Here is a 65,533-nt window from a genome sequence, read left to right on the forward strand (position 1 = left end):
TACAACATTTTGAACAGCCTTTAGAGGAAGTTGTTGGAGATTTTCGAGAGTGTTTTAATGCTTCCGGTGACAGATGAACGAATTCTGCATCAGTGAAAAAAAAAAAAAAAGCGCCTGAGAACTAGTTTAATCATATTTGTGTCTTCTAAAAATCGTCCTGACGAGAGAACAGTTTCAGACTTGTATGAATCGAGAGGGAAGCCATTAGTCAGTCAGGCAGGCAGGGCTTGAACACCACTCCATCCCTCCTGGTATACGCCCTGTGGACCGTATTCTAAGACGCTTTTGCCTGCATCTACACTACTTTCAAAAGGCTGTACGTAGTTGAAATTGCACAGGTTCTTAATGGTCCTTTTACGGTTTTAGTGACTGATTAGCAAGATTTCTACATGATTAACAGGAGAAACGCTCTTCAGAACCCTGCTAATTAACTCTGTGGCCTTTGAAAATAGCCGTGGCGAGAGAGCAAAGCGTTTCGGAGTAGCAGAGTACCAGGAACTAGTGTTGTAATCTTTCAGGGACCATTTTTTTAAGCTAACAGACTCTCCTAAGGGACAAACAACACACGCGGCATCATCGGAGGACCTAGTTTCATGTGACAGCAGAAATAAGGTACGGTTGATAAGAACCTGATGGTAACATGCTTGGTAAACTCCTTGCTCTCTCACCGCAGTTTTTAAAAAGGCCACAGAGATCATTAGCCGGGTTCTCAAGAGTGTTTCTCCTCTTAATGGTGAACAAATCTCGTCAATCTGTCACTAGAATTGTAAAAAAACCCCCTTGAAACATCGTGTACCTTCAGTTTTAGAGCCTTTTGAAATTAGAAGTGTTTCAGAGTATGGTCCAACATCTCGTCTACATTACGTTTCCTTTATATCAGTTTTGCGTGTAATTATCACCTATACGCTGACAGTTCTGTGTTGCTCAGATCCTTGTGGAGTGCGCTGGGCAAGAAATGGGGAAGAAGAAATAGGGTAATGGGTGAGAAATGGAGTAGTGACTTGGGTGACACTAAATATAACTTTCTGTTGTGTGCTTTGGAGGGTTTCATCGTCTCAGTTTCAGTTAATTAAATGAGTGAAGAGGAGGAAGTGCAATGCAGCGAAGAGAAAAGCAATTACAGCTTGAAGAGAGAGAGAGAGAGAGAGAGAGAGAGAGAGAGAGAGAGAGAGAGAGAGAGAGAGTTAAATTAGCTTGTGGTGGCCGTGAAGCTTACCTAAAACATCTTTAAAGGATAACTGACTTAACCTGACTTGACCTAACCTGCCTAATCTAACCTAAGCTAACAACCTAACCTAACTTAAGCTAATCATCCTCAACACACCTTTAAATTGTTATTAACGTACCCAGACTTAACTTAATCGTCCCCAAGAGATCATTAAAAATTAATTTCCTTTCAGGGGTGTCATTAGTCTTATTTATTTATTTATTTACCTACTTATTATGTTCTCTTATTTATTTATTTGTTTATTTTTGCAAGAGGGAAAATAATAAAAATTGAAGAAACCAGACATGCATAATGCAGTTTCACACACACACACACACACACACACACACACACACACACACACGTGAAGTAGCCAGAAACACACACTTCCACAAATTACATGTATGTGACTTACATGCAAAGCAGTGACATCATTTGTGAATAAACTCAAATCACACCAACAATCAGTCTCAGTTCCGTTTCTCTCTCTCTCTCTCTCTCTCTCTCTCTCTCTCTCTCTCTCTCTCTCTCTCTCTCTCTCTCTCTCTCTCTCTCTCTCTCTCTCTCTCTCTCTCTCTCTCTCTCTCTCTCATTTAGTGCAGAATTCCAATAAAGGATAAGTATTCTCCCTTCTCCATTTTCTATACGCCCAAATTTCCTTTCTGGTCACACATGAAAGAGCGGTTTCATAAAAAGAAGGTTGTAATTTATATTCTGTAGACCACCTTCTAAATGTATTGGTAAGTCAGTTTTCTTTCATAGCTTGGAAAGATTTTTTAGGGTTAAAGGTAGACTCATATATTTTGACCTGAATTATAAAATTCTTCTTTCGTCGTTTTCTTAGAGTGAGAGGTTGGCGTCATGTACGAGTCTCCTCCAGTTATTTCTGTCCCATGCATCTTCTATGACTCCCATCCTAGGAACGTACAAGAAAACATTGCACTTATACGTTCCTTGATGTAGAATCCTTGCTCCCATCCTTGGCAGTTCTAACGCAACTCCATCTCACTCGCTGTCTTCCCCTCATCTTTTTCTCTCAACAGGCTCTTTTAATCGGTTTACACGAACTGCGTATTAGCTATTGCTCGCAAATACAGGAGCTTATCTATCTTAACTTTAGTGGTGAGTCGCTGCGTGAATTTGATGTACTTGTTAGTGGGTGCATCGCACTGATGGACTAAGGCATTCTGGTGCACTAGACCTTTACAACAATTTGTGGTTTTTGGAGCACATTCTTCTGCGTCCTCGAAGTGGTTCCAAAGTTTGACAGGGAAATGGGAATCTCTTCGACGTCCACCATCCTCTTTTAGAGATTTTGGTGAAACTTTTGCTGTTGCCTTGGACATATCAAAAGCTTTTGATAGAGTCTGGCACAAAGCTTTGATTTCCAAACTACCCTCCTACGGTTTCTATCCTTCTCTCTGTAACTTTATCTCAAGTTTCCTTTCTGACTGTTCTATTGCTGCTGTGGTAGACGGTCACTGTTCTTCTAAATCTATTAACAGTGGTGTTCCTCAGGGTTCTGTCCTGTCACCCACTCTCTTCTTATTATTCATTAATGATCTTCTAAACCAAACTTATTGTCCTATCCACTCCTACGCTGATGATACCACCCAGCACTTTTCCACGTCTTTTCATAGACGTCCAACCCTTCAGGAGGTAAACATATCACGCAGGGAAGCCACAGAATGCTTGACTTCTGATCTTTCTAAAATCTCTGATTGGGGCAGAGCAAACTTGGTATTGTTCAATGCCTCAAAAACTCAATTCCTCCATTTATCAACTCGACACAACCTTCCAGACAACTATCCCCTCTTCTTCAATGACACTCAACTGTCCCCCTCTTCTACACTGAACATCCTCGGTCTGTCCTTTACTTATAATCTGAACTGGAAACTTCACATCTCATCTCTACCTAAAACAGCTTCTATGAAGTTAGGTGTTCTGAGACGTCTCCGCCAGTTTTTCTCACCCCCCCAGCTGTTAACTCTGTACAAGGGCCTTATCCGTCCATGTATGGAGTATGCTTCACATGTCTGGGGGGGTTCCACTCATACTGCTCTTCTAGACAGGGAGGAATCAAAAGCTTTCCGTCTCATCAACTCCTCTCCTCTAACTGACTGTCTTCAGCCTCTCTCTCACCGCCGCAATGCTGCATATCTAGCTGTCTTCTACCACTATTTTCATGCTAACTGCTCTTCTGATCTTGCTAAATGCATGCCTCCCGTCCTCCCGCGGCCTCGCTGCACAAGATTTTCTTCTTTCTCTCATCCCTATTATGTCCACCTCTCTAACGCAAGAGTTAACCAGTATTCTCAATCATTCATCCTTTTTTCTGGTAAACTCTGGAACTCCCTGCCTGCTTCTGTATTTCCACTTTCCTATGACTTGAATTCCTTCAAGAGGGAGGTTTCAAGACACTTATTCATCAATTTTTGACCACTGCTTTGACCCTTTTATGGGACTGGCATTTCAGTGGGCATTTTTTTTTTCTTAGATTTTTGTTGCCCTTGGCCAGTGTCCTTCCTACATAAAAAAAAAAAAAAAAGGAAAACAGACAGAACGTTTAGCCGGCATGTACGAGTATGTATGTGTGTGTGTATGTGCGCGCGGGTTGGAACGACACTGAACGTTAGGGAGTACTGGGTCAAACAAAATATATACTTACGATTTCTAAACGTCTTCTAAATAATAATGAATGAATATAAAGAATGTACGTAAACATATAGTGAAATATTATATATTTTTCGTTTTGTACTGAGAATAACGACGCCTTGCCTAAAAATTAAACAGTAAGGTATAAATTATTTCCACATTGAAAGAATAAGTAAAAATTTGTACATATTAATTATTATGCATTTTCTTATACATTATTTCTCGAAGAACTTTCATATTTATTGCAATACTAATCTTAGTACATGTGATTTTATCCACCACAACTTAACAAAAAGACAACATCTATAGAGACAGTTTTACATATAATAAATAACAAAAAATTTTTCATATATTATTCCGTACAAGATATTAGTTTCCCGTTGACAAGACCACATATTATAGATTATTTTAGCCCCGCGGCTTCGCTCGGGACAGATCTATGTAATCAAAATGGCGGCGGAGGTGACGGTTCCCCCAACAACGCTGTATAGTAATGGCCATAACTTGATGGTAAGTCCCCACACACCCACACCAGCATGTTACATTTGTGGTCAGTGAGTCAGGGCACTAGTAGAGCTACAGGAGGCACAAGTGGGACTTTTAAATATGACGATACGGCGGGAACAGAGGCCACACCTAAACATTGGTGCCTGGTGTGTGTGTGTGTGTGTGTGTGTGTAGCTCGTGTTGCTGTGAATTTAGTACACACAGGACCGTATCTTATCCTTCATGTCGTATTTGAAATATTTAAAAATTAATCGAGAAATCATTAAAGGAAGTCGATTTTAGCTAGTAATCTCTTGACCACACGCACATACACACACATACGCACATACACACACACACCTTGCAAACACCACACATCCAGTCTCATCCTTCATTTGTTTATTACAAGCCAGATGCATAAAAACTCAACCAGTAACAAATTAAACACGCCCATTTTATTCAGTAATCTGGTAATCACAGCCATGACAGTCTCCTCTGCCTTAATTACTAGTTAGTTAATCTATTATAAACTAACCCTTGGACTGCTAGTGACATGTTTCATACTAGTTAGTTAATCGGATCACCTGAAGATCCGCCACCCCAGCCGCACTCGGGGTGGCAGATCTTCAGGTGAGACAGTCTGGGGTGGCGGATCTTCAGGTGATCCCATACTTTTAATGAAGTAAACTTTTTTCTGCATTTTTTATATCCACTCAGTTTTTTAATGCGTTCATGTTGTTAGGTTAGGCTAACCTAACCTAACCTAACCAAGTGAGAGAGTCTGGGTGGCGGATCTTCAGGTGAGACAATCTGGGGTGGCGGATCTTCAGGTGATCCCTGTGGGGTGGCGGATCTTCAGGTGATCCAGTTAATCTATTATAAACTAACCCTTGGACTGCTAGTGACATGTTTCATTTTACTAATCGTTGACAATTTCACTGATGACAAATAAACCACAAGTACTTTTAAGTTTCTCATGATATATTCAAAGGGACATTTTTTCGCTTTGAGTGTAGTGTAGGCTTTCTTATTCTTGATGTTAAGTTATGCAAGGCTGTTACGTCAAGCTAAGGGGAAATTAATGTGAAGTAATCCCAACCTGACCTAACCTGACCTCCCCTTTAGAAAGAAATGCTGATGTTATTTCAGTTTTATCTGTATAACTAATCCCAGCCTGACCTAATCAAGCCTTATGTTATTTTCAGTACTACCTGCAAATTACCTTACCCTGCTAACTCCAAGACACGGACTGTTTACTTCTAGGAAAAGATATGTTGCTTTTGAAAGGCACGCAAGGAATCATCAGTAAAATTAATGAACATATATAAATCTAACCAAATCCTCAAATAGAAATGCTAATGTTATTTCAATGTTGTCTTAGCTCAGCCTACACGGACTGTTTGCTTCTGGCCAAAAATATGATGCTTTTGAAAGGCACGCAAGGAATCATCAGTAATATCAGTGAACAGCCCTAAACCTAACCAAGCCGGGGGGAGACGCCAGTTTTATTTCAGTATTACCAATTCATTTCTGGGCAAAAAATATGATGCCTTTTCCACTCGCAATCTACACAGTGAACTCAGCAATGAAACAAATGAACTGAGTTAAGCTAAACCTAACCAAGTCTTGAGATGGAAATGCTAATCTTACTTTAGAAGTTTAGTATATTCACTACACCAAAAGATTAAACTGGAAAATATAACAAGTGTTGGTATATGAATGGTGGTGGTGGTGGTGGTGGTGGTGGTATGGCTAACACTTGTGGGAATGTGTCACCTGCACTGTCATCATTACCATTAAGGACTTCACAGCAGGTTTCAAGACACTTATTCATCAATTTTTGACCACTGCTTTGACACTTTTATGGGACTGGCATTTCAGTGGGCATTTTTTGTTTATTGGATTTTTGTTGCTCTTGGCCAGTGTCCCTCCCACATAAAAAAAAAAAAAAAGATGTAGATAATGTTTAAGGCCGGTGAGGTGTGGGTGTGTCTTGAGGCCACTTGTCTTAGTGATGATATTCTAGGTTGTCTTTTTAAGTGTTTCATTCACTGCTGCTGTATTTATTAGGTTCTGATTAATATCTCTGAGCAGAATATGTTAGCCTAGGTTAGACTAAGTTGGGCATGTTTGGGTAAGTTTAGGTCAAGTTAGTTTATATTGAAGAATGTAACTTGTATTGACTGGATGAAGAACTACACTTTTCATTACAAAACATTCAGAAATTGAGGAGAAATAAGGGAGGTGGGTGTGACAAGCTTGAACCCAGGCAAGACAGGCAAGCCTTTGCTGCCTGGATCCAAAGGTACCTCGGGCCAGTACCCTGTTGCCTTGGGGGATAATATTAGAGCAACATTACTGTTTTCACCTGAGGGCTAGAATAGAGTAGGTTTAGATTCATTCTGCTCATCAATTTCTCTGCTGATTGCTTAATTGTGTAGATCATTATTTAAAAAAAACTTTATATTTTGCTGAGAAATAAGCAGTCAGTGTCCGGAAATGTGTAGGCTAATGTATTTCCATAGTCCCGATTCACGTTTGCGTGCCCTGCAGTGTGGCATAACTCTCTCACTCCTAGATTGATTTCTGGTGTTTTGCTAATTCAGTGAGGGACAAGTGCTGGTTTGCAGGTGGGGAACATATCACAGTAGAGGATAATAGCAAAATAACAAGTGTTTTCATCTGACTGTTGGATTAGGTTAAGTATAGATTAATGCAGTTCTTTAATTTCACAGCTGATCCCTTCATTGTGCAGATAACAAATTTAAAAGGCATCATGTTTTACTCTGAAATAGTCGTAAAAGTAACAAGCTGGTGGGTTTTTTTGTTCCTTTAAAGAGACCACACATAAAGGCTGCCAGTAAATATTATTATACAAGTGATGGCTGCAGAAATCAGTAGTTTATTTATTTGTTTCAGAATGGGGAGAGTGAGACGGAGGAGCCAGTGGAGAAGAAGATGCGACTAAACGATGGTAAGGCTGCAGGGGCGTGTGGTGTGGCACTGTGCCGCTGAGGCCTATCATTAGTGCCGGGGTGTGGATGTATGTGTGTCACTCCTCATGCGCTCTCCTTCACACTTCTTGGGGTTAGCGGCAAGGGAAGGCCCCCACTGTCTGCCTGTGTGTGTCTGTGTGAGAGAGAGAGAGAGAGCGAGCATGTGTGTCTAGGGAAGGTGTTGTCAGGCAGGTTGATATGTTTTGCTGCATATAAGATGCTGTATCATAAAGACTTGGTTTTGAAGGAGTGTTGTGTGTGTTTTTAATGTTTTTGACCCAGCCAGTCATTTGATATCCACTACTCCTAAGTAAAAGTCACATCATCTCCATTCAGTCTTTTCCATTGTTGACGGGATAAGAACTACTAAGACCATTTAACTGACAATGTAACTTTTAACCTCCTACATAAAAAGTTGATCATATTCACCCTTGTGTTCTGTTTACTCTTGCTGCGTGTGTGTCAGTCCACCACTGGTCAGTCCACCTCTAACAAGCCAATAGTAGTAAAGTGATGCATCCAGATCCTGGTGTAGCGTGTTGAATTTTGAAGTGGAATATCTTGTCTGATTCATCTTATTTTTCATAGTTTATTAGTAGTAGTTTAGTAATTTAACCCCATGAGTACTAATATTATTTGAATAACTCCAGATGGTTTTACTGAGGGAAAATATACCTAAAATCAATAAAAGTATTCTGTTGTCTTGGTGCCAGTAATATGATTTGTGTTCTAAATTTGCACCAGACCCTTATTAAATTTGAGAAGCCATGGCAGTCATAGGATTAAAATGCTGTCACTCAGCAAGTAAAGAGATTAATTTCTGAATTAGAACCCTTGAAATGAGTCCATTCAAATTTCTGCCTTGATTCATCTGGTGGGTCTTTCAAGCATTGTGCAAGTCAAGAAGTGCATCTTATAAGCTGCAAAACACTGTACTTTACCTGTATATACAAAGGCCAAGTAAGGCAAGATATAATTTATTTTTTATTTCATTGCCTCAAGTGTTTGTTTTTTTTATTTATTTATTTTTTATTATTATTATTATTATTACTGTTCTAACATGCATCTTATTCTGTTTTAATAATGAAAGTCTGCATTGTGTGTCATTTTGTTGATGTGTTGATAGATGAAGTGTCTATAGATGCACATTATTCACTCCCTGTGTTAAAGGAGACAATGGAAATCACTGAACTCTCAAAGCTATTTGGAGATGTTAACCAAAAAATACTGTACATTGTAATCAAGGGTGGATACCTCAGTAGTTAGTGGTCTGTTCATCAGAAGCTTGCATCTCGACTCTTGTGGAGTTTTCTACTAGTTTCTAGAGCTTGTATCTTGAGCCCCGTGGAGTTTTGTGTTACTTTTTCATGTATTAGACCTTCAAGGGCAAAAAAAAAAATCTCTAAGAAAGCCCACACATAATGTCATTCCCAAAAAAGAAGCAGAGATATAAGAATCGAGACTATTACAAGATTTCATTCGGTACAACAAAAATTAATTACATAAATTCCAATAATCCAGAAAATTATCCAGCGTTTAATTAGCTTTATCATTTTAAACTTACGTCCTGCTTTCCTGCATTGTGACAGTAAGTTTCTGAGTTGCAGTGATTGTGTTGTGGTGCAGACTGTTGGTGAACATGTATCCACCCTTGAATGTGTGTGGCTGGGTGAGACTTGCTGTGTTCCTTCCACTACAGTTGCTTTGATATAGGCCTGTCATTATCTTTGAGCTTAGCCACCCATGGGTTAAGTGCCATGTATCCAAATATCTGAAAGTTTAAACTGTTTTGAGTGCCACAATTATGCCACAAATAGAAAATTCTTTTTCCTGGGGTTGGGTAAGGCCTGGTGGTGCCAGCACTGGCCGTCACCACCATGCTCGGCTGCATGACTTTCTGGGTTTGCTTATGTTATGCTTCCTTGTTGTTTTCATTGTGACAGGCACAGGTTTCCCTTGGGAAACATCTGTGTGAAGATCTTTAAGTGGCATCTTTGCCACTCTGTCATTTGTCTGAAATTAGAAACCTTTTTTAAGTTTTAAGTTTATAAAAGCTCTAACATTTTGGATATTGAAGGCTCAGCTATAAATAACCTTAGGGATTACATGAATATCACCCATATTTCTGAAGAAAAATGTGTATTGGACACACATGATTTTCATTTGCAGAAAATTCACATCTGTAAAGCTCTTCATTAGTTTATTTTGTTAGATCTAATCTAACCTAACATAACACAGCACAGTCTGACCTGATTTTACCATTCATAAAAGTACACTAGTTGATGGCTGATTTCATGTGATCAAAGCTTGTCATGCTACAATTTACTTGGTACCAGTTTTTTCCTGGTGTGCATGTTGATTTTGGAATGAGTGAGTGTAGGGATAGGTTGGGTGTGTGAGAACAGAATTGGACAGGAGCTTCACCACGTTGACAAAGGTCATGTGCATGTGAACGTCAGGTCCCGTTGTAATGTATTATTTGATGAGGTGCGAGAGTACTGTGTTCTGCCAAGGCTCAAGATAACCACCGCCTCACCCAGGACCACTGCTGCTAAGGACCAAGACAACAGTGGGATGGAAAATTATTACACTGGAAAAGATAGTAAGCCAGAGACATTGAAATCATTCTTAGAAAAAGTGTCATTGAAACCTTAAACTCAAACTTGCTTATTGATTGTAACAACACAGAAAGAATGCATGGAATGTGCAGTGCATGCACACAGATGTGAGTTTGCAGTTAATAACATTGTACCAAGTGTTTTATTGTCATGATCCAATTGTGCAAAGACCTGGTGTGGACAGAACCAAGCAAGCTTAAAGGCTGATGTCATTCTGTAAACAGGCAGTGGATGATTAGCTAGTCACGACACAATATGTTGTAAGGCTATTTAGCTGGCACTGCTGCTGACGGATTGATTGTGATATCATCATATCAGCTGTGGGAGGTCATGCCGTTTTGTGGCCACTCGTAAAAAAGAGTTCATTGTATCTCTGATCTCTTACAGTAGGTTCATTAATCTAATCTGAATTAACCTGCTGTTGTGACCCACTGATTCCCTTGAGGTCTGCCAGTGTTAGTGCAAAGTTTCAAACTAGCAAACCCCTTTGTTGTTTTCTTGTGTTGAAAGATCACAGTTGGCACAGTCAGCAGGTGGGCCGGATTTTGCAAGCACAGTCAACCATTCAGCAGGAGTGCTGCTGTCTTGCCATGACTGGCTGAATAATCATCTTGTAAATAATGCATTGTGCTCAGTAGTGTTACTGACTGATGCCAGTGTGGCTTGCAATAAGTGAAGAAACACACATGTATGCATCACAAGACTATGCTAGATTTGAGTCTAACAAAAACCCAGGTGTTTATTGTAGTACCTTGTATAAGTAACCCTTACCCATTGTACTAAAGTTTCCCAAACAGAGGAGTGTTAGCAGTCATTAGCTCTTACTCTGTACCATAGCCAAGCCAAGCATCCCTTCTGAACTGTCCTAGTGACAGCTGGACATGACACAGCTACACCGTGTTCACCCCTCTCCCTTTAGTGCTAAAGCTTCCCTTGATGTTGATCCAGGACATTTTCTTTGCCCAGTAACCTTCCCCTTAGTGTCTGGGAGTGTCACCTCACAGGCCTGGAGCTCCCCAGTGGCTTGTGTGGTGGCCTCATTGCCTGCAGGGTGTTGTGTCACTTGGGTCCTCACACCTCAAGGCCTGGTGGAGGCTTGTGTCTCAGGGAGTGTACAGTTAAGCAGATGCAAATGTTCCTCTGTGATATCTGTTTCTGTATCACTTTGCATTTTCTGTTGAGAGTTGAGGCATTACTTGTTTGTACTTACCTGCTCAGGCTGTGTGCACACCTGTGGGCTGGCTTGTGCTGCACACCACCACCACTCAGGGCATGTGCTGCAGAACTATTTTTGGATGTCATGTCTCATTCTTTTGTTTTTTCTCTTAATTCTTACATGCTTTGCAATTGCAATGTTTTGATTATGAAGAGATCCAAATTGCATGTACTTATCATATTGAATCTTGTACAAGTAGCAAGGGTGTCAGTTCATTGTTCAGTAGACTTACACAGGCTGAGAGGGGCCAGTTTGGTAACTGGTCTCTTGGCTATTTATTGTTTGCAGAATAATTACACAGCACAGGAGGTCTGTGTTGTGGATGTGGCCAGAGGCAAGATGAAAGTGTGGCACAGGTGCACACACAGCCTGGGCAGTGTGGCGTGTGGTGGGCAGTGGTGTGGTGTGGTGAGGCAGACAGTGTGAGAGGTGCCAGGGCAGGCCGGGTGACCGCTGGGAGGGGGGGGCGGGGCTGGCGGGTATTGTCAGTAGCGCCGTCACCAGCAGGGTGCCCACACTAATGATGTGTCTTCTTCTCTCTTCTTGTCATTTTTACAGGTTGGACCGACTCAAAGATCGTTCGATTCTTTTGGCCGAACGATGGCGATGATCCATTGCTGCGCCCCGATCCTACAGACTCCTTAGGGCAGACATTCTGTTTACATGTCATTGTGTGAACCATTGTCATGCTGAGAGAGCAGTGTAGTCCTTCATTATAATGTGCACAGTAGTGACCACTGTAACCTTGTTCAAGAGTCAACTTAGCTAAGGAGTGTTGAGCCATAGACATAAGAGGAGTGATGATGATGATGAGGATGAGGATGATGCTGTTGCTTCCCTCACAAAGCAAAGTGAAGCCTTTTTGCACTGATCATCTTTTGCTTTGTGATGGTAATCTTGTGTTTTGTTTGTTTTGTTATCTTTGCAGGTATGCGTGAGTATGGGTTCGTCTTTCTCTGGTGTCGCTGTGCTGCCAGTCTCATAAACAATAGGATCAGTACACTTTCACACGGAAATCTTGAGAGCAATTGCAAGTGGCCGAAACAAAAGAAAAATTAGAAAAATTAGAAAAATTAACATTTAGAGATATGAGCATGGAATTGCCTTTACAACAACATGCAAAAAAAAAAAAAGAAAATAATAATACTGAGGAATGCATAGAGTTGCCTTCCCTTTTCTCTCCGGGTTAAGCATTTTTCCTGTCGTTCTTACTCACTCACCACCTACTCACCCACCGGAGGGACAGACCATGTGCCCGCGTGGGGTTTGAGGGTTTTTATATTCTACTCTTTGCAGGGTTGAGCAGCCCCTGGCCACCCACCCCACTGTGTGTGCCTTGTGAAGATAGACAGAGGCAGCTAGAGTCCGGAGCTCCAGCCACCAGCACCTTCTCTAGGGCTGTGTGGCTGGCTCATAACCCCCTTCATCTGTCATGCACACACACACACACACACACACACACACACACACACACACACACACACACACACACACACACACACACACACACACACACACACACACCGTTGGCCAGACCAGACATGCGGCTGTGTTCCAGAGAGTCGTATCTTTGAGCCGTGCCTTCTGTTTGGTGCCACATGAAGCCAGACAGTAATTTGGCCTTTTTGTGGCCTAGCAGAATTATTATAAATTGCCTTGTGCCTTGTTTTTTTATGAAAGTAAGAACTGAATGTTGTGGCAACTGTTACATTTTTATTGTTTGTTTTATATGTGGTATATGTAAAATGCCTTTAAAATTTAGTGTTGCCTTAAAGTAAATTATAACATAGTAACTTTTATCATTGATAATGTAAATCAGTATTTTTGTTTCAATTAAATTTCTCTCTCAAAAAACTGTAGTCTGCTTTGGAAGTGGTCATGTATACAAACACACACACACACACACACACACACACACACACACACACACACACACACACACACATATCTTAAAGATGTTCAACAGAAATCTTTTTAACTTGATCTTAGAATACATGCAGTAATAACACACACACACACACACACACACACACACACACACACACACACACACACACACACACACACACACACACACACACACACACACACACACACACACACACACACACACACACACACACACACACACACACACACACACAATCTTTCTGCCTTCCAATGTGTTCTCTGTCCTTGACTCATGCACCCACTCACCACCACCACCATCGCCACTATTCCCTATTTTCCAAACCAACCGCCCTGCAGGAGTGACATGTTATTTTTGTGAATATGTGATATGCCTGTTCTTTTTTTCTCTGTCGTTCCATGGTGTAAGGTGGGCAGAAAGGCCTCAGCAGCAGGGGAGGTTCAGCGGATGGCGAGCGTCAGTTATCTGGGGCTGCTATTTGCGCATTGTAGCTTCCCCAGAGCAGTGGTAATGGTTCTCACTATGGTGCACCTGTAGGCCAGCTAACATGATCTGTCTTTTGGCAAGGGACATGGCAAGTTATGCCTCTTTTTATTATCATTATTGTTCATGAACAGTTTTTGTGTGTGTGTGTCAGTCACTTGTCAGCACACGTCAGATCTTTTTCTTTTTTTTTCACCAGCAGCCACTTTTGTGTGTTAACTGCCAGCATATGCCTAATTGGTAGTGGAGGCTTTGATTGCTCTATGTTGCCTATCATTGCTTTAAGGGGTGAGGGTCATGTCAGGCTGGGGTCACACAGAGGCAGTAGGAGGAACCCACAGTAATGATGGAACCCTAAAAACAATGCCGAAAGACATCTCAGTTTGCTGGAATATTGGATTAGGTGTGGCGTTTGCTTCATCCTCCAGTAGTACATTTATAATCATGTTCCTCTTATTTTCTTTTTATATTATATATTTTTTTATACCATTCTGTGTCTTGTATCAATTTCCAGTCTCTCTCTCTGTCTCCACTCTGTCCATCTAATCCACCTAACACTTCCCGTGCGAGGACACAACTCCAGCGTGGCTCCCCTGCACACTGGGCTGGAGCAGGCATGGGTGCCACACCTTGGGGCGGCACTGGCGGCAGGCTGTGACAGGGCTAGGAACTGTAGGACACAGGGTCATGTAGGGACAGCTAGCCACATTTTTCTTATTGTATTTTATCATGAATTTTTTGTGGAGTTTGAGATGTGAGGGTTGCTCTTGAATGTGTCAGTAGGTGAAGATGTTTATCTTGTACACACTAGATAAACATCCTCACCTACATCTGCACTTCTCTTGAGGGTTAGGGTGTGTGTGTGTGTGTGTGTGTGTGTGTGTGTGTGTGTGTGTGTGTGTGTGTGTGTGTGTGTGTGTGTGTGTGTGTGTGTGTGTGTGTGTGTGTGTGTAGTTGCCTTGCTAGATATGCTATTGGGTCTTTTTTATTTATTTGTTTATTTATTAATTTCCTCTTTATATTTACCTTTACATGCACTTGAGATGATAGACTCCCTGGCCCAGTGTGTCATGGGCTGAAATTACTTGCCCTTTATCTATTTTATTCTTGCTTATTTTTTTTAGAGATTTTTTTTTTGGTTAGTGTAATTAGTAAATTATGATGAGAGTTGAGTGATGGTGTTTTTCATTATTCATATTTACCTTCCTAGTAATCAGTTTAGATCATATTGACTGCTTGTGGTAGAAATGTTATGAGTGTTGTGTGTGTGTGTGTTTGAATGAATGTGTTGTGTGTGAGTCCTTATAGTGATATTCGGACCTTCATTTAGCAGGATGGTACATCTTGCCAAGAACTCAATAAAAAAGTAAGCGAATGATTTGCCCTATTGCAGAAAGTCATACATCTGAGAATTGGTTGACTAATTTCAAGTGCCACAGCAAGGAATGGCACCACAGCTTGGGTTTGATATTACACCATTCATGGGTGCCAGTCAGCCAGCCAGCAGCCCCCACACCCCTGCCTCCCCCCTGACAGTAATGCAGGGGGCCACGTCTGGGTTGAGTCCCCCTGTCAGGCTGCCACTAATTCTGTTCCTTCATTTAACAGAGGGAGAAGCCCGGCCCACTCGAACCAGATCCCCAACCAGGGAGGTGGAGCAGAGCGGCTCCCTCATACTGGGTGAGTACTGCTGTGTGTGTGTGGAGAGAGGGGGCCATCTTCAGGAGGGAGGGAGGGAGGGCAGGTGTCATTTATAGATATAAGATTTAAGACTTGTCCTACTATTTGCTGTAATGCTGCTGAATTGCTGTTTACTGTGTTCATTGAGACCAACAATAGATTTTTTATTATTCCATTTAATGGTTTCTAAATATTTTATGCTTAAGATATATATATATATATATATATATATACATATATATGAATTCTGCATTCATTAGTCAAGGTAAATGACAATGTCAGGCCGCTTGTAACAAAAATAAATAAGTAAATAAAATCTAGATTTGTCTGTAATATATTTTGGCTGTAGATTTGTTACATGTTTTATTTCTCAAGTCCTTGCACTGTCTGCCACCAGTCTCTTTTTCACTTTGAAAAATCAGGCTGTGGGTGTCTTGAGAAGGGAACCAACTGCCTGAGTGAGAAATATCAAATACTAAAGGAAGACCATGGTGTTTTCAACATTTCTTTATCAGTTTTCATGTTTCATGAATGCAGTATGTAGTTTTCCATGGTTAATGTAGGAGATAGGATGGAAATAAAAAAATTGTAATACAGGAGAATTTGTATTCATACTATATATAGGTAGATCAGTGAGGAGATAAAACAGAAACTACAAATGGTAAACAGAAGGGAGATGGAGAGATAAATGAATAGGAACAATGAACACAAACATTACTGCCAACACACACACACACACACACACACCTGAACCAGTAAACACACAACTGAGTACTGCCATTCTGTTGCCAGGAGCAGGTGCCAAGAAGGATGACATAGTGCACCTGCTGGGCCAGTCGCTACCTCGCCTCTCTTCAGAGCAGAAGGACATGGTGGCGCGGGCCAAGAAGTATGCCATGGAACAGTCCATCCGCCTGGTGCTCATGAAGCAGACACTCGCTCACCAGCAGCAGGTACCAACTCCCCACTTGCCTGCTTCTGTTGCTCTCTCTCTCTCTCTCTCTCTCTCTCTCTCTCTCTCTCTCTCTCTCTCTCTCTCTCTCTCTCTCTCTCTCTCTCTCTCTCTCTCTCTCTCTCTCTCTCTCTCTCTCTCTCTCTCTCTCTCTCTCTCTCTCTCTCTCTCTCTCTCTCTTTTTTCTGGTTCAGTTCCTTCATCTCCCATATTCATATGCACATATGCAGAGAGAGAGATAGAGAGAGGGAGCAACTTAATTGAGTAGGCAGGAGATTTTTTCACAAATTCTAATGATTCACAGGCAAGTATAGATCTCTGATAGAAATAAATTTGCATAAAATGTAGATTGTTTATGCAGAGAGAGAGAGAGAGGAGGAGGAGGAGGTAGGGAGAGGGAGAGGGAGCAGCTTGACTGACTGACAGGCAGGAGATTTTCTCAAATTCTAATGATTCATAGACAAGTATAGATCTCTGATAGAAATGAATTTGCATGAAATGTAGATTGTTTATGTAGAGAGGGGGGGAGATGAGCGAGGTCATCAGTGACACAGGCTTTAATCCAATAATTGGCCCAGTACAAGGTTTAGCAGCACCACAGGTTGGGGAATCTCTGAAAGTGACAATGCCCAAACACTCAATTCAAAATGGTCTGACCATACCAAACTATCTGTGGTGAAGTTTAGGTCAGTGAGCACCAGACAACTGAGATGGTGATATATCAATACAAGGAATAAAATACTTTGATTGTATTACCAATAATAAGGTACCATCTTCTTTAAGTGCAAAACTATACCTAAAATAAATTTCCCATCAGGTGTTTTTATACATTTTCATGAAAAAGGATGGATGGACAAAGATGGTGTAAAAATTATGTGCAGTATGATAAGTTTTCCTAAACATAAACATAAGACAGCCTTGCGCCGCCTGTGTGTGTCAGGCTGTCGGCTACACTCTTCTACACATCTTTCTTTTTGATGAGATACACTGACATTCTTGAAATTTCTCTTTGGTATATGAACTTCATCCCTATGTAACATTGCAAGCTGGAGAGATTCATCTCCCCAGTTCACTTTCCTTTGCCACTTAGCTTGGGGTTCCATGCCTTGAAGACCTTTATATATCTTCTTCAGCTTGGAAATAACTGGGGAATATTCACACAGCCTCCTGCTTTATTAATTTTTTATACAATGTCAGCAGAGGGTTGTAGTTGTACTACATTAAATTTTGTTTACACGCTTTTCAACAGGAAAACGTTTCAGCACATTTTCTCTAAACGGATTTGTACATAACTTCCTCAAAAAACTGGAATATAAGGCTGTTGTTTATTAGCAATGGTATTGTGTGTCATCTTATGTGCCAAAATATGTGGTATTTATGATCACTACAAGGTACTAATGTAACACCACCTCTCTTCTCTCATGCAGAGGTAAAGAGATTACAGAAAATGGAAACAAACTAAGATTTTTTTAAATTATTTGTTTATTAATTTACATATTTACTTATTCTTATTTATTTATTTAATTTTATACTACACTACTAATGCAACACCACCTCTCTCCCCCACACAGCAAGCCAAGTCCCTGCAGCGACACCAAGCGCTGGTGCTCATGTGTCGAGTGTATGTTGGCAGCATCAGCTTTGAACTCAAGGAGGACACCATTCGGCAGGCCTTTGTACCCTTTGGCCCCATCAAGTCCATCAACATGTCCTGGGATCCCGTCACTCAGAAGCATAAGGGGTAGGCTGGCAGGGGAGCTGGAGGGATACTGTACATTGTTAGTTGTTACTGAAGTGTTCCCAGTTAACTGCTGTACTCTCTAGTTTTGTGATTGCTTTCTTCTGAAGGCATAATACTAAACTTGATTGCAGAACTTTGGGTATTGAAAACACATAAAAAAACATTTATTGATTTCAGTGACATAGCCCAGACCTGTGTGAGTGCATGTGTTTGACCTCACATTTACAGTGTGGCTTGGCAGTGCAGCAGTGTAGTGCCATCTCATCTAAAACTGCATTTATGTAGTTGTATTGTACAAGGAACGAACCAAAGCTCATTTTGTCTCATCTCCTTAACCATATTTATCCAGTTTCTCTTTAAACCTGTGTACATTGTTCGCCATAACCACTTCTTCCTTCAAATCATTCCAGAGTTCAATAGTTCAATATAGGAAGCTGCATTTCTTGATGTCACTTAAACATCCACTCTTTATTTTCTTCCCATGCTCCCTCTCCTGTCTCTCTCCCTCTTCCATCTGTGGCACCAAGTCATTTCTGTCTATTCCTTCTATATTGTTTACTAATTTGTACATTGTTATCAGGTCTCCTCTTTCTCTTCTCTCATGTAGTGTTGGTAATCCCATCTCTTCAAGTTTTTCTTCATAGCTTAAGTCTTTTAATTCTGGTACCATCTTTGTCACTATCCTCTGTATTCTTTCCAGTTTCTGTATATCTTTTTTTCTATGTGGAGCCCAAACTACTGCTGCGTATTTCAATTTAGGTTGTATCATGCTTGTTATAATTTTCTTCATTTCTTTTTCTAAATTAAATGCCACCCTAATGTTTGTTAGCAAGCTGTATGTAAAGCCAAATATTCCATTTATGTGCCTTTCAGTTGATAGTGTGTCCTGGATCATTACTCCCAAATCTTTTCTTCATTACCTTTCATTATTTCTCCTCCTGTTTTGCAATTCCATGAAGATCTCTTTTTTACTTTTTCCTATTTCCAAAACATGGCATTTTCTGGCATTAAATTCTAGTTTCCATCTTTGGCTCAATGCATGTATCTTGTCAAAATCCTTTTGTAATTCCTTGCAGTCATTTTCATCCTTTATTATTTTCATTATTTTTGATCATCAGCAAAAAGGTTTATATAACTATTTAGATCCTGTCATATCATTTACATGTGTGTGTGTGTGTGTGTGTGTGTGTTTGTGAGAGAAATATTACTCAGCTGAGAATAGAATCTTTTAAGCTAAATTTCATGACTTAAAAATTTTTGTGTGATGGTATTGTCATTAGATCAAATAATTCATCTTAGTATATTCCTTATTCTTTGCTTCAGTTCTATAAAGTAATGGGCAGAGAAAGAGGGACTTAACATGTAAAATATTGAATAAATAAATGAAAATAGCTTGAAAGATTTTAATTTTATGGAAGTAATTGGATGAATGAATGGTATTATTAATTTAATTCTGGCACAGTGGACAATATTATTTGACATATCTGGTGATTGTGGTGGCAACATTTGTCAACCCTGCACACTAGGGATGGTTGCTGTATATCATGACCTGGGAAATAAATCAGCACATCAGCATCACGTCAAGCCACGCATACCAACCTTACTGACACAACATGTGATCAGGCAGCAGATTTCATATTTTTCATTATGCCACAGTTTGCACCACACTTTAAAGATAGTTCTGAAAATTACCATGAGAAATGTGTGCATGGTAGTAATTGTTTCTCCCCACCAGGTTTGCCTTTGTGGAGTACGAGATGCCTGAGGCGGCACAACTGGCCCTGGAGCAGATGAATGGCGTCATGATAGGTGGCCGGAACATCAAGGTTGGCCGGCCCTCCAACATGCCCCAGGTCAGTAGTGCTCCTCTGTGCCTCCCCTTGACGGCCGCTGTGTTGTGCTCCTCAGGTGCCTCTCTTGCCCTAGGTCCGTATTCTCAAACGTTTCAGTGATTTGTCTCAAGTTTCAACAGGCTCTAATGGAACTTTTCAGGGTTTTTAAAGGATGTTTTTTCGTCCTAGTGGTAGTTTAACAGTTTCTCTGATTAATATCTTGGTGACTTCTAACAGGCTCTACTAGAAGATGTTGTGGTTTTCAAGGGTGTTCTTTCATGAGTCTAGTGATATTTTAATTGATTCTAACTAATCTTGCTATTGGGGTGTCAAGGGTGTCTTCATGATTCTAGGTTGACTTCACTAAACTTTAACATCACCAGTGGGAACAACCTAGTAATCTCCATGGCCTTTGAATATAGTCATATTGAGAGAACAGAGCGTTTAAGAATACGAGCCTTGTTAGTTTCGAGCATAGACGTGTTGAGAAGGAAAGTCTTGGAAATATTTCTCTTTATTTACTTTTCCCTACCTAATTTTTTGCCATGCTTTCAATCTATTACACATGAAAAATAATGAGTCATAGTGTTTGTGCAAGGTAAGGAGCAAATAATATATTGCTTTGCTATCATATCTTGCACCATTACAAAGTGACAAGTGGCTTACAGTAGTCTGTCACAGGGCTGCCCTTGCCTCTTTCCCTTAGCAGGATTGTAAAGGTGTGGCTCTGGCTGAGGTCATTCAGTTGGTTTCCTTTTAGCAGTCATCACATAACCTGCATGTGTGTGTTGGTGGTGAGTGGTAGAGTCATGGACAACAGTCAGGGAACATTGCACTTCCTTACACTGTGTTTACTTTCCTCAGTCTTAAGCCACTGACCTGATGACAGTCCCTACAAAGCCTGACAATTGATAGATTCTTAGCAGATCAGAGGACCTGAGGCTGTGGAAAAGAGACACGGTGGAAGTGAGTGCAGGATGTTACTCAACTTGTGACCACAACTGTACAGAGCCATTTCGGGGGGTGGAGAGCAGGGTGTGGAGGCAGTGTGCAGGCAGGTGCAGGCTGGGGGACTTTTTTGGTAGTTAGCAGGACACTTAAAAATTGATGGGAATGAGACATGGTCATATTTCCCTGCAGGTATTTCCTCCTCCCCCCCTGGAGCTTCAGTAGTTTGAATAATGAAGTACTGACTGAAAACATTGCTGGCATTAGTTTAGATTTGGTTATTGGTTAGCTAAATAAATGATGAAAATTTGAGGAAGGAATTTATGGAGGGAAAAAGGTTCAGGGAGGGCAAATGCTGTAGTTGGGGAGAAATATTTGGAGGAGATGTTTAGGGAGAAATGTCTTAGTGTATGGCCATGCTGGATGATATTTGGTGAGAAGGTTGAGGATGACAGGCTGCTTAGTGGGTAGAGGTAAGCTATGCCATGAACCTTGTATCAGTGTGTGGGGTGGCCAGGTGCATTAGATGTGTGTTCATTGCCTCTCACCTGCCAGACAACCCACAGACCTGTACCCTTCCAGCAGATCACATTCAGTATGGCTGTACCCTCACACCAGTGCAACATGGGCTTCAGCAGCAAGAGGGATGAGCTTAGAGACACCCTTAGCTAGTTGTGTCAAGAGTTCTGTGTGCTTTCCTTCCTCTCATTGCTGGCCTACTTCCACCATTCCCCTGTGCTGCATAGAATAAGTAACAAAACATCACACTCAGAAGAATGTATAAAAAAAATAGCCAGAGTACCAGAATCTTGCTGGCACCTGAAGTGTATGACTCAAATTTTCTCTTGTCAGTAGTGAATCATGGTCCGTGTGTCAAGAGTCCACACCTCTCGGATGTAATTGTGTCTGAGTTTTTTTTCTACAGTACCTGAAATCACTGTGCTGTTCTCAACTGCAGTAGTTAGCTGTGCCCTACATAGACTGGAGCAGTGGTGCATTACCCAGAACAGTAACACACAGTAGCAGATGTTTTTACTACATATCAGCTGTCACACCACAAAGAGAACAAATAATTACAAAAATGACACAGAATTCTCTGGTTTCCTTTCAAAGTGCATTATTTCTCTCTCTCTCTCTCTCTCTCTCTCTCTCTCTCTCTCTCTCTCTCTCATCTCTCTCTCTCTCTCTCTCTCATCTCTCTCTCTCTCACTCATCTCTCTCTCATCTCTCTCTCTCTCTTTACTGAAGATTTTCAAGGAAGGGAACACAGAATTCGTACAACTATCAATAAATAAAAGTTCCTCACATCACTCGTCACACTACAAACAGAACAGATGGCACACGTTGAATATTGGTGGTACTGTCCTGTTTACCTTTGTGTCTCCCTGTGGTGGTGTGTGTGGAGGAGTGTTCCCAGCATGTGAGTGGTTCATTGGTGGCAGGTGTGGCTCAGTAGAAGCTCAGAACCTGCCCTAGTTGAGTTTGTCCTTCATGCTGTGCTAGTCCCTGATTGACCCTCTCAGTCTGTCCCACTCCAGTTGCCATCTCAGGCTTCACTACTGGTTATTATTTTCTCTCTCTCTCTCTCTCTCTCTCTCTCTCTCTCTCTCTCTCTCTCTCTCTCTCTCTCATCTCTCTCTCTCTCTCTCTCTCTCTCTCTCTCTCTCTCTCTCTCTCTCTCTCTCTCTCTCTCTCTCTCTCTCTCTCTCTCTCTCTCTCTCTGTGGAAAAAGAAAGGTCATGATTTTCAAATTTACTTAATATTTTGTCTAAAACTTAGTAGATATTTTTTGTTACTTGCCTGCATCTCTAAATAAATCCATTAACTATTTTCTGTTTCATGTGATGTTTACATTGAAATCTGGCTTTGATTATTTATAAACTTCTTCTGGTAGAGAATCCAGTTGATTTCTGAATATTTGCTGGTAGAAAGTTACTTCTTCATTAATCTAAATATAAAGTTGCTGCTCCCTGCTCTTGCATCATCTTGAATATTTTGACTAGCCAACCCACCCAGCCAGCTCTCCCTGCCCATCAGTCATTTGTAGTACTTACTTACTTACTTAACTATAAACACCTGCCTAGTTGAAAGTTTGAAGAAATAGGTACTGCACAAAGTAGTACCATAGTTCAGTGTAATGATTAGTGAACAGAACAAAACAATAATAAAAGAATGCGGTTGTGTGGCACGTTTGTGTTGAGATGTTCTAGAAATTCATGGTTCACTTGCCATTGACAGAAATGGTCGACAGCACAGGGCCTCAGTGCCTGTGATGTTGCACTTCTGAAGCATCATACCATGACAAGGACGACAGACAGTGCAAGTATTATTGCCTTTTTAATGAATTCTCTCATGATATAAATGATGTCCATTGTAATGGTTCTCTACTGGTTCAGATCACACGAGAGGAAATTTGAGGACCGAAATTCAGATTCACTCAGATCAATTTGTTTTGCCTTCCATATTGTGTGCAGTGCTAAATTTTCTTTTTGACTTATTTCCCTTATAGTCACACCTCTGAGATGATGAGTGTTGTGTACTCTGTTGTGTTATTGTATCCTCCTCTCCAGTCACCTGTCAGTACTGCATTGTTACAACCTGAGACTGTATCATTGCAAGCACCTCACCTCACCTCACCTCACCTCACCTCACCTCATGTCTGACACTCGCCATCCACCACCTGTGCCTGTTGTCGACTCACTCACTGCCAGGGTAGTTGTTGCTTGTTGGATGAGTGTAGGTGGTACTTGAACACACCACTCCTGCCTTCCTTCCTGTAAATAGATAACTGCTGCATTATCATATATTTGTCTTGTCCCTTGGGCCTGAGGAGTTAGTGACAGATAGTGTACTTGGTGTGTGTGGTGGAGGAGGGATGTGTCAGGGTGTGTTTACCAAGTGCTACCTTGTGGGATGAATACTCATGCTATGTATAGGTGAATAAAGAAGGGTTTTGATCTATGCACATGTGTTAGTGAAGTGAGGAAGTCCATAGTTTTAGTGTGTGTGTGTGTGGGGGGCTTATGTTAGTGTCTCTGTACCATCCTCCTGCCCACCCCTTCCCCAGCTCTCCAGTAATGGCCTGCACATGCTGCTCTCCCTTAGTTGCTGGTGCTTTTCGCTTTCTATCATGTTCTCATTGTCCTCTCTCAGCTTGTGCCTTGTCTTAGTTTTCCATCAGTGCCTAAGGTACTTCAACTGTTGTGCTGCCATGGGTCTTTTTTTTTTTTCCAGTAGCAAATAAATCAATATGGAAGCATGAATTAATTCATCTAAATGATTATCAGTTTTCAAATTATGAAGTTATGAAAATTCAATTGAAATGTCAGTGACAAAATGTATGTCAGCCAAGAATTACAGCAATGAGCTTTGAGTGAATTGTCTCCACACACACACACACACACACACACACACACACACACACACACACACACACACACACACACACACACACACACACACACACACACACACACACACACACACACACACTTGCACACACACTCGAACACACACACACACGCACACACACACACTGTAGTGCTGAATACACATGTTGGCTGGTGTTGTGAGTGGAAGTAGTGTGAGGTGTGAGGTGAGGAGCCTGTCATCCCTCTATTACTTACAACCTGCTATAGTAGTGTTGCCCACAGCTGAGAGACACAGTTTCATCTGGAAGGTTGTGCTTCTTTTAGTGCCACTGTCTAAAACAAGATTATTCTGTATCTTTGCCCTCCTTGCCATGCAAATCTTGGGAACTAATGTTTTAGTTTGTGGTTCTCTGCAACATATGGCAGTGCCTCATTTATTGTGCATTTAAATAACAGAAAGGCATCCAAGACTGTGTTAACTAGCACATGTTTTCTCAAGGAAATGCATAATTTTGTAGGATGAACATGCCAGCTAACTTCTTGGTGTTCATGACCTTTTGAAATGAAAATCTGTCTATCCAGAAATAAAATATAAAAGAATAAAAACTTGAACTCCATCTGCTTTTAGTATCTTAAACCTTCTTCTTGCTTGAAGGACTTTTCTTGTCTTTTATGCTAGATTTAAAGTTTAATTTTTAATCATACATACTTTCTCATCATCCTGAAGCTTCTAAAAAATGGCTTTCTCAAAGAATGCAGTGTCAGTCAATAGGCAAAAGGCATGGCACCTACTGCTCCTTCATGCTTCAGTATTTCTGGCTTCCATTGCTCTCAGGCTGCCCATCACCTCCATTCTGGTGTGTCTGCATAGCTTTCATTGATTAGCCTCTCACCTTCCTTGCCTTGTGTTGCACTGGAATCATATTACTACTCCATTGGGTCTGTAGTTGTAATGATTTTATTTAAGTTCATGTGTAATGTTGTAGGTAGACATGAATAATCTGTGTTCTTGCTGCCTCATCCTCTTGTAATTAATTACTCATTACATAAAATGATACTTGCAGAGTTGCTTTTGTTGAGTATGTAAACTTAACTAATTACTGTGACATTTGATTCAATCTTTAAATCCAACTTAATAAACCAACATGTAGTTATGAATTTGTCACCAATCATTAAATCAAACTGAACTAGCCCGTAAATAACATCCCTAGTGCAAGCAATAGGTTAATCTTGTTGCCTCCCCTTGTGGCAGTAGCAGTAGTGGCAGTCCTTATGTGCTAGGTGTAGTAGTCCTCCGTGTGGTGTAGCATGAGAGTCATGGTTCACTTCCTGGTTATGGTGCTGTGTTGTGTCCACAGGCCCAGACTGTCATTGATGAGATCACTGAGGAAGCCAACTACTACAACCGCATCTACATCGCCTCAGTGCACCAGGATCTCTCAGAGACGGACATCAAGAGTGTGTTCGAGGCGTTCGGCAAGATCAAGGTGAGGACATTTGGTGGTTGGGAGACAGCCAGGCAGGACACGTGGCTTAGTGGTCACCCTCCTGCTGTGGCCAACTGGTACAGCTGGGACTTTGTATATGTAAGAGGGGGCACTGGCCAAGGATGACAAAAAAAAGTGAAAAAGAAGACCTACTGAGAGTGCCAATCCTGAAAGAAAGATCTGAAAGGTCATCCAAATTTGGAGGATAAATGTTCAAGTCACAGGAAGGAAATGTAGAAGCAGGCAGGGAGTTCCAGACTGCCTGCTTCATTTTTTCCCCAGAACAAGGCAGCAACTAAGAAGTATAATAATTTTTTCACATGAGTTTGAATCACTTGATTATTAATCTCTCTCTCTCTCTCTCTCTCTCTCTCTCTCTATCTCTCTCTCTCTCTCTCTCTCTCTCTCTCTCTCTCTCTCTCTCTCTCTCTCTCTCTCTCTCTCTCTCTCTCTCTCTCTCTCTCTCTCTCTCTCTCTCTCTCTCTCGTTCTCGTGGATTCAGGTGAAGGGTTTTGTTAACAGGAGAACAAAATGTTTTGCTGTTGCATCTGTATAAGTAGAGAAAGTCAGAACTCAAAAGGAAGGCAAAATACTAGTTTTTATAAGTATTTACAATATTTAGATAGAGGTTAGGGGATGTAGGCCTTCTGTATTGTCCATGTTCATCCCCTTCCTTTAGTCTTGGACTCTTTGATCTGTTATTCAAACATTATCCAGAACGTAGAACTTATAAATGATAGACTAAAAGTGTATGAACAACCAGGAAGAGAATTTTTTGGATAGGGAGATGTGGAAGTATAAATGATAGAATAAAGGTGCTGAACAATCAAGGAGAAAATGTCTGGGTAGAGAGCAGTGGCAGCTCTTTCAGTGTGGCCATCTTCTTTGAGCCACCCTGGAGGTAACGAGGCATCTGAGACATAGATACAACTGATATGCAGAACTCTATTACAGTCACTTCTCTTGAATGTTTATATAGGCTGTCAATTGCTCAACAACATAGAAAGGTTTGAGTTTAGTGTTTGCTTGGTGTCAGTTTTATACCCTACCTTGCATTCATTCCCAAAGGAAGGTGAACTGTCTGATGTGAATAGCTAGGCAGGGTGAGAAGGCAGTGTTTTTCAGTTGCGTGTAGGTGATGAGGCAAGATACTATTTAGTACCAGTTCATGAAGACTTCAAGGAAAATTATTATAGATAGTGAATAGAGTATGTATGAGAAAGGGGTGAGAAGAGAAAAATAAGAGTATAATATGTAGTGACTGAGATAAGTGGATGCCTTTGTGTTGCTGCATGGTGAGATTTCTTAATAATAGATATCATATAAATAAATCAATAAACATGTTATAACTTTCTTTGGAAAACCAAAAGTGCAATATTCTTAACCTTGCGGTCCCATGTTTCTGCAGCAATGCATGTTGACGCCAGGCTCCACTCCGGGGAAACACAAGGGCTACGGCTTCATTGAGTATGAAAACTCCACCTCAGCGCAAGAAGCCATCGCTTCCATGAACCTGTTTGACCTGGGGGGGCAGTACCTCCGGGTGGGCAAGGCCATCACTCCTCCAGGCTCCTTCTACGTGAGTACATGGCTACTTGAGTGTGGTGCCCAGGGCTTCCTCTCTTTGTTGAATGATTAGTGAAGAATTAGTGCATGAACACTGCTAGGAATATAAGTTGGTGGTAGGGGTGTGTGTGTGTGTAAGAAAGAGAGGAGTTATAACAGAATCATGAAACAAAACAAGCATTACATTTTCATGGAGTGTACTTCACTTGGCATTAAGTAGTATACTGTGTCATATATCAAGTGAGGTAATGAATATTAAGCATTGTGTGTGTCTTCCTGCAGGGACCTCTCTCAGCCCCCACTCAGATGCCCACTGCAGCAGCTGTGGCGGCGGCGGCAGCCACAGCCAAGATCCAGGCCATGGACGCCCTGGCCACCAACGCTATCGGCCTGGTGCAGGGGCTCAGCAGCTCCCCTGGCTCGGTGTCACAGCTTCCCCCAGTGGGTGTGGTGGGTGCCGTGCCTCCTGTGGGCACTGTGGGGGCCCTGTCATCAGCTTTGCCCACAGTGACCCCACCTGTGGGTGTCATAGGCAGTACACCTGCCGTGCCCCCAGTGGGTGTGGTGACCAGCCTGCCCAGCCTGGGTGTTGGGACGGCTGGTGCTGGCAGTGCTGCCCTGCCTCCCCCCACAGTCCTCACAGCCCTGCCAGTGCCTGGAGGTGCAGGCTTGGCGGGACCAGGCCCCTCCCCTGGCCCAGGCCTCCTAGGGCCTGCCCCAGGCATTCCCCCGGTGGAGGAGCGGCGCCCCACACACCAGGAGGAGCTGGCAAAGAAGCTGATGGAGGACAACGAGCCACAGACGCTGCAGCAGCAGGAGACCATGTCCATCAAGGGCCAGTCTGCGCGCCACCTTGTCATGCAGAAACTCATGAGGAAATCTGAGGTGAGGCTACAGGATGGTGTTGCTTGTCTTGTCACAAAACTCCATCCACAGCTCAATTATTGAGATGTACAAGCTGGAGTGAATTCCTTAAGAAAACATTCAAGAATAGAAAATAGCTGGGGCAACTGGAGATAATAAATTTTTGTCATTTGGTGTATTTTCAATATTTTTGAAGGTGACTAAAGAATTTTATCTGTAAATGTGATCTCCATTCATACATCTGGACAAAGGACATTTTAATCTCAAAAATATTTAAATCTAATGTACAAAAGTTTGCTTGCTCATAAATTTGTTGTAAACTTCAGCCATGCAGTGTCTCCCTACAAGCCACAGTCACCAGCCACCATTTTATTTCACCATCAATCCAATGTAATATAAGGCAGTCACCAAACACTTAATCCATCAGTCCAACATAATGATACAAGCCAGTCACCAAGCACCTTTTTATCCCCTCAGTCCAACGTGGTGATCCTGCGTAACATGGTGGGTGCGGAGGAAGTGGACGAGCTGCTGCAGGAGGAGATCACGGAGGAGTGTGGGCGGTTTGGCTCGGTGCGGCATGTCATTATCTACCAGGAGAAGCAGAGTGACGAGGAGGATGCAGAGGTGCTGGTCAAGATCTTCGTGGAGTTTGGCAGCCCAGCAGGTAGGCAGAGGAGGCTGGTGGAGATGGCAGGAATTGACTCGGTGTTACTGCAAAGGTTGACAGGGAGGGTAAGGCAACAGTGGAAGGGTTGTGGAGTAGTGGAGGGTTACTGAGGAGGATGAGGGATATGGGATATAGTGAGGTAAGGTGGAATGAGTTAATAATAAGAGTCAGGGATGATTGAATGTTATAGAGGTGACATAGAGGCTGAAGTCAAGTGGAATGAGTTAGTAGTTAGATTTAAGGATGGTTGTGTGTTACAGAGCTGACATGGAGGCTGATGTATGAAAGGATGGCTTTTGAGTAAGAGTCAGGGATGGTTGAGTATTGTAGAGCTGACATGGAGGTTGATGTATGAAAGGATGGTTTATAAGTAAGAGTCAGGGATGATTGAGTACTGGAGAGCTGACATGGAGGCTGAGGTGAGATGGGATGGGTTAATAGGAAGATTGATTGGTGGAATAATGAAGGTCTTAATCTCTTGAAGCCACATTAAGAAGCTGTTCTGTTTGTTATTTATATATGCTTAGCTGTATGTGTATTTACAGATGCATAGCTGCTTCTAAATTAATCATGTGCCTTTCAAATAACTCATAAGTTTTAATCCACTGCTCCTTTAAGTTTTATATTTAATATTTTGTTCTTGTAAATCTTAACTTTTATTCATAACTTCAAGAATTTATTAACCAAACATTTATAAATTATGACTGATGAATGACCTGTTGATAGACCTAACTCGGTATTTATTTATGAAAAAAAACCCAGGAAATTTAAACCATCACCCATCAACAACAGTATTAAGTGATAGGATTGTGGTGGGGAGAGAAAACAAGGTGAAGTAGAACTACTTTAATATTCTTTGCATTTCAGTTGATGCCTTCCTTACAGTTTTTCATACATTCAAAGGAAGGTAGTAACTGAAATATAAGAAGAATCTAGTACTGCTTCATCCTTTCTTCTCTCACCACCACATTCCATTTATTAGTCCTAACTTCTGTCTATCTATCTATATATCAGGCTGGCAATTCCATACAGGGTCCAGACAAAACACCACACACCTATACACACATCATTCACATTGTCACGGGGCTTAAGAATACAGCTACTATACTCCCTGCATGTTGTAAGAGGCATCTGAAAGGGATGAAGTGAGGAGCTAGGAACTTTATAGCATCCTACAAAGAGGCAAAGCAAAACATTACCTATAACACACACACAAAACAGTGACTCATATCATCCTTGCTTCTAGAGAGCACAGCAGCTTCTTGCAGCTTCCCTTATTTTCTGATGCTCTTATTACACAACAAAAAATAGTAACATTATCTTCCTTGCTTCCAGAGAGTGCAGCGGCTCAAGAGGCTCTCAACGGACGGTATTTTGGCGGGCGGTTAGTGAAGGCTGAGTTATATGACCAGAACATGTATAATCACAATGATCTCTCAGGATAATGCCATGCTACTTAGCAACAACAGCAGCAGCCAGGACGAGTGTTTGTTGTGCCCAGAACTATTCCTAAACCGAGGTGTACGTGTGAATGTTGGTGTAAATTATGCATATACGAGTATATATATATATTTAGAAAGAAAGAGAGAGAGAGAGAGAGAGAGAGTGAGAGTGAGAGGGGAAAGAAATAATATACCATACATACAATACCATGGATGCAATTTTTCATGTATTTCTAAGATTTTTTTCTGATTTTTGTTAATTGGATTCTGATGATAATTGTTCTTTTACCTGATACTTATTTCAATATATTATCTTCCATTTTCTTCCTCTGAATCCTATGACTATCTCTCTCTCTCTCTCTCTCTCTCTCTCTCTCTCTCTCTCTCTCTCTCTCTCTCTCTCTCTCTCTCTCTCTCTCTCTCTCTCTCTCTCTCTCTCTCTCTCTCTCTCTCTCTCTCTCTCTCTCTCTCTCTCTCTCTCTCTCTCTCTCTCTCTCTCTCTCTCTAACCCATTCATTCCTTCTCCACTCACTTTAATTAACTAAGTTGGATCACCTCAACAAGACAGGTTATTCATCTTCACCTTGTCATCATCATCTTTGTTTTAAGGCTCTTACCTAACCATCCTGTGACATAACTTACTGTTCTAATCAAGCACTGACCGACTATTCATTACATTCAGTAACTGGAGGAGTAGTGGTAGAAGTAGCATTTAGTAGTAGTAGTAGTAGTAGTAGTAATAGTAATAGTAGTAGTAGTGGTAGTAGTATGACTCGATTGTAGCACCTCAAGAGGGAAGAGATTATCTTTTATATCATAAACACAGGGGACAGGACTGGGGTGGGTGCTATCAGTCAGTCAGTCATTTCCATTCTCTCACACCTGTACCTCATATCACCTTTATGTTATCTATGTTATCCAGCAATTTCTCTCACATGTCCTATCAACTCACGTCAATTGTAGTTCTGTCATTCTTGGTCCTTTATTTCTGTTGTTCTGATCTATCTTAATTCTCTCATTTAATACCTCTTATCACCTCTGTTACCTTTGTTAAGTAAGCTACACTTCACCACCACCAATTCCTACATGGTTACCACATTCATGCAATCTCATCTTCATCATCATTGTTGTCATTGTCATCATTATGCCCAACTAATTTTATTCTTTCTCTCTCACATGTTCACGTGATAAGAGAAGACAAGACAGCACCCAACAATGCAACACACCCACACACACACACACACACACACACACACACACACACACACACACACACACACACACACACACACACATTGCAGGCTTTGTATTGGTTATAATTTTGTTATGGCAATGTTCCTTGGCTATGGAAATGTGTAAACTATTATACATCTTGTCCAAATTGTTTTTTTTCTTTTTGTCCATAAGTGGTACGCATTGTTTGTCTATTGTCAGACTACGATAGTTTCTTTTTTTAGTTGAAGAAACGTGAATGTGATGTGAGTAAGGAACATACATTATTTTGTTATTCCAAGCCTGTATGACAAGTTATGAAATGAATTCTTACTATGGAATCAGTTGAGACTAAACCATGAAATATTACAAACATCCCTGCCTTGCCTATTCCCTTTGAGATGCCTGTTATAGAGCAGCATAAGCCCACCTCATCCCTGCCAGCAGCACTTAACACAAAGGTGGGAGGTGCACCTAACCAACCCAACCCACCAACTCTGTCCCAGTCCAGGAAGAAAGGGGACTGTATTATCAGACATTTTGGTGTTCTGATGATTTTAAACAGCCTGTAGTGTAATTAATTAATTTTATTTATTTATTTATTTATTTATTTATTTATTTATTTATTTTATTTTATTTTTTCTGTTAGTAGTTCAACAAGAATTCTGCTTTGTCAATGGGGAAAGCAACAATAACTCTGTGTCAGCAATATGCAAAGAATCCATAAAACCCAACTAATCATTTTGATAGTCTTTGAAAGTAGTCCTTGTTTAAAGTTCAAAATTGTTTAAAATATGGGCTCGTTATGAACCTGCCAAACACTTAATAAACCATGAAGTGTTCTATCTACATCATTGCAAAAGGGTGGAAAGGGGACTGAGGATTGGTTATTCATGGTAGAAGCAGGAGTTGGTTATTCAATTTGCTATTTAGGACACTTTAAATGCCAGTGTGTCTGATTATCATCCTTCCTTCCCTCCCTCCTTTCCCTTCCCTTCCCTTCCCTTCCCTTCCCTTCCTTCAGTAAATTCATCAGTCCTTCCAGAGATGTGTTCATATGAAAAGAAAAGATTTGACATCAGTATTTAGAATGCTGTCTCCTCCTCCCGTACTGCAGGAGGCTATTCATGTTAAATTGAAAGTTAATGGAAATATTATATGGAGATAAAAAAAAAAATGTCTATCATAAATGAGTAATGGCTCGCATTGTCTAGAATTTCTAACAATGTTTTTCCTGGCTATGGGTTTGTGAAATGTGAATTATGTTTTGTTGAAGTGATAGAAAGATTACTGTTCTGTTTTCAGCCTGTCTATAGTTCAAGAATGCCAGCAGTACAATTCAGTCTTTTAGTAACTACATGTTAAAGGAAGTATTTTGGAAACGTTTAGATAACCAGTATGACGAAGGACAAAATTTCATCATCATACATAACAACCTTTAACAGGAAGCTATTGGGTTTTCAAGGGTGTTTTCATAGTATTTAAGAATCCTATACCACTTATGGTAAAAACACCCATGTGAATGCAACCTAATCTTTGTGACCTTTGAAAACAGTCCTTATGAGAGTGCAAGTGTTTAGTATTCGCAGGGAAATATTGACTATGTGGCATTATATATGTGGAAACTCAGGGGTCAGCTTTGCTTTTGATGTAGTTACCAATATGTACAATGATACTTAACCTAGCCATTAACCTGCAGCTGGTACACACTTTGTTTACATAGTAATTATCCACTTAAGGATGGTGTCTGTACACTGTTTACATTGCTTTTATGAGTTTGGGGAGCAATAATGGCTTTATCAGATAACAGAGGTGTAGGATGATAAACTCATAACTCACTTCATAGAAAGAGACAGACATACCATGCTTCAATGTGACCAAGGACTGAGATAAGTCTGAGTACAGTACATGTATAATATTTCAGTTTGTATGAGAAATAACTGAGTTATGTTGTCAGGAAAGTCTTACTCAGTATTTAGAAAAAAAAAAAAAAATGCAATACTCCTTGACTTATAAATATGAGCCCAGTCCATACATTTTGCTTTGTATGGAATACGATGGAAGGTCTGTTGTCAGGATGTTAGTGGCTGGAGTTGGGGCCGGAAACCTACAGGCAGGTCACACACCATGTAAGTATATAGATTTACACTGTGTAGTCCATTCTTTGACACCTCAGCCCTCCCACAGCGCCAAAGCCTCTATTATGATGTGACCCATTTAACTTTACCATGTTGCTTGGTGCTTGGAGTTCATGCAATTCTGTCCAGTTTCCCATGTTGCCACAGTAAGCCATGTAACACACTATGTCGCCATGGCATAGAAACACACAACGGTGTTTTGATTGTTGCTTTGAATTCTGTAAATGTATTTTTCTTAATGCAAGGCTAAAGTAACTTGTATCAATGTTTGAAAAATGTCAGTACTGAGGTTTTTTGGACGATTGATCTTGGTCCACATTTTCAAACGTTAAGGTGTCTTACTTCGACTATTAACAGGCTCCAGTGAAATTTAATGGTATTTTTATAGTCTTGGTGATGATTCTAACAGGAATTATACTTCAATGGGAAAAATTGAATAAATATAAGAACTTACAATCATCAGCATGGCCTGTGGAAATAGTTGTTTTGAGAGAACAAAGCGTTTCAAAATCACAGGCAATTGGTCAGTGCTAATACCACCAGACAAAGAAGTACATGTAACTGTTCATCTATTTACTGTAAGCCTTCACAGTAATGTCCCCAAACCTAGGGATATGTCAGCTGCCTGGTAGTGAGCCAAGGAGACAGAGCTAGGCAGCATCTTTGGAAATCTGGAGGAGCAAGAGTTGGCAAGGAGTAAGAAAGGCATGAGGAACACGGGACAGTGGGTGAAACAAGGGTGGAATTCAGCAGTGCGCAGAGGGTGGCATGGCATAGCAGTGTTGAGTTCCTTGGTTGTCATCTGTCATATCTTGTCTACTATGACTGCATTTTCATGACATGTATAATAAAAGTACATATTATCCCCAGGGTTTTATTGGAAAGTTCCAGTGGGGGTCATAGATCAAATAATTGCTATCTCTAGTATATAAAGCTGCATTCTTCAGTATTTTGGTACTATTAATTGATACTATTAATTTTATGGGAAATTATTTGGATTTCCAGTTTTCATGATTCTAATTGACGGCATAATATTTTTTTTATTGGAAAAACACTAAAACCGAATGATTTTTTTTTTTTTTTATGAGGGCAAAGTGGTTAAAAATGTGAGGCTAAGCTTTGGATAATATCGCCATGAAAAACAAATAATAATCAAACAAAATGGTTACAACAAGTTGATGGAATGACTTGGTAATGCTCCACATACAAGTGACTTCAATTTCCATGGTAATATAAGGCATGTAAGTGGCAGCCAGTAGCGCACAACATAGGACAGGGACGCAGGAAGAAGTGAGAGGTCTAAGGGTGGCCATACACGCAAAAAAAGAAAAGGACAGGGACGCAGGAAGAAGTGAGAGGTCTAAGGGTGGCCATACACGCAAAAAAAGAAAAAAAAAAAAAGTCAAAATTTTGCATCAAAATTTTGACGTGTAACTTTGATACAAAATTTTGATGCATAATTGCCCACACACGTTTAGCCGTTTTTCCCATCAAAATTCAGTATAATAAAAATCTTCGACATGGATGCATCAGTGGCCATAGCACTAGTGTTCGCATTGGTAAACGTCGGAAATGGTCAAAAGACATTTTTCGAAGTCCGTTGCGAAAATTCGTTCGCAGATTATTTATTTTTTTCTTCAGATCTTCTAATGTGGCGGAAGTAAAATGTTCACGATATTTCTGCAGTAGAATGTCATAGGCCTCGGCTTTCTTAGCACGATTGCTATAATCATTCGATACACTCCTAAAACTTCAATAAAAAAAATTCTTTTCGGCCTCCTTCGCAGACATGGCGATCCTGACTCCTTGTCAGTCACCTGCGAACCAAACAGTTTGATCAAAATTTTGACAGGAGCCCACACACGCATCAAAAATTTGACGACACGTCAAAAAATATCAAACGGATTTGATCAATCAAAATTTTGCTTCAATTTTTTTTATTTTATTTATTTATTTTTTTTTTTGGCATCAAAACGTCCTAAACACATTCAAATTTTCCATCAAAATTTTGATGCAAAATTTTGACGCTTTTTTGACGTGTATGGGCCCCTTAATATTAACATTCCCAAGCATTTCAGCACCATGTTTCAACATCTAAAAGGCTTTGGTGATATGATAGTTATTAGGATTATCAACAATATTTTCGTGATTCTAGTATGGAAGCGATAATTTAACAAGGATTTTGTATCATGAGTGTGAGAGGAACGTCTATAAGAACCTTTGAAGAATCGTGGAAACAGTCTCAAATTATTAGCATTGGTGAGTGACAACTTTTATTTGAAGTTATTGTGATAAGTTATTCCTGTTAATGCCGGATGCCCTTTTTAAGATAGAGCCTGGAGTTAAGAGGAAAAAAAAAAAAAGTTACCGAGACTGGAGTTGTGAAGGAGGTTGGAATTGGTAAAAGGAGATTGAGAAACAGGATGATGGACTTACGAGGGAGTGAAAGGAAGGAGGCTGGAGGAGCGAACTGTGGGGAGAATTAAGAAAAAGGGAGAGATTTAACAGAAAGAAGGTTGGAATTAATAGGAATTTGAAGATATGAGAGAGAGAGAGAGAGAGAGAGAGAGAGAGAGAGAGAGAGAGAGAGAGAGAGAGAGAGAGATTGATCGATATAACTAGAAAATAAAGGGGAAAATAATGAAATAGTGAAAATATATATAAATGAACAAAAAAAAAAAGTAGGTAGAAACAAGAATATTCAAGAAACAGGTAGACACACGAAAGTACAAACAGGAAAAAAATGATGAAAAAAAACACCAATATAAATAAAACAAATAAAATAAATAAAAGTAAGAAATACATATAAAAAAAGAGGAAAAACACAAAGAAATAACAACTAAAGAAGAAAAATATAATTCACCCGTTGTAAAAAGTGAAGAGGACATGAGGTACAGCAGCAGCAGCAGCAGATCCTGTCGTCTGGCGTGAGTGGCGCTGCTGGAGCTCCACCTTGCAGTATTTTGGCACCGATTCCAGGGTTCCAGAGTCGTCCAGCACACAGACAGCAGCGGGGTCAGGTCGTGAGGAGGTGGCAGCGGTCGTGACACAAGGAGCAGCGAGTGTTGTAAGTACACGAGAGGGGTTTGTTGTATTATTTTTATTATTATTATTATTTATTTATTAATTTTTTTACATTTTGCAGACTATGTGTCAGGATTGCATCACACCCTGGTTCGCTCTTCTACAGTCTAATACACTGCCATACACTCTGTTACAGTCTAATGATACACTGTCATAATCTGATTGCTTCTGCTAACGTCAATTTGCGCGTGGCGTGTAGTGATCAAACGTGTATATCGTATTTCATATGACTTGGCGCAGGGTGCTCCTCCACCCGGGCTGAGAAGAAGGCCATGGCTGCTGATTGGTTGACAGAATCCAAGCGAGGGGAAAAATTACATTAATGTGCAGTCATATGTAAGAAATTGACGTTTCTGGAGCAAAAACTTGTGCATTCTTATTTCCAGTGTTGACTTTTTCTTTATTTTTTTTTTTTTATCGATGAAAAGAAAATGTTTCATTCCACTTTGGATTATCAGTTTCATAGATATTAGTACATTTATCTCAAAAAAAAAAAATATTGGAGCTTGGTCAGAGAGGAGAAAATGGTACCTGAGGAAAATTAGAACAGGTTGAGCTGCCCACGCTCTGCAACTGTGCACAAATTCCTTACAGCAGAGTTCCCAACAAGACCCAGATTGTGGCAGTGTTACCCTGTCACAGAGGGATGAATAGAGGGTAGCACAAGTCCCACACTATGGGGTCCCAGTGATGCCTCAAACTCTTAGTGTTGTCCTGTCTTATAGCAGTGTATTGAATCCTTTTTCCCACTCAACTAAAATATTACGGTGATGAATGGCACAGCAGAAAATGAACACCGTGATGCCCAGCAGGAAAGTGGCTGTGGTGTTCAGTTAGTGGTGCCAGTGGTGGTGGGTTTAAGCAGGAAGCAGATACATCTTAACACTAACACACAGTCATGTTGCCATGTTTCAGTCTCTAATGTGATGAAATTCTGTAGTACTGTAGCTTCTTGTTGATGTCTTGTTGGTTCAGGTCAAGAATTTGCTCCTCAGTCCTCAGGTGTTACTAATGTTGGGTCAGGTTTAATACACTTCTCAAAACTGTGGATATTCTTTTGGAATTGGCATCTTAATTGGGCCTTTTTTTTATTATTTATTTATGTATTTATTTATTTATTTATTTATTTATTTATTTATTTATTTATTTATTTATTTATTTATTTATTTATTTATTTATTTATTTATTTTCCCTTGGACACAACCTCTCTTACATGAGGGAAAAAAATTATTGTATCCCTGAAACCTTGAGAGTGTTGAGATAGAGCCACACCTTCCTAGTGCACTGACTGAGCCTCAGGTATGAATTAGTTACTTAGAGCCACACCTTAGCATGCTGACAGAGTCTCAGGTGTGAATTAGACACTTACTTAGACAGATGAGTGTCATTGAAGAAGAGGGGATAGTTGTCTGGAAGGTTGTGTCGAGTTAACAGATGGAGGAATTGAGTTTTTGAGGCATTGAACAATACTAAGTTTGCTCTTCCCCTATCAGAATTTTTAGAGAGATCAGAAGTTAGGTGTTTGGTGGCTTCCCTGCGAGAACTGTTTACTTCCTGAAGGCTTGGACATTTGTGAAGAGATGTGGGAAAATGCAGGGTGGTATCATCAGCGTAGGAGTGGATAGGACAAGAAGTTTGGCTTAGAAGATAATTGATGAATAAAAGGAAGAGAGTGGTGACAGGACAGAACCCTGAGGAACACCACTCTTAATAGATTTAGGAGAACAGTGACTGTCTACCACAGCAGCAATAGAATGATCAGAAAGGAAACTTGAGATGAAGTTACAGAGAGAAGGATAGAAGGTAGAAGGGTAGTTTGGAAATCAAAGCTTTGTGCCAGACTCTGTTAAAAGCTTTTGATATGTCTAAGGCAGCAGCAAAAGTTTCACCAAAATCTCTAAAAAAGGATGACCAAGACTCGGTAAGGAAAGCCAGAAGATCACTAGTAGAGCAGCCTCTATGGAACCCATACTGGCAGTCCAATAGAAGGTTGTGAAGTGGTAGATGTTTAAGGATCTTCCTGTTGAGGATAAATTCAAAAACTTTAGATAGCCAGGAAATTAAATTAATAGGATGGTAATTTGAGGGATTAGAACTGTCACCCTTTTTAGGAACAGGATGAATGTAGGCAAGCTTCCAGCAAGAAGGAAAGGTAAGTGCAAGCATGGAGGAACAGTTTCAGAGAACAACAGGAGGGACCCCATCAGGTCCATAAACCTATGAAGGTTTAGGCCAGTGAGGACATGGAAAACATCCCTGCAAAGGATTTTAATGGGTAGCATGAAGTAGTCAGAGGGTGGAGGAGAGGGAGGAACAACCCCTGAATCATCCAAGTAGAGTTTTTAGCAAAGGTTTGAGTGACATGTTCATCTTCAGAAATAGATGAGATGCCAGTGGTGCCATCTGGTTGAAATAAAGGAAGGAAAAATTAAGAAGCAAAGTTATTGGAGATGTTTCTGGCTAGGTGCCAAAAGTCACGAGGGGAGTTAGATCTTGAAAGATTTTGACACTTTCTGTTAATGAAGAACACACACTTGTTCAGGTCATGCTGATACAAGTTGGTCGTGATGGACAAAGCCTGTGTTAACTATTGCTATACAGGAATTGAATGGGTCAGATGATTACTTTTACTTTTTTATGTAAATGTACATATATAAACCTTACAATTTATCAGTATGATGTAGAAATAAATTTTGAAATGTTAAATATAAAAAAAACACTTAGGCCGTTTTTTTTTTTATTTGAGTGTTTTTTTAATGCCAATCCAGCTTTGTGAACCAGTGAGTGTTATATATTTTTTTATTTTTGACACTTTGTGAATCAGTGAGTGAACCAGTGTGGTGATGGTAGGATGAATTCCCATCCTTGTGAACCAATGAGTGGATTGTGGTGAATTCCCATCCTGCCTGTTCCCTGATCCACTTGGAGGGGTGCATGACCAGCTGTCTTATCACTACCTGCTTGTCTATTCTCTCAGGAAGACTCAATGTCGAAATGGTAGAGAAATAAAGATCTTCATCCCTTGTCTTCTTACCAGCACAATCCAGTCACACACAATATTTTGCAGGCCATATGTCAATATTGCATCTCATTGTGTTGGACTCTGAGACCCTGCCACACACCTTGATACTCTCATACACTTAAGGTTGGAGGTTATGTAATGGTGTTATATATATAGTGTAGAAATTTCCTTCATCATCATGTTATGCTGTGTTGGCAGGTGGTATTTTGCTGTCTAAGGTCTTCCTTTTTCATCACTCATTTGTCAACTTAGATCTTTTCTTTTTACATAAGCTCATAGTAGTGTTTCTTATTCACACTCAACACTTATCCTGTATTAGATTTCTCACTGTCATTGTAGCACCAGTCATCATTCTGTTATATGTCAACTTACATTTCTTTTCACATAAATTCATAGCAGTGTCTCTTCTATTCTCACTTATATTCATCCAGTACCAAATAAATTCTTCACTGCCATTCCAGCATCAAGAGTCGGCCCAGTAGGAGTGAGGCTTGATGGAGGAGCTGCAGCCACTGTATGTCGACCTCGCCTCAGAGGTTGACGACCCACAAGTGACTGTCATCTCTAGCCAGTGCATGTCCTGTGACAAGATGGTGAGGCAAGCTGTCAGGGTTAAGAGAAGGATGGAAGAAGTGTGAGAGAAAAAATTGTGGGTGGAGAGAAAGTAGGCAGTTTGCTTGTATTATTTGTATTGAATATAATGCTGCACATAAACCACATCCATAGCAACTGACGTGATTGTTAAATGAAAAGATGAGGTAAAGTAACGTCATATGCTTTGTTTTCCCTTAAAAATTATTTTCAGAGGTTACAGAAAGGATTAGTCATGTTCTTATGATTATTATTATTATTATTATTTTTTTTTTTTTTTTTTTTTTATACCTTTAAGTTAAGATAATAAGGAAAGTATTATAACATAGGATAGCATTAAATTACAAGTGCCTCTCTGTCACCAGGGCACTACACGTCTACTCATGACCCGCATCCCACATCTGAAGGAAGTGATCCTGACGTCCTTTGAGTGTGAGCACTGTGGGGAGAAGAACACCGGCTGCCAGATGGGGCGGTGGCAGGAGAAGGGAGTGCATTACCAGCTGCAGGTGAGGGACGAAAGGGATCTGAGTCGCCAGATTGTGAAGTCTGGTGAGGCAACTGTGTGTATACCTGAAGTGGAGCTGGAGATTCCCCCCAACAAGGAGAAGGGAGGTGAGTGCTGTGTTGTGTTGTGCGGTGCTGTGCTGTGTTGTCTTTTTTTTTTTTTTTTTTTTTTTCAGGATTACAGGATTGAGTCAAGTGTAATGCTCCTGTCATTTTGTAGCTTTTATTTTTATTTTGAGTTTATGTATATTATTTCCATGCACACACACACACACACACACACACACACACACACACACACACACACACACACACACACACACACACACACACACACACACACACACACACACACACACACACACGTAGATGCCCAGTCAAAAAAAAAAGGAGGGAACACAGGAACAAGCAAAGAGATTCACTTGGAAAGTTGTGGACATGAAAGTGAGGAAATAATCACACAAAGATGCCACGGAAGATCACCAAGTGGAAGCTTAAACATAATATAGACAAATATAGGTAGTTTAGTGCTGAACCTACGAGTTATAAAAAATGAACTTATATACATACTGTCACATTGACCCTATGTCCTAGTGCCCCAGGTTGTTTGAAGGCTTGAATCTTGGCAGGGGGTAGCTGGCAATATTGTGGTGACCTTGTACCGTATTGTCCCCAGATTATAATTATTTGATGATGTGACTGTTGACTGTGAAAGTAGCTAACTAATCTTGTGCTGACCCTGTGCTCTGTTGCCCAACATTTTTGAAGACATGACTGTTGACTGTTAGGGTAGCCAGGTGATATTGTGTTGATCATATACCTTGTTGTCCCGGATCTTTTGTTGACATAACTACTGCCTGTGAGTGTAGCTAACTAATTTTGTGATGACTGTGTGTTGTCCTAGGTTTTTTTTTAAGATGCGACTGTTGACCGTGAGGGCAGCCAGGTGATCTTGTGGTAACACTGTGCTGTCTTGTCTCTGATTTTCTGAAGACATGATTGATGAGAGCAGCTAATTAATCTTTTGCTAACTGGTTACTGTGTCCTGTTGCTCAAGAGTTTATCATGACATGACTGATAACTGTTCAGTTTAACTCAGATACTTTATTAGCTATATATATCTACTTTCTATGATATGGTTGTCTATAAAGAAAGCATCACATGACTAGGCACATTAAATTAGAACATTTTTGATGGGACCCTTGGGACAAAATAAATAAATGGTGCTTGATGTGACTGAGTCATTTAATGTATAATAACACACAAGAATGTTAGTAATGATAACAACAACAGCAACAGTAATATAATGATAATAATAATAATAATAATAATAATAATAATAATAATAATAAAAATGATAATAAAACTGACTAACCTGTAGTAATAATAATGATAATAATAGTAATAATAATGCTAACAATAATAATATTAATAATGATAATAATAATAATAATAATAATAATAGCCAGCAGTAACAATAACGATAACGACCACAACAACAACAACAATACTGTAAGAATAACCAGTAACGTTGTGTTGACCCCGTGCTGTATTGCCTCAGAGGTAACCACGGTGGAGGGCATCTTGCAGCGCACCATGGAGGGACTCAACCAGGACCAGTCAGCGCGCCGCCTGGAGGACCCCGACACGGCACTCAGGATAGAGAACTTCATCGATGAGATAGAACGACTCCTCACGCCCGGCCAACACTTCACCATCATAGTGCGTGTGGCTTTACTTGCCTACAGAAAAGTTGCTCTTATTTGTGTGCTCTTTCCCTCTGTCTCTCTGCTCTTCTTTTCTCCTACTGTCACCATAGTAGTCCTTGGTCGGTCACCTCATGAGGACCACAATGTCTGTTATGGCCTGGGTATCTATGTAACTCTCTTTCATTCATCGCCTTGTTTGTCTGCCTCTCAGAAGTTGCTCCTATTGGTATTCTCTCTCTCTCTCTCTCTCTCTCTCTCTCTCTCTCTCTCTCTCTCTCTCTCTCTCTCTCTCTCTCTCTCTCTCTCTCTCTCTCTCTCTCTCTCTCTCTCTCTCTCTCTCTCTCTCTCTCTCTCCTTCTGTGTAAAACATTTGTTTCATGAGATATCAAATACAGTAAAAGAAATCCATCAACTACATAATTGCCTTTTCTTAGAAAGTGGAGTGAGTATAGTTGTCATAAGACCAATCTAATCCCAACATATTGCGATTTCCACTACTTTTCCAGCAAATTAATCTTTTTTTTTTGCTGCCTCACTTCTACAAAGTAAGGTGCATTTTGCTGTGACAATTTGACCAGTCCTGACCAGTCACTAATAGGTTCTGCCCTTTCTGAGTAAAATTGACTTGCACTGCTCAGATTTTTAGTCACTGGTTGAGCCGTAAAGGGACATCAGCTGTGATTTTTTAAAGAAACCTGGGTCCGCTATACCATCTGTTTGTATTTTCTCCATTCTTGGCCTTGAGCTGATTTTTTTTCGCATTGTCAACATTTCTAGAGACAAGGGTTAGTTCAACAAGAGTTTTCTGTGATAATTTTTTGATTACTTTTTATTCTGCAGCTACCTAATTTTTCTTTTCATTCTGCATCTAGTTTTCCTTTGATACTGTATTGAGGTTTCTCCTTACTCAGTTGCTAGTTTTTCTTTTAATACTAGCCTCTTTTTTTTCTTTATTCTGTAACTAGATGTTCTTTTATACTGCACCTACATAGTTTTAAGTAATTCAAGTTAATTAGTACACTTAAACCAAACAGCCAAGTTACAAAGAAAAAATGTATTACTTCTTGATGCACTCACCAGTAAAGCCTACCCTGATCCTTACAGATTGATGACCCCACTGGGAACAGCTTTGTGGAGAATCCTAAAACCCTCAAGGAGGATCCACAGCTGAAGAGAACACTCTACAAGCGAACCAAAGAGCAGAACGAAATTCTGGGCATCACTGACGAAGAGGAGAATGTGGAGGAGAATGCAGAGACTGACAGGACACCAGATGCGGAGGAGGAGGAAAGTGAGCTATCCTTGACAGAGGAGACTACCAGCGAGGCCAAGGATGACCCAGAGAGCCTCAAGGACGACCCGGAGAGCATCAAGGACGAGGTGCTAGTGTTCTCAACACTGTGTGACCGCTGCTCCCGGCCAGCCAGCACCAACATGAAGGTCACCAAGATACCGCATTTCAAGGTGAGTGTGTGAGTGTGTCTTGGGTTCCTGCTCCTCAGTAATGCAGTAATTGGGGTTGTTGGTGTTAGAAGTGGGGAGATGACACTCCAAATGTAAAGGTCACCAAGGTATTCCACTTCAGGGTGAGTGTCTGCCAAGAGTTGTTGCTTCTTGTTGGTGTAGTGCTTAGGTATTATGGTGTTGATAATGGCAGAGGGAATGGGAAGATGGTATTGTGTCAAGTAGTAGAAGAGGGTGATGGTGTGTGTGTGTGTGTGTGTGTGTGTGTGTGTGTGTGTGTTTTGTTAAAGGGCAAAATTGTATTGGAGGAGGAGATAAGTTATGGTAGTAAATAAAAATTAAAGAACAAAGAGGAAGAATAAATTAGAGAGAGAGAGAGAGAGGCATGTATATAAGAGAGATAAAGACTTGGCTGACTGATTGGTTAAAGACAAACAATCCCCCAGTGATCTGACCCAGCACACACACAGACCCCCCTGATAACCACCCACCCACACCCACACACACAGGAGGTGATCATCATGGCCATGACCTGTGAGGGATGTGGGAACCGCAGCAACGAAGTGAAAAGTGGTGGTGGAGTGGAGAAGTTCGGCCGCCGTATCACTCTCCAGATCAAAGAACCATACGACCTGGCCAGGGATGTACTGAAGAGTGAGACCTGCGACCTGAGCATCCCTGAGCTGGACCTGGTGGTGGGGGGCGGACTCATTGGCGGGAAGTAAGTGTTTGTTTACCAGCATCATTTTGTTCATTCATCTTTCTTCTTCCTCTGTTGGCATTTTCCATATTCATATAGGGTTGCTTTTTTTAGAAATTTGTTTACTGTGTTTTCTGCTATTCAGTCCTCATTGGTGGGAAGCAAGTGTTTGTTTATCACTGTCATTTTGTTTACTATGTTCTGTATCTGTAATTTTGTTTATTATATTCTGTACTGTTCTCCTGCAGCTCCCATGTTCATGTGGGAGCTGCTGTTCCTTGGTAGTCTTCTCCATAAGGGTCTGTCTTCAGCCGCCATCTCCATGCAACCCTTTCTCCCTCAGGTCCTCTCTTCTGCAATCTCTCCATTGTTTCTTCAACCTACCTCATCGTCGTCTTGCTTCCACCTCCATGTCTAGTCTTCTGTCGACATACTGTTCCTCTCTTCTTTTAACATGACCAAACCATTGCATTCTTTGTGATTGTGTTACTTTGGCTGTTCTTCCTAAATCATTTCTCACTTTTTTCTTTGTCACCCCAAACATCCACCTTAACATTCTCATCTTGGCAGCCTCCAACTTCTCTCCCTGTGATTTCTTTATTGGCCATGATTCAGCACCGTATCATTGCTGGCCTCATCACCGACTTGAAAAACTTTACCTTTTCCTCTGGCACTGATTTTGCAGTTACAGAACACTCCAGTCTGTACTATTGTCAGTTCTAATTGGTGGGAAGTATGTTTTGTTTACTATGTTCTCTACTATTTTCAGTCCTCATAGGCAGTAAGTAGGTGTGTGTTTGTTGCTGTTTACTGTTCTATTTTCAGTTTGTGTAAGAATGATTTCACTGTTTCACCATTCAAGTTTTTCCATGTTCATCTCTTATTGGAATGACAACATATTTGTTACATTGAAATTGCTCTCCTGCAGATCTTAAAAGTGTGTGTGTTTACCCAGGTTTTTTTTATACAGTATATGTCAGGATCTTGTTGCTATTTCTTTCAAGGACTTTTAATTTCACTTCCTTTCTGATTTCTAAATGTCTCCCAGAAAAGATTCATTGCTATAGACAAGACTGGAAGACAAAATATCTTCATCCCTTTTCTTTTTAATAAACAGGGATAGTATTTATTGTCTTCCTGTCTCAAGTTACAATGCATTTTTTACTTTTCAGTCTAGTCAGAATTTCCTTAGATTTGTTTAATATCCAACACTTTACTGGCGTCATTTGTAATATAAATTTCACTTCCAAATCCCATGTCCCACAAATATTTCCTCTTGTCTACAGTAACTGAAAGCTGTCATTCATTAAGTCACACCTGCTCTTCAGTTTCCTTCCACATTCCTTCTTCATATTTATAACTATATATTCTGGCTTCATGTATTCTTACTTTTATTTTGCATTATTTTTCCCACCTCACTTGTTTATCTATTTCTAGTCTTCAAAGATTCTGCACACATTCTTAGGTTTATTCAAAGGTTTATGTTTGGCTACAGGATAGCAGTTTATTATCACATGTATGGTAACTCGTATAATTAATTCATTCACATAAAATATTAGCAATGATTGTAAGGATCTCTCAGGTGGAGAAGCTGTGGTTCATGCAACATACTGTAGGAGACATGCTGTGAGTCTATGAGCTGTGGAGAGAGAGAGAGAGAGAGAGAGAGAGAGAGAGAGAGAGAGAGAGAGAGAGAGAGAGAGAGAGAGACCATGATAAGTGACTGTGGTTCATAAACATACTGTGGGGGACATACTGTGGGTCTGTGGTGTGTGTGTGTGTGAGAGAGAGAGAGAGAGAGAGAGAGAGAGAGAGAGAGTGACTGTGGGGGACATACTGTGGGTCATAAACATACTGTGGGGACATACTGTGGGTCTGTGGTGTGTGTGTGAGAGAGAGAGAGAGAGAGAGAGAGAGAGAGAGAGAGAGAGAGAGAGAGAGAGAGAGAGAGAGAGAGAGAGAGAGAGAGAGAGAGAGAGCATGTACACTCACATAGGCATTTTTATCTAGGTGGCTGTGGTGAGAGAAGGTAATCCCTATGAATAACCTATGGTGTGGTGATCATTTATGTTCTTGTGCATCTTTTCACATTCATATTTGGTCCCTTAACCTCTCCACTTTCATCCACAAGGGTCTGTCATCTCTCCTCAGCTCAAGCCTCTCATGCTCAATTCATCTGTTATGCAGTCCGTCCACCTTGTCTTCCATAAATGTTCACGTCCACCATTCTTGTCCTTCATTCCTTCTTTCAGTTTGTGTATCCTGATTTTTTTCTCTTCTGTATCTTCTTACAATGTTATTCTTGCTCTGTCCATCCTCATCACTGCAGCTTTCACTATATCTGTCCATCCTCATCACTGCAGCTTTCACTATATCATCTTGGTAACAAAAATAATCGTCCAGTAGTGGAATTTACCTGACTTCTGCAAATATAAACAGGTGTGAATGAATGAATCACTTTTACAACTATCTTATCTATTACTATTATAACACAGGACTGGTAAATGACTGTCCTATCCAACAAGTCTCCATCAATGCACACACACACACACAATATGCAGTAAAAACGAGAGATCTACTACTATCGTCTTACCCATTACTACTACTATATAACTGGTAAACAACTCTATCCAACAACTCTTCATCAATACAACACATACACACAAAGTACAAACAAGAGAGATACATAACTTTTGCATTTCTTGTATGTTTTTACTGAGTTGCACTGCAGATTCACCACACTGGAGGGCTTGCTTAAGGACATCAAGGAGGACCTGGAGAGCAATCCCTTCTTGGCCGGGGACGCATCCAGGAAGGACAACCAGGAGATCCTTGATAATGTCCTCTACGGCCTGGATGATGTAAGGGTCTATTATTTGTGTTATAAATGCAGGGATGTAGTAAAGTAGTCCATGAAACTTACTTTATTTTGTATTCTTCTCAAGGTCTAAATGTACATGTTCTTGTATATGCATCTCCCTTGTAGTGAAGTGTCCCCCCCCCCATCACCAGCATTGTGGTTTATGAACGATGCATGGAGCCAGACTTAGGATGTGTGTGTGTGTGTGTGTGTGAGAGAGAGAGAGAGAGAATTTATATGTAAAGGGCTACAGTAAATTAGTATGATTTGTAAATAATATATTGTGAGCTGTAGTTGTTTGTAGTTGTTGTAAGCAATATTGTATGTAACTATTGTTCACAACGGTCTCATGCTGTGTAGATGCATACTCTCCATTACAGCCAAGAGGTTGAGGTGAGAGGGAATGCTTGTGAATCTCTAGGTACATAGTAAACTGGCTACTCCCAAGATATCAATGTAGCAAGCTGTCACCTGTAAGGAGTTAGAAGATAGTTAATTGTCTGTAAATCTACATGCATTCACATTTACTTCCTCACAAAACACATGCTTATTAATAAATTCAAGACAAGTTACAAGCGGCATGTCAAATAAAAATTACTTAAGCCTTACCCTTCCTTGTCTCCACACCTAGGTGATCAAAGGCAAGAGAGAGGTCACCTTCATCATGGATGACCCAGCTGGGAACAACTACCTGCAGAACCTGTATGCCCCAGACGACGACCCTCAAATGACCATTGAGGAGTACGAACGCACACATGAACAGAACGAAGAGCTCGGCCTCAACGATATGAAAACGGAGAACTATGAGGAGGAGGCCGCAGTGATAGCCCCTCCACAGGCCTCATGATGCTCTCTGGAGGCCTGTTTGGAGTGGGAAGGGAGAGAGCAGTGTGAGGAGAGGAAAAGGGTGAATGTGTACAGGCTGTGGGAGGGAGGAATGTCTGTGTGACGAGTGATATGGACGTGATGGCTGTGTGTATTCTTGGTGAGGGGACAGATTATTTAGGGAGCGAGATAGAGAATTAAATATGGTAAGAAAAGTGACATAAATGGACACGAGGATTAGTTTAAGTAAATCAGTTGGCAAGTCAGACATAGGTCATCAGATTTACAGTGCACACATTAAACACTGTTACTCATAAAGCACCTTTATTCTCTAGCGTGTGCAGATCTAAAAATAGAAGGGTGATCTTGTTAAAGGAATGCCTATGTATTCTTGAATGCAGAGTTTCAATTATTAATATTGCAAGTAATACCCAAAACTTGTATTTTCTGGCCTAGCAGTCAGATAAGTTTAATACTAAACACTGGTAACATATGACTGTGCTGAATCAATTTCTATTTAAGCTCTCAAATAATTTCAAAATATTCATATATGTCACCATTTGAAACTATTCTAGCTCATGATTTTATTTATTTTTTCCCTATCTCTACTTTGGTACTGGAGCCACACACTGATTATGAAGTGGTTGGTACACCCAACAGTTACACACTTCCTGCCATCATTTGAAGAAAAGGGTTGTTAGTCCTTCACTGCTGTTCGCTGATGTCCGGTTTTCCCCTAATAGGCTCTCCTATACATCAACCAGCCTTTAATTATCTTCTATCTTTGTACCAGGCTGACATCTCTACAAAAGTATGTCTATGCATTGCTACATAACTTAAAAACTTGTATGGTTGTGACTCAGTCAAGCAGAATCTAGTAAGATCACACTTATTACATCACTGCCCACTGACTTTATCAAGACGGCCACACACTCACCTGTTACAATCCTGAGATTTTGTCATGGAACATATGAAATATAAAGATTGCTTGATTAAATAGATAAATAAAAATATTGACATCAAAACATTTCTATACTGCATTCTTAGTTAATTTCTAAAGCTTAAAACAAGTGGCACTTTAATTTCTCAAAAATAAATAAATAAAATAAATAAATAAATAAATAAAAATCTTACTGCACAGATATCTTGATTTTGATCTTGAATTTGGGAAGATTTAATTGACTTTAATGATTTCTTGTGTGATATTCTTTTCAATCAGTTATGTTGTACTCAAGCTGAAGGAACATCTTGACTTGACAGTATAGCACGTTATAAGAGCAATATATAGAAGCTCTTCTGTCTTGAAGAAGTCGAGTCCATTAAGAAGTGTTCACAAGAAGGAATAACTTACTGATGTGTCAATGTTACAGTGAAACAGTGACAATTACAGTAAAGGAATGCCACACCACAAGTCACAGACATTAAATGACTATGACTTAGTATTGCAATTGTGTCAACTAACAAAAATCCAGTTCAAAATTCAATGGGAGGGAAATGTTGACAACTCCTCCGCAAGAGCCTCAACACCACTGTATTTTATGAAGGCACTTATTGTCAATGTGAAAATTAAAATAGGTGTGCATTAAATAAAAGTTATTCCTTTTCAAGTTTTGATATGAAGTGCAACATCACTAAAAAGCTACACCATGTTGGTGGTTGGGTCGTACTTTTTGATATACTGCTTCCTTGTAACTCCAACCTCCTAACTCTGACTTGCTTTCTTGTAACTCCTACTTCCTAATTGCAGCTTACTTACTCTTACTCCTGACTCTCAAAACTTGCATGAGCTAGAAATTCTAGGTTATAAGAAAGAACAGTTTATGCGGCACCCTCACCAATGTTCCTTAACATTGTATATACAATATCATACAAACCAAACATTTGCCAAGTAGCATCATGTGTAGCTCAGTAACTCATAATCCACAGGTGGCTGTTGGTTCACTGGTGATTTCATGATGCCACTTGTAAGCCTCTGCTGAGATGTAGCTCATTTCTGAAACCATGAAAAATGAGCAGTGTGTAGAGATTGACTTATCTGTAAACAAGACATCAAGATGTTTATCCTCCTATTATTAAACAATGCATTCCCTGAAGAACCTTGAACTTAGTACTAATTCAATAACTTGCTGAGATGATTGTTCCTTGCAGACTGTGATTGGTGGAAGAGAAAAGTTTCACTTGATAATCTGACCCTCAGATTCAAGATGAAGTCAAGAATAGGATTAAAGTTCTTAGATAGATAATATGAGATTCTTGGTTTCCTTTGTCATGTAGCACAGAGTTGGGGCAGTGTTCTTGGCACCACTGTCACCCTGAACTAATGATCCCCATGTATGATGCTTGAAAGAAGCTTAACATTAACAGCTGCTTTAATCTTTGAAGTGAGACATTACTTGATTTGTGTGGGCAAGACAAATAATTGCAATATGGTGGTGAGAGGAAATGATGAAGCAGAGTACCACTTTTTAACTGCTAGTTTCTCAGAAGACAACAGTTAAAATCTTAATAGAATAAAATACTTCTGTTCCAGTCTTGAGTTTCCTCTCATCACCACATTCAGATATTTGATTTGTGTTGAGTATATTCATTAAACCATCCTCTGCCTGGTGCTTCCTGTCCAGTGTTCACTAAGCCATGGTCTCATTATGCATTCTAGGACCATATTCTAAAATGTTTTGGAGTCTTCTCTTAAAACTACTTTTAACAGGCTGTAGTGAAAGTTACTGGGGTTTTCCAGTATGTTTTAATGATTCTAGTGATAGTTAAACAAGGATTCTGCATCATCAATTTAAAAAAATGTGAGAATCTGACTAATAATCTCTGTGGTCTTTAAAAGCAGTCTTGATGAAAGCACCAAGCATTTAAAGAATATGAGCCCTGGTTATACTTCTAATGTACACACGCCTACGACACAACCACCAAATACGCCAGAATTATGTTTTATGTACCTCAGAGTATCATGCTTCAGTAGTCATCTAGCCATTATATCACAACCAGAAAGGAAAAAGCATTCATTCACATCTGTTATGTATATTTGTTGTTTATCTGTTCTATGAAATATATAATGTCATTCATGTATCATGGTCAGTAATAAATTCATGTCTCATACAATTTCATTCATTAAGTGCAAACACACACCTACTAGCTAATTTACTTGCATGCCCACAACTGTCCATGCTTCTCATCCCACAACTGATACTTTGCCCTGCTAAATTTCTCTCTCTCTCTCTCTCTCTCTCTCTCTCTCTCTCTCCATGACCTTTCAGCAGTTAGTGAGTATAACTACTTAATTTGGGTAACCTTAGCCTATTTCACCCAACAAAAACATGACTACAAGGTCTGAACTGTTCAATCAATGCTTTCAATATCATGGGTTTTCTAAGAAATCACTTTCTAAACTTGCATCACAGTTTATGCTTTCAAAGAAACCATAAGAAAGCACAATCACACATGCAGTGAAATCTGAATATGGAATATAAGCCATGGTGTCTGAAAGTCAAGGTCTTAAGAAGTGAAATGAGTTACTGAGAGATGCTTCTAATAAGAGTCTGGTGAACAGTATATAAAAGAGGTATGTATGATAGGTGTGGTATGTAGGAGAGGAAAGGAATTGTGATAATGATGAAATGCAGCAATGATGGTTTGGTGAAGGAAATGTGTGAAGATATGAGCAGAGAGAGAGAGAGAGAGAGATTAATGTGCAAGGATGAGGTGTGTGGATAGGAGCAAATAGCTGCTTTTCTCTCTTTTTTTAAGGAAGTTACAAAGAATAAGCATTTGAGCAGACTGCATTTAAGTTAATTTTATTCAGGAGTGACTGCCCTAAGTTGTAGGTCCAAACAAACCAGGTATTTATTTCAGGTTAATTTTGTAACTTGACTGAAGGTGATGTAAAATGCATTCATCTCAAATCTGTAAAAGGTGTGCATGAAATTATTAACCTTATCTTATTGCCAGATTGGAGTAAATCTTGATATGCAAAATAATAAAATAGTACTTATTTGAAATTAATCATTATTTATCCATAAATGTATACAGTATTCAACAAAGATCTAGTACAGATAATTTATCAATATACTAGCCTAACATTCTCCTGAGATAAGACTCCTATGTAGTACATAGATTTACAAGCATTCCTTCAAATATTAGCCCGAGAGAAAGGTCTCATCCCCACATCACATTACACTAGTCACATCAGTGTCACCTACACATCACTTGAAAATTTTGCCTCGGGGCTTGACAGCAAAGGTGGTCTACCCCTGCCTGTTAAAACATAACAGCCCATACCTTACCTCTATCAGAACTCACAAATGCAGAACCTACCACTAAAGCTATCTCAGTATCCATCTACCTTCCTACTTATATATATATATATATATATATATATATATATATATATATATATATATATATATATATATATATATATATATATATATATATATATATATAGTCTAATGTTTGTTCTGATTACATTCTGTTTGTGTCAGTATTCTTGTTAAGTCGAAAAGGAAAAGTCCTGCTTAGGTTTACTGGGTTTGATGATGGCCATTTAGGTCAGTGCCCTTTGGGGGGGAGGTGCAGGGAAGCCGAGGCCCCTATGGTTTAGTTACTCTCCTTCATAACCCTCTGGATTATTGCATTTTTTAAACATTGTTAGACAATGGCTGAAAATAGGTAAAGGTCAATTAGAGACAGGTTTTATTATACAAAAAAAACAGACAAAAATCTAAGAAAAATACATGAGACGTGTATGAAGTAAATTTTGACCTCAACCTAGACCTACAGGATCAAATAGGAAAATAAAAGTTAAAATTAATATAACCTACATTACCTCAATGTGCAGGAGTCCACTGGTGTAGCACGTGGCTGCCATCCCAGAGATCCTTTGCCCCTGTGGTCGAGTGGTTTGGTTATGGCACAGCTGCGCCGTCTGGGAGGCAGTGCACTGGAGCTTCGAGGATATAACTTCGCAGTTTCGATGTGTAAACTACGCGATTATCAAGACAAACCAGGTTGCCATTGTGGTTTGTGGACAGATGGATGAATTCTTCCTGTTCAGTATTGTAAGCCTCCAAACAGTTGCTGTAGATAACCGACCCAGGCTTGGTTTTTTTTTTTTTTTTTTTTTTTTTTTTTTTATTTTTTTTTTTTTTTTTATGAAAGGACTCACGTTGTCCTTGTTGCTGGGAAGTACTGCACCGTCGTTCCTTAAAAGAGGCATCACGAATTTTCGAGTCTCGTTCAGTGCCCTCGAGCAGCCAGTATCTATTGGGTATTACGCCCACTTACATTTCCTCCTGGTTACCAGTGTTTCGTTGACATCAATTTTGACGTCCTCTAGACATGCATCGTGTGTGCGTGTCCTCTCTTTCTCTCTCCATGCGAGATATGATCACTTTTACGTTGTGAGAAGGGTATCGTGACATAATTAGGCCGAGTTGGATACCACTGACTAATGTGGAGTAAAATACTGTTAAAGGCATATATTTCAGTCATCCCAAATCTTCCTCTCCACTGGTTCATCCAGATGGCTATCAACAAAATCTCGTTGCATGTCACATACCTATTACTTTAAACTTCTGTTTGGCTTTCCTCCAATAATTTTCTGATTCGTACATGCACCTGTAACAGGATCAACAAAAATTGACTGAATGGTTGACAGTGTGATGATGTATGCTGGCTGTACATTCATTCCAGCAATGCCATTGTAAGAGGCCCAACCATCAGTGTGGATCATGGATCCAGGACGAACATGTTGAATAATGGGAAGCAGTGTAGTTGCTTCTTTATCTGGCACATAATAAATAAATAAATAAATAAATAAATAAATAAACAAATAAATGAATCAGGGGTTGTACGTCTTATGCAGTGACGTTGCTGCATAAAAGTATAAGCCGTGTCATCACGAGCAATATCTTCAATGAATCTAAAACACATGTTCGAAGCTCATTTCAAGGTTCTGTATTGTCCTACGGCGACGGAAATAATTGTCCAATTAGTCGTTTATAGAACAAATGACTTGCCAAGGCTACAGTTGAGTCCAGGAAAGGAACGTACCGTTGTACTGCGCTACACTGTACTAGTACCGGCGAGGCTCCTCCGTCCCCTGGTTGGCGTTCGTACCCGAACAATAAAATGAACGATTTTCGTCGTTAATCAAACTTCTTTCCACAATGAGGACATATTGCTATGGCTGGAAGGGCACCGTTATTCACTAGCAACTCTATGCCGGCTTAATTATTCTTGTAACACGGCTTGATGATGTCGTAAGGCAGATATTCACAAGGCAGATATTCACAATCTTCACACAGTGCAGCAGACAGTGCACCTTCTCCGTTTGCTATCCTTTGAATGCGTGAGCAGTGCAGAGTGGATCCCGCACTGCGCACAAATGTCTTCCTTGGACTCTTCTCTGAGTGGCTGGAGCACGCCTGGGTCGTGACGTCACGGTCTACTTTGAAAATGATTGGTTTATTGAAAACTGTGGCGCACTCGCCACTCCTCTCTACGTTTGCGACAACTTTCACTTGATTACTACCCCGCCCCCACTTATTGCGTAGGTTGTTTCTATACACTTAACAATGACTGAATTGGTTTGGGGGCAAGGACAAGACGAAAGTGAAATTTTGCTACCTAGTGTTATTTAGTACGACAGGCAGGTGATAACACTCCTGAAAAATATCCACAATAGAGAGAAAAAGAGTATCACTTTATAGGCAGCAGCTCCCTCTCAGAGTCAAGGGAGTCTGGTAAATTTGTTAAACCAACTTGCTCAAAGTTGCCCAGTCCCGGGGACGTGCATTCATCGGGAGCACGCTGCTATGAGTGGCCTCGCCAAGGTAAACTCTGGAACTCCCTACCTGCTTCTGTATTTTCCTTTACCTGTGACTTAACTCTTTTCAAGAGAGGTTTCAAGACATAGTCCAAATTATATATATATATATATATATATATATATATATATATATATATATATATATATATATATATATATATATATATATATATATATATATATATATATATATATATATATATATATATATATATATATATATATATTTTTTTTTTTTTTTTTTTTTTTTTTTATTTATTTATTTTTTCTTGGGGGGTCTCCCGTAGGGACTGGTATCTCAGGGAGCCCTTTTATTTATTTTTTTCCTTTATTATTATTCCTTCCTTTTAGTTCCCTTTGACCAGAAATACTCTTGCATAGAAAAAAATAATAAATAGATAAATTAGAGCCTGTCATGAGTGGTCCAGAGAAGTCACGGAGATGTTGAAGAATACTTCCTTGTACAGTAATTGATATTTGCCTTTATCGATGAGATGAACATACGATTATGATCCTTCACCACCATTATCATTATTATCACGACCACTAACACTTCCACTATCATTAGAACATAAAAAAAAAAAAAGGAAGTTGTAAGAAGTCAGCAGACCTACACGTGGAAGTCCGTCTGAAAGATAGCCTATTTTCCATACATTTACCTAATTTCTTTATTTAACTCCCTAATGACTCGGTACTAACAAGTTCTATTACTACCACAACCACCACCACCACAACTGTCACCTTACAAACAACAATAACAACAACAACAACAACAACTACAACAACAACTACTACTACTACTATTACTACTACTACTACTACTACTACTACTACTAATAATAATAATAATAATAATGATAATAATAATAAAATAATAATATCTACATTGATCCCGGAATACGTGTGAAAAAAAAAAAAAGGAGCGAGAGGGAGAGGAAAGGATGACATTTAATACTAAAATGCTTGTCACGTCATTAAAGGATAACAAGCGCCGTCCTAAGTGGACATAAAAAAATGAATCCGTATTACCTTAGTTATTACAAACCAAGGCTTCGGTTACCCAGATATAAATAAAATGTACTCAATAAAATCTCTGAAAATACCACACAATTTTTATTCGTCCTCTGAAACGTGATTAAGCTCTCAGATTGTGCGATTATATGATGTCGTGATGAAGAGAACACCAAGACGAGACGGAACACGTGAGAAGGAACCATGATATGCGAGAACAAGAGTGGAAGATGGGAGAAGCGTACAAGGAAGGAAGAACGTTAAAGGGAGGAAATTAACGAAAAGGAAGAAAGGTAGAAGGAAGAAATGAAACAGGGAGGAAAAAAAGGTAGAAGGAAGAGATGGAGGAGGAAGTAAGAATAGTAATAGAAGAGAGGAGAGAGGAAGAAAGGAAGAGATGAAGGAAGGAGGAAGAAAGTTAGTAGGAATAAATAAAGGAGAAGGGAAGAAAGGTAGAAGGAAGAGATAAAGCAGGAGGGAAGAAAGGCAGAAGGAATAAATAAAGGAGAAGGGAAGAAAGGTAGAAGGAAGAGATGGAGGAGGAAGGAAGAAGAGTAATAGGAGAGAGGAGAGAGAAAGAAAGAAAGAGATGAAGGAGGTAGGAAGAATGGTAGTAAGAATAAATAAAGGAGGAAGGAAGAAATGTAGAAATAATAAATGGAGGTGGAAGAATGTAAACATGAAACCAATTACAACTTAGAAACCATGAAAATTATACACAGAGAGCAATTTTGTGTTGGACAAGAGATAAAGTAACGATAAAGCTTTATATAATGTGATCTGATATATACTTATTTTATTTTACTCATTTATTATTTTACAAGTTTGTGGGCAATAGAACAGAACACAATGCAATGAACGTGCCCTTGCCAGCTTACCTGTGCAGCGGTTACCTGGCCAGCACTCAAGCAAATTCCTCAGTGCTTCGTGAACCTGAGACACTTGACCATAACCTAGCAAGAAACTAATGTCACGTCTTCATCTAAGCTCGCAGTACACGAATAGTTTTAAGAGTCCCACTAAATTGAGATAACCTTAATAAATACAGTTCATGTTTTAGAAATATAGTAAGTAATTGATTATTTTACATATATACACAGTACATTAGGCAAATTAGCGTGGGTCCGTGTAGCGACCTAAAAGTCTTGAAAAGAGTGTTGACAGGGCAGCTTTAAGGGCCACTCCTCCCTTCCCTCCAGCACACACCTGTTGACTGTTGGCCGCAGCCTTGACACGCCAGTACCTTCCCGCCCTCTCTCCCCCGCCACCACCACCACTACCTGGCCGCGGCGGGATCACACCTTGCCTTGCTGACGAGACAAGAGCCATGTGCCCCGCCTCTACACTAGTCGCAAGTCATGTCGCTCAGGGAGGAAGGAAGTAGTAATGCCAGTGCTACTTTTGCCGTCAATGCTACCACCGCTACTATCATTATTATTTATAGATTAATATGATTTTTATATTTTGTTTCTTTCGTGTGAACGGGACCAGTCAGGGTCACGAGATATATAAAAAGGCCGCCAAGTTAATAATTTTTAAGCGTTTGAAATATTTTGCAGTTATTTATACCGTCTTACTAAAATCAGAAGGAAAAAGAAAAAAGTCTTAACTATGATTTTTTTTTTTTTTTATGAAAGGCACTTCATTGAAACATTTTTCGTTTTGATTAATTCTTTTACCGCTATGGTGAGTCTTTTGTTCACATTCAGAGCACTGTTAACTTATTAGCACGAACAAAGAGAGAGAGAGAGAGAGAGAGAGAGAGAGAGAGAGAGAGAGAGAGAGAGAGAGAGAGAGAGAGAGAGAGAGAGAGAGAGAAAATTTCGAAGTTAATTTCATCTTTCTAGGGTGCAGATCTGGTCAGGAAACAGCAGTACACTGGTGTATTTGGCTTACGATCACAATCCGTCCCAGAATCACCGTCGGAAGCAAAAAGCCGTTGGATGACACTTTAAACTGCAGTAAAACGTTTCCAAGTCTGTTCTCCAACTAGCCAAAAACTCCTTCATTAATAGAAAGTGTCAAAATCTTTCAAGATCTAACTCCCCTCGTGATTTCTGGCATCTAGCCAAAAATATCTCCAATAACTTTGCTTCTTCTTCTTTCCCTCCTTTATTTCAACCAGATGGCACCACTGCTATCACATCTATCTCTATCTTATCTCTAGCTAAAACAGCTTCTATGAAGTTAGGTGTTCTGAGACGTCTCTGCCAGCTTTTCTCACCCCCCCTCCCCCAGCTACTAACTGTACAAGGGCCTTATCCGTCCATGTATGGAGTATGCTTCACATGTCTTGGGGGGGGGGGTTCCACTCATACCGCTCTTTTAGACAGGGTGCAATCAAAAGCTTTTCGTCTCAACTCAACTCCTCTAACTGACTGTCTTCAGCCTCTCTCATCGCTGCAATGTTGCTTCTCTAGCTGTCTTCTACCGCTATTTTCATACTAACTGCTCTTCTGATCTTGCTAACTGCATGCCTCCCCTCCTCCCGCGGCCTCGTTGCATAAGACTTTTTTTCTTTCTCTCACACCTATTCTGTCCACCTCTCTAATGCAAGAGTTAACCAGTATTCCCATTCATTCATCCCTTTCTCTGGTAAACTCTGGAACTCCCTTCCTGCTTCTGTATTTCCACCTTCCTATGACTTGAATTCCTTCATGAGGGAGGTTTCAAGACACTTATTCTTCAGTTTTTAACTACCGCTTTGGACCCTTTTCTGGGACTGGCATCTCAGTGGGCTTTTTTTTACATTTTTTTATTGGATTTTTGTTGCCCTTGGCCAGTGTCCTTCTAATATATATATATATATATATATATATATATATATATATATATATATATATATATATATATATATATATATATATATATATATATATATATATATATATATAAAGCGAAAAGTGTCTGTTAAGCTGCAGATGATTGTATCTTGTGTAGCAGTGAAAGTGTTAACCCTTTCACTGCTCTTGTCATCTTTCGTAAACACTGGCCACTGCAATGAACTGTTTCGATGGACGTGAAGGATAAAGCAGAATACGAAGTTAATTTTTGCTGAGCTACAGAAGCACGTATTAAAAAAGACGGTAGCATAAAAAAAGTCTCTTAAAGTTGTAGAGGATAATGGAAAAGGTTGACTAGTAATGAAAGAGTTTAGGCGCTCCTGGCCAGCAAAATACGGCTCGGCAGGCCTGTGTGCTGACTCTTGGGTGACTGCATTGTGTCCCGGCGTCTGTTCCCTGCGTGTGTCGTAAAATGCAACTAAAAGCAAGAAGGCTTGAGGATTACATCACAAAGGAAGATACTCGTAAAAAAAAAAGGATATTTTGTATTTTGTTGCTTTAGTTTTTTATTTACTTTTTTTTCATATTCGCACGAGTATGTTTAGGTTAGAGAAAAAGGAGAGCTACTACTACTACTACTACTACTATTACTACTACTATTACTACTACTACTACTGCGACTATTACTATCTCATATGTTGTTTTAGTTTCTTCTATTTGCATGAACATGTTAGGGGAAAGAGATTATTATTATTATTATTATTATTATTATTATTATTATTATTCTGTTATGGTCTGGCACCTTCGTCACTGTTAGCCACAAAATGACATAAACGTGTGTTTTTCTCCAGACTCATGACTTAATTCAACCTTAAAATATTCCATAACATCATAAGATAATTATCATATGAATAAAAAATCATGTCTTATTTTTCAAGCGTAATAACACTCAGTTTAAATTATTCTCTCAGTGAACAATAACAAAGCATCCCGTTTTCTTCCACAATAATGCAATGATATAAAAACACGTCAATATTTTTCACTTAATTTTCATTTATCAACCTTATTTTTCTTCATTCCTTTCTTCCTTTTTTCCCTCCTTGCCTTCCATTTACCATCAGCATCCTCCTCCTCCTCCTCCTCCTCCTCCTCCTCCTCCTCTTCCTACCCCCCTCTTTCGCTTCCTCATAAGCTCTCCTTTCTCCGCCCTCTCCCTCCCTCTCTCCTTCCATCACTTTCACTCTCTCACACGTGCGAGTGACACCTTTTCTCCTTTAGCCAACATCTTACTACTGACTTGAACCTAATTATGGTCTCTCACTCTCTCTCTCTCTCTCTCTCTCTCTCTCTCTCTCTCTCTCTCTCTCTCTCTCTCTCTCTCTCTCTCTCTCTGTGTGTGTGTGTGTGTGTGTGTGTGTGTGTGTGTGTAATGAAAACAAGAAGCAAAGTAACACTCACGTAGGATACTTGTTGGGACTATTTATTTATTTATTTATTCATTTATTTATTTATTTTTTGAGAGGCTACGGAATCTCACTCTTCTTATTCCACAAGCGACGGTCGAGGTGGCTCCCGCAAAGATAGCCCTGGAAAGCGTTGGTGGTAGTGTTTCTTCCTCACACTCCACATGCAAGGGTCGAAGTGGGTCCTGCAGAAGAGAAGAGAAAAAAAAAAAAAGCCCTGGATGGAATAGGAAATGATGATGGTTTTTCTTTCTAACATTTCACATACGGGGATTGAAATGGTTGCCGTAGAAAAGTCCCCCCCCTTCTCTCTCTCTCTCTCTCTCTCTCTCTCTCTCTCTCTCTCTCTCTCTCTCTCTCTCTCTCTCTCTCTCTCTCTCTCTCTCTCTCTCTCTCTCTCTCTCGTAATGGAGGGACGAGATAAGGTACAAGTTAGTGGCGGGCGTGACAGGCTATGGGAGGAGGCTCGCTGCTGTCCGGCCTCGTCTTCGTAACACCATCAGCAGCACCATCGGCCTCATTGCTATTATCATCAGTGTCTCCGCCATTACTATTACCAGTGTCTTGTCTTCATCATCAGTATTCTCAACATCTTCACCATCATTATGAGCGTTTTAAGTAACATCATTATTATTGTTAGTGTCTTCATATTATTAAACTAACACCCTGACCACTGACGTCACTACTACTACTACTGCTGCTGCTACTACTACTACTACTACTACTACTACTACTACTACTACTACTACTGCTGCTGCTGCTGGTGCTGCTGCTGCTGCTGCTACTATTACTACTACTATTACTACTACCACTACTACTACTACTACTACTACTACTACTACTACTACTTACTACTACCGCTACTACTACTACTACTACTACTACTATTACTACTACTTACTACTACCGCTACTACTACTACTACTACTACTACCACCACCACCACCACTACTACTACTACTACTACTACTTTTTTTATACATGAGGAACCCTGGCCAAGGGCAACAATAAATTAGGGAAGGAAGGTCCAGTAAAGGCGTCAGTCCCTAAAGAGGACACTCTGAAAGCAAATGCAAAATTTCGAGGAGCGTCTTGAAACCTCCCTCTTGAAATAACTGAAGTCACAGGAAGGGGGAAATACAGAAGCAGGCAGGGAATTTCAGAGTTTAACAGTAAAAGGGATGAAAGATTAAGAATATTGGTTTGTTTTTGCTTTAGAACAGAATATGGGTGCGAGAAAGTGGAAAGTCTTGTGCAGCGAGGCCGCTTCAAGTGGTGGTGTATACTGTTGGCAAGGTCCGGAGGCAAGGCAAGGTCACAAAAGTGGATATAGAACATGGCAAGAAATGCAACCTTGCGACGAAGAGAGAGAGACTGAAGACAGTCAGTTAGAGGAGAGCTGATGAGACGAAATGCCTTTGATTCCATCCTGTCCAAGAGAGTGGAACTTCCCCACACCAAGTAAGTGAAGCATATCCATATATGGAGTGAAAAGGCCCCTGCACAGAATTAGCAGCTGGAAGTGTGAGAAAAGGTAGCAATGACGGTCTTGACGCTTAATTTCATAACTGAATCTGTTTTAGTTAAAGACGAGTAGTGAAGTTTCCAACTTAGTTAGTAAAGGAAAGACCGAAGATGTTTAGTATACAAGAGCGGTGCACTTGAGCGTCAATGAAAGAAAAAAAGGACAGTTGTCTGGAAGATTATCGAGATGGGAGGAATTGTGTTTTAAAGGCATTTAACAATAATGATGTTGCTCTTCCCCATAAAAAAAAAAAAAATAGAAAGATCGAAAGTCAGGCGTTTTGTGGCCTCCGTGTGAATTGTACATTTCCTAAAGGGTTGGAAAAGTGCAGAGTGATATCATCAGCGTAGGAGTGGCTAGGACAATGAGTTTATACAGATGATTATTAATGAATAATACAAAGTGAGTTACAGGACAGAACCATTAAGAACACTACTGTTAATGGACTTAGAAGAGCAGTGACCGTCTACCACAGCAGCAATACAACAGTCTGAAATGAAACTTCAGATGCAGTTACAGAGAGAAAGATAAAAGCTGTAGGAGGGTAGTTTGGAAACCAAAACTTTCAAAGCTTTGTGTCAGATTCTGTCAAATGCTTTTGATATGTCTAAGGCAACAGCAAAAATTTCAACAAAATCTCTAAAAGAGGATGACCAAGACTCAGTAAGGAAAGCCAGATCACCAGTAGAACGGCAGTCAAATATAAGGTTGTGAAGTGATAGATGTTTAAGAATCTTCCTGTTGAGGATAGATTAAAAACTTTAGACAGGCCGGAAATTAAAGCAACAGGATGGTAGTTTGAGAGATTAGATCGGTCATCCTTTTTAGGAATAGTCATCAAGCTTAATGTAAGCAAACTTCCAGCAGGAAGGAAAGGCAGATATTGACAGAGTTGAAAGAGTTTGATCCTTACTTTGGAGGATCCTGAGGAAGACTTGGCGCAATAGGGCAAATATAAGGTTATGACTGAAGGAGCTCAACAGTGAGGACAAGGTGACAAAAGAAACAGAATTAGAGGATAGGAAAAGATCACGAATGTTGGGCGCACCTCCAAGACGGTCAGGAATATGGGTAAGGTCTTGTAATCATTATTCTAGGTCGTGGAGGACAGCAAAGTTAAAGGCTGGTTCACTGGGTGGTCAGTGAAAGGAAAGGAAGGCCACAACTGGTGCTGAACATTTAAGTTTCCAAGAATGGAGAAAGGGAAGAATCAGGATGTGCTCCATCTTGGAAGCTAAATAGTAAAAAAAAAAAAAAAATGTAGTTAGAGGAATTAGGTGAGATATGCGTACAGAGCAGACGGATTAAGTCTGAGAGTGACACTGAAGTTGAAGCCAGATGGTAAAAAATTTAGTTGACCCAAAAGCGTGGGCACGAATGTACAGAAGTTGATTTAGAAAAGCTCAGGGGGTGCCAAGACACTTAGGGGTAATACCAGATGGAGCAGACCGACCTGGGGACATTAGTGGTCCCATGTCCAGACAGGAACTCCGAAGTTGATGATGCTCTTTTGAATGTCATCTTTGATTTTGCATTCTGACTGAATAGTGTGGGTCAGCAAGGTGCATGCGGTGTTGTGTGAGAAGGAAAACTGTTGTCTTTAAAGGGCAGACTGTTAATATTTTCCAGTGTTGTGAGACACAAATGGAAACATTCAGGGAAGTCACAGCAGGGTCTGAGGCAAGTTCACAGCACCGCTGTGTAAGAAGCACTGCTAGGAGTAATTACTGTTCCGGCAGGTGTCTGCTGCCCCCTGCTGACTACTGCCACTGCCACCACCACCACCATCACCACTATTACCAATTCTACCACTACCACTAGTAGTTGTAGTAGTAGTAGCAGCAGGTGTTGTTGGTACAACAACAACTACTACTACTACTACTACTATTATTACGACTACTACTGCTACTACTACTACTAATATAAACGACTAATCAGCCAGTCCTTCCCGCCCTTCTACACACACACACACACACACACACACACACACACACACACACACACACACACACACACTCAGTGATAGCGGTCTCAGTCCTATCCAAAGAACGGTCAGTACAGGCTCTGAGCTCTCCCCGTAGACTGGATGAGCAGCAGACGACTGTAGATGACTGGGTGAACACACGCAGATCTACTTCATATTAAATAACATAACTCCTCACACACAGCATCATGACGACCAACACTGTCTGCTGCTGCTTGTTCTCCCTCCGTGTTGTCTTGCGGTCACAACACAACACAATACCGGGACCATTAACACCAAAGAACACAAAGGAGGAGCAAGCAGCAACGCCACACCTCACTACAGAGACAAGTTAATAAATTCAAGTCTGCTTCTCTGGTTAAAAATTTACGAGGTTATTCTACACTGTACAAAGGCGAGGAAATGAGCTGCTGCATTCCCGCATAGAGGCACGTGAAGACAAAGTGATGAGAGTGATGATGATGATGATGATGATGATGATGATGATGATGATGATGATGATGATGATGACGATAATGATGATAGTAATAATAATAATAATATGATGATGATGACGATAATGATGATAGTAATAATAATAATAATAATAATAATAATAATAATAATAATAATAATAATAATAATAATAATAATAATAATAATAATAATAATAATAATAATAATAATAATTATTATTATTATTATTATTATTATTATTATTATTATTATTATTATTATTATTATTACTATTATTAATTATTAATATAGTAATAACAGATACTCTTGGTATTTCAATTTTAGGGAGAAACAGAATTCATTGGCAAGACAACAATAATTAGGAGGCGATAGACACAAATATAATGATGTGAAGATGAGAATGATGATGATGATGATGATGATGATGAGGAAGAGAACGAACAAGTAGTAAAAAAGAAAGAAGAGAGGACAGAAGACACGCGTACACACACTACAGCACCCTTCTCTCACTCTCTCCATCACACACACACACACACACACACACACACACACACACACACACACACACACACACTCCAAATCCAGACAAAACACGGAGGAGCGAGGGCGTGGCATATCATTTCAGGCCCTTTACAAACAAACAGCCGCGGAGTGACGCCAGCAGCCGCTCTCCTCGCCTCACACAATAATCATAACAATTACCCGCCGTGGTTTATTTTCTGTCGCCATTACACGATGGGAATGTGCAGCAAGCGTCTCCGCCCCGCCAGTGTCCCCAGGCCCGCCGCCGTCGCCGCCATGTTGCGCTAAGACAAAAGAAGTGCAGTGTGCACCTTTCTTTCTTGTGTAGAGATAAAGATATTTTTGTTTTTGTTATGAGTGTGTGTGTGTGTGTGTGTGTGTGTGTGTGTGTGTGTGTGTGTGTGTGTGTGTGTGTGTGTGTGTGTGAGTGAGTGAGTGAGTGAGTGAGTGAGTGTGTGTGTGTGTGTGTGTGTGTGTGTGTGTGTGTGTGTGTGTGTGTGTGTGTGTGTGTGTGTGTGTGTTAGTGAGTGAGTGTGTGTGAGTGAGTGAGTGTGTGTGTATTCTTTTTCGTCTGTACTGTCTGAATGCCTGTCTGAATGTTTCTCTGTCCGTCTGTCAAGTTCTCTCTCACTCTCACTTTCTCTCTCTCTCTCTCTCTCTCTCTCTCTCTCTCTCTCTCTCTCTCTCTCTCTCTCTCTCTCTCTCTCTCTCTAAAG

At 40.1% G+C, this 65,533-nt stretch overlaps 2 protein-coding genes and 1 long non-coding RNA gene across 13 annotated transcripts; 2 read left to right on the top strand and 1 right to left on the bottom strand.

Moving 5' to 3' along the window:
- The first annotated feature begins 4,286 nt into the window (after positions 1 to 4,286).
- On the top strand, positions 4,287 to 34,338 carry LOC135113350 (poly(U)-binding-splicing factor PUF60-like). Of its 9 annotated transcripts, none has more exons than XM_064028604.1 (13): positions 4,296 to 4,372; positions 7,268 to 7,322; positions 13,496 to 13,661; positions 15,179 to 15,250; positions 16,043 to 16,203; positions 17,774 to 17,943; positions 19,679 to 19,796; positions 22,962 to 23,042; positions 25,453 to 25,581; positions 26,990 to 27,160; positions 27,430 to 28,032; positions 28,489 to 28,678; positions 30,017 to 34,338. In XM_064028604.1, the coding sequence occupies exons 5-13, from the start codon at positions 16,120 to 16,122 to the stop codon at positions 30,124 to 30,126; spliced, it is 1,656 nt and encodes a 551-aa protein (XP_063884674.1). In that variant the 5' UTR covers positions 4,296 to 4,372; positions 7,268 to 7,322; positions 13,496 to 13,661; positions 15,179 to 15,250; positions 16,043 to 16,119; the 3' UTR covers positions 30,127 to 34,338. The 9 variants fall into 9 exon arrangements, with proteins under 9 accessions (XP_063884665.1, XP_063884666.1, XP_063884667.1 ...); XM_064028599.1 differs by having other exon boundaries at positions 4,301 to 4,372; positions 11,737 to 13,661; XM_064028602.1 differs by having other exon boundaries at positions 4,301 to 4,372; positions 11,737 to 13,661; positions 16,049 to 16,203.
- A 2,028-nt stretch (positions 34,339 to 36,366) lies between these two features.
- LOC135113356 (zinc finger protein ZPR1-like) lies at positions 36,367 to 51,346 on the top strand. Its single transcript, XM_064028613.1, has 8 exons — positions 36,367 to 36,540; positions 40,041 to 40,172; positions 40,536 to 40,785; positions 42,239 to 42,399; positions 43,491 to 43,850; positions 44,360 to 44,571; positions 47,282 to 47,411; positions 48,042 to 51,346. The coding sequence occupies exons 2-8, from the start codon at positions 40,074 to 40,076 to the stop codon at positions 48,255 to 48,257; spliced, it is 1,428 nt and encodes a 475-aa protein (XP_063884683.1). The 5' UTR covers positions 36,367 to 36,540; positions 40,041 to 40,073; the 3' UTR covers positions 48,258 to 51,346.
- LOC135113358 (uncharacterized) lies at positions 46,009 to 54,597 on the bottom strand. Of its 3 annotated transcripts, XR_010274815.1 has the most exons (5): positions 54,296 to 54,597; positions 53,070 to 53,860; positions 48,020 to 50,228; positions 47,779 to 47,881; positions 46,009 to 47,402 (listed from the first exon to the last, which is right to left on the bottom strand). It is a non-coding gene; the product is annotated as an uncharacterized LOC135113358 (long non-coding RNA). The 3 variants fall into 3 exon arrangements; XR_010274816.1 differs by lacking the exon at positions 53,070 to 53,860 and having other exon boundaries at positions 54,296 to 54,593; XR_010274814.1 differs by lacking the exon at positions 54,296 to 54,597 and having other exon boundaries at positions 53,070 to 54,262.
- Positions 54,598 to 65,533: the final 10,936 nt, after the last annotated feature.

This window comes from Scylla paramamosain, chromosome 25 (genome assembly GCF_035594125.1).
Source record: "Scylla paramamosain isolate STU-SP2022 chromosome 25, ASM3559412v1, whole genome shotgun sequence".
Taxonomy (NCBI): domain Eukaryota; kingdom Metazoa; phylum Arthropoda; class Malacostraca; order Decapoda; family Portunidae; genus Scylla; species Scylla paramamosain.

Coding starts and splice junctions, on each gene's coding strand:
- LOC135113350 (XM_064028595.1), top strand. CDS start 4,313: ATGGCGGCGGAGGTGACGGTTCCCCCAACAACGCTGTATAGTAATGGC. Junction 16,204..17,773: donor CACTCGCTCACCAGCAGCAG/GTACCAACTCCC, acceptor TCCCCCACACAG/CAAGCCAAGTCCCTGCAGCG. Junction 28,033..28,488: donor AACTCATGAGGAAATCTGAG/GTGAGGCTACAG, acceptor TTATCCCCTCAG/TCCAACGTGGTGATCCTGCG.
- LOC135113356 (XM_064028613.1), top strand. CDS start 40,074: ATGGAGGAGCTGCAGCCACTGTATGTCGACCTCGCCTCAGAGGTTGAC. Junction 40,786..42,238: donor CCCCAACAAGGAGAAGGGAG/GTGAGTGCTGTG, acceptor GTATTGCCTCAG/AGGTAACCACGGTGGAGGGC. Junction 42,400..43,490: donor GCCAACACTTCACCATCATA/GTGCGTGTGGCT, acceptor TGATCCTTACAG/ATTGATGACCCCACTGGGAA.